Source organism: Medicago sativa, chromosome 4 (genome assembly GCF_051527215.1).
Source record: "Medicago sativa cultivar Bolivia chromosome 4, Bolivia_mono, whole genome shotgun sequence".
NCBI classification, from domain to species: domain Eukaryota; kingdom Viridiplantae; phylum Streptophyta; class Magnoliopsida; order Fabales; family Fabaceae; genus Medicago; species Medicago sativa.
The window spans coordinates 84186156-84250731 of record NC_140752.1 but is presented as its reverse complement, the minus strand read 5'-3'; the positions used below and the strand labels follow the sequence as shown (position 1 = coordinate 84250731).

Below are 64576 nucleotides of genomic sequence, written 5' to 3'. Positions count from 1 at the left end.
CATCAACGTGAGGTTACAACAACAGATGTAATGAATTTGAAATAAGAGGAGGAATCAGCTACTAACTTCATCGAAAGGTTCGGAACGACGGTAGGAAAATGTTCGTACCAATTTCATAATGTGAATATACATCAATGGACATAGTCATCGAAAATATAAATTGGTTTGGCAAGCATGGTAGGGTTTAAAAAAAATTAATCTGCTGGGTGCAACATTATTTTGATTCGTTGTATTTTATTAACCTGAGTGTTGTTGTGAGTTTATTCGCAGATTTTTTTTAATAATTTTTAATTTGTTCTCAATGTATTCTACCAATTTTAATGAATACATATCTTTATATTAGTTTAAAAAAACTTATTGATGTCGTAAAAATAAATCTTTTCAATACACATATAGGCCTAGGGGTGTTCAAAACCTAACCAATCCAATAGAAAAACCGCAAACCGAACCAATCCAAATCGAAACCGCAAAAAACCGCATTTGGTTCGGATGTATTCAGATCAATTTTTTACTCAACTGCATGGTTTGGTTCGGTTTGCGGTTTTGATTTTACCAACCGAACCAAACCAACCCAAACCGCAATATAAGAAAAACACTAATTAAATATATATCACTCAAACCAATACTCATAGAAACTCAATGGAAACTTTAATAAAATGATATGTTATTTCTCTTGTTAAGTTTCTTCTTTGCTTTTTCTTTCAAAAATGTATATGTACTACTTGAATTCTTAGAGAATGATAAATTTTTTAGTCTTTTGTATTTCTTACAAAATAGAATTACTTTTTGTCCACGTTTAAAGTTGGTCTACGTAGTTGGGAACATTGTTGGATGAAAATGAAATTGTAATGTTTGATGAAATTTAAAACATTGCTGAAAATATGTTACGTTTTAACTTTTTAATTTGATTTTAATGTTCGAAAAAAAATTTATTGTCTAAATAAACCGCACCAACCGATCTAATCCAAACCGCATTGGTTTGGTTTGGTTTGGTTTGGATTTTATTTTAAAAATCAACCGAACCAAACCAAACCGCATACTTATTTATCTTGCGGTTCGGTTGACTTTTAACCTCAAAACCGAACCAAACCGCACTGCGAACACCCCTATATTAGCCTCAAGTTGAAGACATCCCTGAAGAGGTAATATTATTAAGTGTCATTGCTAACACATCTTGTGCGGTTTTCAGTACAAGTAGATGGTACAAATTTGAAGGAGAATCAAGTTAGAAAACAAATAAAGGAAGGGAAATGCTAACTTGCGCCTTTAAGATACCCGTTAATAAGCTAAAGATAGAAGTTTTCTTGGAACTTTAATTGTGTATTCAATAATATAAAAGTTTAAGAATTTATATTTCCAATACAAATTTTATTTATTATTTATTTCTTTAGTTCCTTAATTTGTGCCCTTAGGGCACAAGTTAGCATGACCCATAAAGGAACACCAACGTAATACATATCCTAATATGTGTATTGCTGACTCTTAAAGTGAGACACCGTCAAAGAAAGTGTATGTTCGAGATCCCCATCTTGGAGTGTTGCAAATTTGATTGTTATTGTTACTCAGGATAATACAAATCTCAATTTCGCTCATCACTTGAGATGTTTCGCGACTAATGCGAATACACGTGTCTTTTACTCCCTACTAATTTTTTATCATATTTTTTAACAAATATATAAATACAAATGTTAGATGAAATATATTGTTCGATTTGTCTCAATAAATATTTTAAAAATATCAAATTTTTATAATTTTTTTATTATAGATAATTAAAGACATTATTGGTCAAAATTATGCATTTACATTTACGTAGTGGTTGACTGTGACATGTATTTTAGAACGAATAGAGTGCTAATTTTATTAAAAAAAAATCTTAACCAAAAGTCAGCTCCCTTACCTAGCAATATAAGCTAAAATTTCAATAGTTTTTGTCATTTTCCTCCTTTCTTAATTACTCCCTCCGGTCACTATTATAAGCAAAAATTGACTTTTTAGGTTCATTCAATAAATGATGTATATGGTCTATATATAGACTACATACATCATTTATTGAATGAATCTAAAAAGTGAACTTTTACTTATAATAGTGACCAGAGGGAGTATCTCTTTTGAGCATTAAAGTGCGAAGAAAAGACATCTAGTCTCGAAACCATGTCATTTCTTAATCTCAAACATTTTTTAGGATTGTATGCCATACTTTGATCTATTACACTTGCATAAACTCCTCTCAAAGTATTTTCTTTATTTACTTCTTATTTTCTGTACATTACTACTTGCATATTGAAGGCTTTTGAAGCCTCTTTGTCGAACATGCATATGGTTGTTAAACATGGTATCTTTCCGTTGAAAATTTATCGGTTATCAGTTACTACAAGATGTTGAAACGTGGTTCAAACAGAAAAATCATCACACAATTAGTTTTTATTTTGACAAAGTTAATTTTTATATATTCGACCCTTATTAAATGCATGAATCCATTTGAAATTTATTTTCAAATAAGACAGTTACTTTTTTAATGCTTCTTTAGATTTCTTTTTAATTATTAGGTTAAACATTTCTTTTGGTCCTTTAAGTTTGACAAAAATATGAGGTTAGTTTTAAGTTTTTTTGAGTTTTAAATAGGTCATTTAAATTGTTAATTTAATGCACTCATTTGAAGTTTTTTAAGTTTCAAATAAATCTTTAAAAAGGTAACAGTGAATTAAATTAACAAATTAAAAACCTATAAAAACTTAAAAAAAAAAAAACTTAAATGACCTATTTAAAAAATAGCATAATACTGATAGTCGATAAAATATTTTTTTTTCAAAATTTAAGATTTTACAAATATCTCTCTCATTCATGAAAATGACAATAAGAAAACAATTCTACTGAAACCCTTTAATTTATCAATATACTTCAAAAACTCTATAAATTACCCCATCCATTTTTAAATACTTGTCGCAATTTTACAATGTGTATTATTCACGTAACTTACTTTGACTATATTTTTTAACTAATATATAAATACAAATGTTCGCATGTAAGATGTTCGATTCGTCTCAATGAATATTTTTAAAATATCAAATTTTTATTATAGAAAATTTAAGATATTAATGGTCAAAGTTGTGCATTGACATTTGTGCAGTGATCGACTACGACATGTGATTAGGAACAAAGGGAGTAACATATTAAGACTTCACAAAAGTTCAGATACATAATTATAAGAGAGGGGAAAATACACACAAAAAAATATTAGTTTTGCAGGTACATTTTCTCTCAAAGATTGAAAGAATGGATTTTTCAAAGGCACATCTTGATGGGTCTATTGAGGGAAAGAACAAGAAACCAAAGACCGATGAGGGTCGCACTAAAGATCAAACACTTGCAGAGTAAGCTCAATGACCCATTTCCATATCACAATTTTTTCTTATATTTTTTTATACTTTTCTGTGATATTGTTTAGTTAATTCATTGTTTCAAAGTTGCCTTATTCAAGTTTTAAGATTGATAGATAGAAAAAGGTGTCACCTTTCATCAAATAGGCTTCATCAAAAAGGTGCAGCAATCATAAAGACTGTTAGATCTAATTATCTTTATGGTTGTTGCATCATATATCGATTGTATGATATTTAAATCTTTCATCAAATATCTCAAGAACATACTTATATTGAGATATTATTATCGTTGTATATACTTTGACCTAATCATAAGACTTTTTTAAAACTTTCAAGTTCAATCATTTTGTTTTCTTTGTTTGGATGAGATTAACATTCATATACATTTTTCCCTTGATTTTTGAGTAAAGAATAAACAACCTAGTTTTTTGCTACCCAATTATTTTATGGCTCAATTTTGACACTAACCTTTTCATTCCATTATTTTTTTTTTCTTTTTATATCTCAATTCTTTCCTTCCCAATCAGTCGATTTATAATATGCCCTTTGTATCTGAGTAAAAAAAAAAATATGTTTTTCATTCAATTATATCTGGTTTGTAATTGATCGTATTTTTTTCCAGTCGATTTTGACACTCATGTTTCAATTTTTCTTAGAAAGAAGAAAAAATAGCTTCAAAATCTTTTTTTTTTTTCCAATCACTTGATTTCTTGTCCTGTAAAAAGAAATTATGATCCAGATTTACATTAACCCAAATTGTTAATAATTCTGTTAGAACAGCTTATCCTCCTTCGAGGCGATGCTCAACAACCCTGCTCTCTTTCATTGGTTGTGATATGGTGAAAGTGACAAGATTTAAGCTCCATATCCTAAAAAATAAATATTCTCGAGTTTAGTTGACTATGGATTCACCATTTAATAATTAAATGTTATGTCCTTTTTTTTATAAATGGTTATTTAGAAAAATAAATAAATATATTGTACAAAATAAAAGAAGAAGAAGAAAAATCAAATTTTATTATTTTTAGTGAACTGGTACTCAGAGGCTAGGTAATTTCAATCCGCAAAACAGTGTTTTTGTTCAAAATGTAAAATTAATATTATTATTATTTTTGACATTTGTCAAAAAAAATGTTATTTTGACAGAAATAAAATGAAATTGAAATTAGCCATATAATAACATTTTAACAAGTTAATTAACTAAGAAAAACTTGAAAGACTAATTTTGTTATTCGAGGGAGTGCTTTTTTTGATCAATTGATAATAAGTTGTCATAGGTTGATCTTAACAATTTGATTATGATTTTGATAATGGCACATCATGTTTATTAAATACTAAATCACCATGCATTTTGATTTTGATTTTACTTTGCTTTTTTATTGGCTTTTACTTTGAACTTGACATTGGTATTTGATGTTGTCTAATTATATATATATATATATATATATATATATATATATATATATATATATATATATATACACCTCACTCTCCCTCCTTCTCTCCCTCTCTCTCTCTCTCTCTCTCTCTCATGTTAAGGACAAATGATTATTTTATTGTTTACATGCTTAACTTAAACTAATGTTAATAATTTGGTATGTAATAATATTTACATATACAAATATATCGGAATTTAAATCATAGAAACTTTGACGATATAAACTTGCTCATCTTGTCAGGGACAAAATTCACAGGAAGCAATAGAGCAGACAATGCAAATTGTGCAACAACATAATGAAGTGTTACGTACAAAGGCAAGTATATGTATGTATGTTTCTATTTAATTAATAATCACAAACTGATACAATGCTTCATTTTTTTTTGTATATTGATAATGATTCATTTTTTATGGTAGACTGTTCAGTATGAAACAGTGGTCGATGTTAACGGAAAAAACAAGGGGTAAAGTTCAATGGTGCCTATAGTTCAATCTTCATCACATGATCTCTCGCAAGGTAGTTTGAAAAACAAAAACTATGGAATCATTATTCCTATTCAACAACATTTTACTATTTTACCACACCTTTATGAAATTTATCATCACAATATTAATCATGTTGTTGACCGACAACATATTGTTGCTGATATTGTTATGTCTACACTAGATCAAACATTTTTTTGCAGTTAATCTTGATCAAAACCAAAATGGTTTTGCTATTACTCATCCACGTGAACAAAGAGTCATATCTCCTACTTGTGTTGATAATGCTATTACTCAAGCACCTCAACAAGATGAGTCAGTTCTTTCTTTTGTTGTTGTAACACATACAACTAAAAAAAGTGTTCAAGATGTTGTTGTTCATGTTGTTAATTATTTCCTTGATAAATTTTTTTTTGTGATATTCCTCATGCTGCTGATCAAAATGTCCTCTTGCTAATGATCAAAATGTTGTAGCTTATGATGATACCTCTTTTCTTGGCGGAAACAATTGGGGTCAAGATATTCCAGATCTTTCGTTATCTGTTGGTGAAGATATTATAGAAAAACAATTGTCTAATCTTGTTTATTATTCTATTCATGGTAATACTTCTTCTAATAGTCATGATCATTCCATTTCTGATAATCACATGGCTACTATTGATGAAAATGTTGTTGTTCTTGGTGATAAAGATATTGGCGATGCTCTCAGAGTTTTTGATGGATGTGTGCCTCATCCAATAAGCGAAAATAAGAAAAAGGAGAACAAAATGATCATGGAGACTGCTAATAATGCGATGGAAGATTTAACAAGGCTTCTTAATTTAAATGAGCCGTTATGGTTTGGGCCTACAAGGGATGGGAGTTATATTCTTCAACGCGAGACTTATGATACAATGTATCGTAAAAGTAACTTCTTAAACGGATCTTCTGTGCGTATTGAGTCATCAAAAGATGAAATGATAGTGAACATGGCTGGTGCACAATTGGTTGACATGTTTTTGGATTCGGTTAGTACTTCTATAACTTTTATTTTAAATTTGGAGCCGTTGGAATTGGATCTAAGAAAGAAAAATTGAAACAACTTGTATATTTCCTAAATGAAAGAGCTATGTAATGTAGCATGGTGCAGCCGCCATAGGAGATCTAATCAGATGTTCTTATTTTGTTACATTTTTATCTCGCTATCTCTTTAATATTGTTCTAAACGTATTTTGAAATATAGATTCTTGATATGACGAACTTTAATCTTATTAGGAAAAATGGACTGCTCTTTTTCCAACTATTGTTAAAAATGCAAAAACAATAGATGTATTTAAAGAGGGTTTGTTAGAAAGCCGCGACAAAGCTATGCAATGGGTATGTTATCCTAAACACCTTATCATTTAATTTAAAAAAATTTCCCTATATATTCTATTTGGAGAACAACTGGTGATAATTCCGCTCTCTTTTTGTTCAGATGTATGCAAAAATGCACATTCTTTCACATTTAGTCCCAACTCGAAACATCTCATTCCTTCGCTATTGTAAAAAAATTGAAGAAGGTGCATGGGTGATAGCAGATGTGTCTCTCTCGCTTGATGCCATAGAACTTGCACCCAGTCCTCCAAATGTTTGGAAGTTTCCATCTGGTTGCATGATTAGAGAACATACTGATTATTCTTGCAAGGTAAAATATAATAGTTGTATAGATATTATGTACTTTTACATGTTAATATATGATTTTGGTGTATCATATATGATTTTTCCCAACTGCTCAAGACTTTGGTGTATAATATATGATTTTTCTTGTATTGTGATAGGTAACTTGGGTGGAACACATAGAAGTGGATGATAAGGAACAAACTGACAATTTCTTCAGAAAAACAATTTGTAGCAACAATGGATATCGAGCTCAAAGATGGTTGTTGACACTTGAAAGAATGTGTCAAAGAATCTCAACTTATTCAATTCAAAATACACCCCACTCAAACACTCACACCACAGGTTTAATTACTACTACATTCTTCTATAATTTAAATTTAAAATATTTCTATTGAATACACAACCAGTGAACAAATTGTGATTAGAGAAAAGTAAAACCAAGTGTAACACATAAGGAACTATATCTATGTTTTACCGTTTATTCATGTTATAATATATTTGATAAATTATTGGTATACTTCAGTTAATTTATATAACGATGTTGGTATATGGTATTGATTATTTAGAGATGTGGTCAATTAAAGGAAAAGGGATTGTGATGAAGCTTGGTGAACGTATGTTAAAAATATTTTATGAAGCATTGGACATGTCATCAAACAAGTTGGACTTTCCAGAATTGAATACAATAGATAATGAGGGGGTCAGGGTAAATGTACGAAAATGCAAACATCCAGGAACTGAAAATGGTGTGATCCTCACTGCTTCTTGCTCATTTTGGCTTTCTTGCTCTACTGAATTTGCTTTCAATTTTTTGAAAGACAATGGTAGAAGATTTCAGGTCATTGCTATTATAATATAAATTAAAATTAGTATATAGTACAGTTGTTTTATGGTAAATTAATCTTGCATTGCATAGTTGTTGATATATTTGAATATTCTTGCAGCGGGATGTTCTATGTGGTGGACATCCAGTGGAAGAAATTCACCGCATCACATATGGGACAAATCCTGGAAACTTTACTTCCATTATTAAGGTACTTGCTATTTTAATTATTTTTGGTTTCAATTTCAGTTGTATCTATTTTTCATTTAATTTCATTAGCACTAAATAGTAAAAGAAAAAAACTTATGCATATTTTTCTAAATGTTGCTCCGGGGCACTCTTTAAGCATTTCAAAATAAGCAATTATTCTTTAAAAAAAGTCAAATATTTCGATTTTCAATGCATTTATTACAAACATTTTCATAAATACTTAATATTTATGATCCATAAAGAGTGCCCTATGGACACTCATTAACATTTTTCTTTGTTTATTTATTACATAACGATTTAAGGAAATCAAATAAGGATTTAAGAAAATCATGGATATTTATGAATATTTTTAACGAATAGCAACATTGAATATTATCCAAAGAAATGAATAGAAATATCTCTACATGTGTTTGAATATCATATTTAATCTTGCTATGATTTAGGATAATTGAGTTAAACTCAATATGGAAATATATAAAATAATGTACTTTTAGAGTCTCATAATAAAGATCTATAAATGTTTGATAGAATTAAAATACCATAGATTGTGTCATAAGATTGTGCAACTTGTTGGCTATATAAAATTCATGCTTTGCATGGAATTATTCTTGAAGTAAATTTGACTATATTCATCTCAATCGTTTATGTGATGTAGATATTAAATCCTAAAGATAACAATGATCAGAGAATTCTACAAGAATGTTATACGCATTATATGGAATCTGGGTTGGTATATTGTCAAATTGATGCAGAAACAATGGATTGTGCAATACGTGGAGAAGATTGTTCATTGTTGCCTCTTCTTCCATCTGGATTTACCATAGCAGGAGATGGTAGACCTTCAAAAGACAATAAGGGAAAAATATATGGCGGCTGGTATGAAGGTTCAGTTGTAACTGTGGCATATCAGTTGCTGATTGGTAAGCCATCCCAAATGAATAATCCAGACCTCGATGCGGTAAAGAGAATGAATAAACTTGTTACCTCAACAATGAACAATATCAGGGTTGCATTGAATTGTCTGGATTATTAGTCCTTGCTTTATGTAATGTACTTTATGTCCTTAAATTGACTATTATTGGTTAAGGTCATTGTGAAGTTTTCATTGTGCTATCATTGTTCTAATTTTTGGAAAGATTTCTTTGTTATTTATTGCAAATGATTATTCGTGTCAATAATGTGATTCATCCTATCTATTATGGGTAGTTTTTTTGGGTACCTAATGCATATATGTCAAATTGCCATTCTTTCTTGGGTCCACCCAAACATGCATATATGAGGTCTTTTCTAAATGTTGATTTTGGATGAAGATGGCAATCCATGCACCTCAACTCTAAATGTTGTTTATCCGGAGGTCTTTTCTAATTTGTAGAAATTATCTTATGAGGTATGAATTTGTCTATATTTAAGCTTGATTGTCAATTTTTTTTTATCGAAAGTACATTGCTAACATGCAAAAACCTTTGTTTATTTTTGTAGATAACTTTGGAGCTAAGTATAGTTGATGCATCTATCTACAATAAGGGTTATGTTTTTTGGATTGATTGCGCTTTAAAGTATGGCCTACTATTTTGTGTTACATATAACAAGTAGGCTTCATTGTTATTTGTTAATGATATGTATTTGATTATAACTTAATTGAACTAATTTTTGATAGATGACATCTTTGATTTTATTTAGATCAACATAGCCCGATTTTGTCTAACCACTGCATTATAAATTTGTATTTTGGTGGTATGTTCAGAAATATAATTGTTAACTCCACAAAAAATTGTCAGCCCGTGCGTTGCACGGGTGGAAATACTAGTATATGATATACATATATCACAAAAATTCAACTAAATTGGTTATTATTTAAGAAATATTGAATATTATTTGAAAAATTCAATAATTATGCTACCCAATTAATATAGTTTTTTTAATTGATGAAATCAATATTGCGAATGTTTACATGGTTCAAAGGGCGTCATTCCTCTCTATATTTACCTTTCAATCTTAACAAAGTAACATGACAATCAGTGTTAAGTACTAAAGGGATGTGTCTATCCATCTTTAAAGAACTTGAGGAGGGTTTGTCTATACCATAAAACAAGAAAGGGTGTTTGTGTCAATTAAAAAGACCTCGGGGGATCTCGGTGTAATTTTCCCATAAACAACGATCACTTTTAGAGGATCATGTCATGTGAATTCACCTCTAAAAAAATGTCATGTGAATTCATTTATTTAATTTTATATTTCTATTTGCGTATTCATAATTAATTCTCACTATTAATTCCTATTACAAATTTACTAAAAAAAAACTATTACAAATTAAATTTTCATTTCTATTTTCACCCAAAAAAAAAAAAAAATTGGAGCAATACAAGAAATGAACCATCATTTACTCTGCTACTAAAAAAAATATGCCGAGAGTGAATAAGCCAAAGTATTATCAGGAAAAATTTGAAAAGAAGCCATTGCTATAAGTTAGTTTAACCTACCAATTTGCATGGAGAGAAATGTACTATTGCAAATGTGAGGGGACCACAGGCGTCCTTAATCCTACATTTTATCATCCAACTAACCCGCCTTCTTCTACAGTCACGTTTCGTGTGAACCATCATAATATTCTTTTTCTCCCTATTTTTCTACATGATATTGGAATCCAAAATATTTCGTAATTTTTTTTAAAGTATGATTAAAATAAAGAGCATAAAACAAATAATATAAAATTAATCAAGTAGTTAAGTTCAAGTAGTCAATAAACTTCACTTAATGTTGAATCGGTATAGCGCATAAAATTTGATCCTTAATTTAAATAATCATTAATTGGACTTACTTAATTATCAATCGAACTTTTTACTCATTTGTTTAAGGAACACAGGAGTTAAGATAAAAAAAAAAATGCGCTTTTATGCCAAACTATATATATAGTATTACATTATTTTTTCCTTCAAAAAAAAAAGTATTACATTATTTTTATCATTTATTTTTGTTTTTGTTTTTTATTTTTATCATTTATTTGTTTCCACAAAATAAATAAACTTTTGTATCTTTTATTTTATCATCTAATCATCTAATGATGTACATTTTTAGTGTTTAAACATCACTACAAAATGGTATAATATGGTTAGAAATTTGTCTCTTTTTAATTTTTGTCATGCTACGTACACAGTTATATGCATTAGATTTAATAACTATTCACTAAAAATATAAAATTAAATTGCATAAACATTATTGTATTTCATAATGTAGATTTTTATCGAGGTGTCATAGAAAATAATATAAATAAATAATTTTAAAATTAAATATAACCGTAAGCAGTGGATATAAGGATGCCATATTGACAGGGAAGTTAAGGGTTTGATCCTCATCCAAGGGATTGACATACGAATAATAAAATGTGATATAGAATTGGTAACGGTGAAAAAAAGAAAAGGTGATAATTCATAGTAGACAAAATAAAATACTTCATAAAATGTATAAAATCTGAAAATATTATAAAAGAAAATTCGGTAATCCTATCAATAATTCGGTAAAAGAAATATGAAAATTTTAGTACATTGGCATGTAGTTTCATCACACATTGCGAAATACGTCCTCATATACGACGTTAGACGTCACATTGGTATCTTCACCATCTTCATCAGTGATCAATATCTTTGATTCTTCTGCTGTCTGTGTAATTTACCACGGTTTAGGTTTTTTTTTAGAGAAACACGGTTTAGGGTTTGCTATATATAGCCGAGTTTGCATGGAAATTAGGGTAGCCGAGTTTGCATGGAAATTAGGGTATTCTGTTTGTAAACGTAAGTGTACAACAACTTGTCAAAAAAAAAGTCTACAAAAACATATATACAAACGATGACACAACATGATAGGAATCAAAAGCTCATTAGTGAGGAGAAATATTAGGGATTGCTGCATTTTAGATGGAATTTGTTAGGTTAAATTGCTGCTAACCTAATGCAGCATTTTAGAGGAAAATTATTAGATTAAGTTGTTACAGACCTAATAAAATTAATTAATAAGGATGTGTGTTGGGCAAGGGTTTAATTTCCACCTTGTGTTGCAGAGAAAACTCAGTTGAAATGGAAGAACCGCCTATTATATCCAATAAGTTTTATGACAGATACTAGTCCCTTCTAAAAGGTGATGAATATTTCATACCTATAACATGTTAAAAAATTGTGTTTGTAAGTGGCAACTGTTAACTAAAATCAGAGGCACTCACTAGTACACAGTACACAATACTCCCTCCGGTCTCAAATATAAGAAAAGATTCTCTTTTTAGGTTCATTAAATAATTAATGTATCTGTTTTACAATGTAGACCAGATACCTTAACTACTCAATGAACCTAAGAAAAGAATTTTTTCTTATAGTATGTTCCAAAATAGAAGGGCACTGCTGTACAGAAAAAGACTGGCAACTGTTCGTCTGGAAAAAATTCCTACGTTCATGGAGAATAGTACAATCAAATGTTTTTTTTTACAGAAGTACAATCAAATGTTGCTATCTGAATTTTAATATATATAGTATTTTTATGTTCAATTTAATGGCATCATTAATTATATGCTAGTATTGAATTTCATTCAAATTCATCATAATTTTAAGATTGTAAATAATAGTTAATATATGATTTTATGTTTAGAGGAGTTAATATATGATACTCCCTCCGTCCCGGAATAACTGACCAATTTTCTAAAAAAAAAGTGTCCCAAAATAACTGACTCATTTCAATTTTCAATACAACTTTCATCATTCCCAATACAATATAACACTAAATAATACTATTTTTATCATTTCCAATACAATATATTCCACTTTCCCCTTTATTTATACATTTTTCTTAATATGTGTGAAAAACAAAAGTGTGTCAATTAAATTGGGACGGAGGTAGTATTTAAGAGGTTGTAAAATACGAAGGAAATTCCTTTTACGATAGTATTTTCACCATTTCTTTATAAGTGAGCCCTATCAAATTTGTAGGTCTTTAAATTTAGAGAGACAAAAATGAAATATTAACAGAAGTTTGTTACACTTGTACTTGTTATCTAAGACGTGACAGAATGAGAATGTGGTCCCAAGAATAAATAATATGACTTGTAAGTTGTAACTGAACAACACCTTTTCTTGACCCTAAAAACAAAACAACCTTATTTTGTTTTTCCTTTCCAAATCCTATGCTATTTCTAACACATTATAAGCTATTATTCTTACATTCAGTTTCATAGATATATTGTAACTGAACAACACCTTTTCTTGACCCTAAAAACAAAACAACCTTATTTTGTTTTTCCTTTCCAAATCCTATGCTATTTCTAACACATTATAAGCTATTATTCTTACATTCAGTTTCATAGATATATTTTCCTTTATAAGTACCATAATCCTTCCTACTTCCTTCTACCTTGTCTCACCACAAACTATTTTTGAGTTTTTTGGATTCACACTCAAACAAGAGAGAAAAGGGTGAGAAGAACAAATCCTATACACTTAAAATTGTTAACTAGTCTTTTTTCTTTCTTTCTTATATAGGTAACTCACAACTACAAACAAACACATGTAATAATTTACTTTCTTCTTTAAAGTTTCAATCATTTTTTAATTTTGGGCTATAGAACAACAACCTTCACCAAAACAAGTTTCAAAACTCAAATATAATTATTAAGTGAATGTTTCTAAAAAAAAAAGTCTTTTTATGGTGATTGATTTGTGGGGTTGAACTGTTTATTCAGTCTATAATTTTTTTTTTTGGGTACTTTTGGTATTTACTTTTATGATATTTATACATGCATCCACATTGTATGTTCTGTCTCAATATTTTAAAATTTCTGATTTTTTATTAATTTGTGTTAACTATTGCAGACAAATAGCAATGAGTTCAGGTTCAGGAGACAAGCAAAACATGCATGAACAAAATGGTTGCTTTGATCCCAACACAATGGATGAAGGTGTTGAAAACTCTCCCAATGATAACAACACAAACAACAATAATAGCCTTGACGAGAATTTCAAGCCTTCTGTAGAGGAACTACCTTACCACAATCATCAAAATTCACAACACCTTGATGATGTTTCCACTTATACAAATGGATTCACTCCCTCATCAGTAGACATTGAACAACAACAAAATCTTGGTTTGAACATAGGGAATACCTACAACAACATGGATAACCATTTAGTACAAGAAGTGTATCAGAACTCGAGTTGGGACCCTAGTGTTCAGGATATGGATTATGTCAATCACCAAGAACATCACCAACTATCTGAACAACAATATCAACAATTTATCGAGGCGCAAAACCATAACCAAAGCTACAATCCCTCGACCATTCTAGACCCTCATTACCCTTCACCGGATGTCCTTAACCTTCTCAACTTACCTAGATGCTCTTCATCTTTGCTCACAAATCCATCCACCATTTGCATGACAAACCCAACTCAAAATCCACCCAATTTTCATAATTCAATGACTTTTCTTGGAGACCTTCCAATAGGATCATCAGACAACACAAGCGGATCATCGGTTTTGTATGATCCTCTATATCCTTTGAACCTTCCTCCACAGCCTCCAGCTCTCAGGGAATTGTTTCAATCTCTGCCTCGAGGCTATAGCATGCCAACCAACTCGAGAAATGGTTCTCTTTTTGGTGGAGGTGATGAGATGGAGGGAGATGGGGATATGGGAGTGCTGGAATTCAATAGGGTCACTGCTTCTGTTGGCAAAGGAAGAGGAGGAAAAGCTACCAAACATTTTGCAACTGAGAAACAAAGAAGAGAGCAATTGAATGGAAAGTACAAAATCTTGAGGGATCTCATCCCAAGTCCCACCAAGGTAAACAACAATAAACATCTATGATTTATTTTTAACCATGTATAATTTTATCCATGAATTGAGTCACCAGCCACTTTTCTGTTGCCAATTGATATATGTTTTGAATCTTGAATTATATTGAGGTTTCATATGTGATATATGTTTATAATATTGTTATGTCACTTATTTATTAATAAAAATTACATTTTTAGTGGCAATGTATTTTCCGTTCCACGATTTGAATCTCTATTTGATACCATGATTAACGGGCAGTTTTGGTCAAATGCAGACTGATAGAGCATCAGTGGTTGGAGATGCTATTGAGTATATAAGAGAGCTGATTAGAACAGTGAATGAACTGAAATTATTGGTGGAGAAGAAAAGGCATGGAAGGGAGATGTGTAAGAGACTTAAAACTGAAGATGATGCTGCAGAAAGCTGTAACATAAAGCCTTTTGGTGATCCAGATGGAAGTATAAGAACCTCATGGCTGCAGAGGAAATCCAAAGACAGTGAGGTTGATGTCCGGATTATCGATGATGATGTTACAATCAAACTGTTTCAGAGGAAGAAGGTTAATTGCTTGCTGTTTGTGTCCAAGGTTTTGGATGAACTTCAGTTGGAACTTCATCATGTTGCAGGTGGACATGTTGGTGAATATTGTAGTTTCTTGTTCAATAGCAAGGTTGGTAAAATCAAGTAAATACTTTATAAAAATTTATGATTAGAATTATTACATTTGATTTGGTTATATATTAAACTATAAGGTGTATCACTGATGCAGGTAAATGAAGGTTCATCAGTGTATGCAAGTGCTATAGCCAACAGGGTGATTGATGTTATGGACACACAATATGCAGCAGGTCTTCCACATATAAGTAGGCTGTAGTCAAAATCAGGCACCAAATGGTCTCTATCAATTGGTACTGACAGGAATGAGACATTTTAGAAAAATAATGATGATAATAGTTATAGTAAGAATTTCATAGGGAACATCCAGGAGATGATAAAATTTATAAGTTCAATAGTAGTTCCTTACTCTGTGTGTGTGTGTTTTTTTTTTTATTTGGTACTTTGTGGTTTATGACATAGTTTGATCAATTCTGATGCAAAATTATTGTCAGGGTATTTTATATGGGATAATTAATGTTAGTTTTTTTTTTTTAGTATACCTTTCTGATCTCTATTTATTTGCTCTTTTTTCTTTGTACATCTTTATCTTGCTATTTTAGTTTAGTTAGCAGTGACTATTATTTTGTCTCTGCTGGTTAGTTGAGTCATACTTTACCTTGTCATGTTCTGGCAAATAACTACTTTGCTTCATTGCCTTAAAATTACAAGTCTTGCTGTTTACATTTCTATGAGAGAGTTGTCATTGATATGAAATTGGACTAACTGAACTTTTACTCTCTATAAAACCTAATACATATTTTTTTATTTTGATAACTTTTCTTATAACACCTAATACTTCTTTTTGTAGCTCAATAACTTTTTTTAGTGAATTTAATCCTTCAATTTCGATTGTTTTAATTGTTACAAGTATACCCCTCCATCCTCTCATCATACTTAAAAGCTGAACTCAACTTATTTTCTGCTCAAAATTTTCATAAATTAAATTAACTTTTCTGTAGCCATTCACAGAACATTCCTTTAAAATAAAGCTCACCCCTTGACATAAAAATAAGAACTCAATTACAATAAAAAAGAAGATAGCAATAAACGGGTTAACTAATGAAGAAAGAAATTGGTTTATACATTTGAGTTCAAATTAGGTATTCCACAAACATATATTCCCTTTCAGTTGCACAACATCTTCTCATCCACAAGTACTGCTAAATTTTAGTACAAAATGGATTTGGCAAATAAAAACCATGCCTATACTTGTTGATAAATTACCATGTTCTGCTCCCAAGAGAAGAATGACAAGATGCCAGTCGATCCAGTTACTAAATCTCTAGTGGTTGTTGCAGATACCTATTTCCTATGACTATGAAAGAAGGGTTTTAAGGGGGGAAAAGGCCACCTCCAAGATTATGGGATAAGAATGGAGAAATTAAAACAGAAAAATGGTCACAAAACTAGTCCTCCTATAAACTTCCCCAGGTGTAAGAAAGCCTCAGATCTATGTTTTTAAATCCAGAAAAAAGAAATCATCTCCATGACTTCCAAGCTTTATTGATTTTGTTGGCAACATACATGGTAGCATTTACCCCACCAGCAGCCAGTAGGCCAGATACGGCCTGCCTTGCACTTGAAACCATAACCCTTCGCCTCAAAATTCTCTGCAAACAATTTGCTGCCCCTTCTCTTGAGCTGTTTTTAGTATCATGTAAAACTCTACCTGAAAATCATAGCCCCTTTATTCTCAAAATATGAAATGCATCCCTATTATGAGGTAAAACCTTATCGGCAACACCAAGTATTCAATTTACCAAACCTTATCTAAATAGTCTACACATTTTTTCAATCTACTGACAACTATTGGAGGATTTGAATTTCAAGCTTACTACAAATTAAAGTAATATAATTCACAAAATATTCTTTAACATCCTATGAGCATACCAGTTCGACTCGATTTCACGTCATCTCCTTGCTTCATGCTCAATTGGCTTCTGATTGATGGAGGAAGAGCAGAAACTAGAGAACGAGCAACTGATAAGTCACAATCCTGTTTTACAAAGTAAAAGTAGCTAATTTACTTGGTATGTCAACAACACTAAAGATGCGACATTATATCATATACAACTTGCTTGCATCTGCTGCTCTGCAAGTTATTTGTCACTACCAAATTTCCTATTTATTAAACATTGACAAGAAACATTTCCCTTAAGCACACGTTACCATAATGTATCCACATGATATAAAACCTCAAATTCCATCAATAATTAAATAGCAATCAAAAGGTGGAAATTAGAATATCTAAAAGAAGATGGAAAGCACAAAATAGCACGAAAACATTGCTAATATTTTCTCTTTCTTAACAGACACTAATGAAAGAATAAGAACATTGCACCCTCGTGACAACATCAAGGGAAATATATAACAAGATGAACATAAACAGAAGAAATCACAAGTTCATGTGTCACATCTCAAAGGTTACACTTCATAGTGTTCATTAGGTTTCAGCAAGATTGTGAACACCCAGTGACAAAGATAAAAGGCATAAATTTATTAACACTGAAAAATATGTATGTGTTAATCTCTCTTCAAAATACAAAAATTAATTGTTGGTATTTAAAGATCAGAAAGATGTATTTGATTATTGCAGTTGATGAAAGTAATAATAACTTATTATCATTTAGCTTTTGATGTTATAAACTTATATTCAAATTGTTTTAAACATATAGTTGCACATAGTATTTGAGCCTCTAAAAATGCTCAAGCAGGAAAAAAGATCAGGATATAATAAATAAAGGAATTACAAGCTTGTTCGCAATACTCATAGGTCAATACTTTATTGAAGAGTCCAAGACACCAAGAGCTAAATTCCTTCAAATGTGTGATTAAAAAAGGAAGAATTACTATTACTATTTAGAACATTTGGCGAATATATTACTAACTTAGGACGAATCAACCAAAAGAACGGCTAATCAAATCAACATAGGCTATTTTTGAACGTTGTCAATCACTTTTTTATTTAATCATCCTAAATTGGAAAAATGTTGGTAAAGATATATGAAATTATAATTATCCCAAAATGATTAATAGAAAATAATAAAGACCTGAGATACTTGTATTTGGTGATTGACTGTTGATGGAAGTTTCAATAACTTCTTAGCCTCGTATTCTTCAAGAAATGGCTTATACGTCGAGTGGAATAGATCAAACTGCCCAGTTACAATCTTCTTCACCTGGACATATTGTGAACAAGGAAACCTCAGTGAAAGCATAAACACTAACAGTTTTACAACAGGTGCTGCACGTTCGAAAGTGATGAAAACCAATACAGGGAATAAAGGAATACATGTAATAAATATTTCATCCCCTTCATTATATAACTCTAATGGTATGAAGTGAAAATCCAGTCAGTTGACCAGAACATCAAGAACGGGAAGACTCATATTTGTCACATGAAAATTATCCAGTGTTCCACATCTTCATTATAAGAAACATTGTGGGAAAAGTAAGCTAAACAAGAGATACTGATAAACTCAGAAAGGAATAAAAATTGAGCCATAACTTGTTACCGAACTGACATGTAACCTTTGTGGACATGTGTTTCTCACATGAAATGGAATCAGGTGGCCGTAGAGAATTCAAATATATTGGAATTTAAAAGACATTTAGCATGCAACATACATAAGCAGCAATCAAGCACTACCTTATTTTTATCCTCAGCAAATAACATGCGCACATCACCCATATATGAGAGATTACAAATTTTAGCATACAGATCTGCCTGCAGGGTTACTGTTGAATCATTTCGGTTGTTCCAAGTTCCAACTCCCAAAGAAATCAATTAAACAAGAAAGAAGTAAACCTCTGTGAATTCTGATGGAAGCAAGAGAAGAGAAGCTGACAACGCAGCTCGCAAGTTAACGTAATTGATTTTTCTTATGTCCAAATTATCAACAACAATTTGAACCTGCATCAAATGCATTAAAAATGTAGGTAAAATTTACTCAGAATCGAATTGTCATGCATAAACTTTCAATAATTGACTAGGCTTATTAGGCCGTTTTAGAAAACTATGAATGGCACCGTGGCCCGTAATTCTTTTATTTCGTTATTTTTCCTATCTACACAATGCTGACAAATAGGGTTTTATTTTTTATTTTTTTTCCTATCTTCACTTGTAGTTCAATACTTCAACGTCAAAGGATGCTGCCTGGCACTACTCTGTGAATAAGAGGCGAGTATTTGAGTATGTCTAGAATGACACTTCATCCATTTTGGATCATAAATGTTCCCAAAAATGAGGGATTTGGACTTTGGGGATATCATATGAACCAGAGAGACCAGAACACCATATAATAATGCACAAGAGCTACATAAATTTGACTGACCACACAATGTTTAAAAGTTACTGTATTCTTAAAGCTTCGCCGTTGGTCATGGGAAAATATAAATCAAAACAGATGGATAAAAAAATATTTATATATTTTTTCATTCAAGGTCATTTGATATGAGAAAAATCATATTCATAATCTCGTAGATAGAATAGGTCAATTGCTAGAGCTCAGAAAACATGCTAGGGATATGCCTGGTACTCGGTTCCACCTCACAACTGGCTGCCTAAGTTACATGCACTGAGGAGACAAGAATCATTAAGCTATACAAATCCCTACAAGGCAGCATCATTCATTTGGTGATATTCATGTTTATCCTTTTATTGCTGGAACATATCTTAATCTTAATCTTAATAATATACAAACATGAAGCAACAAATAGCAAAAAATCTTGCACCAATCCAATGTGTCAATTTCTTAAGCATCCAATGCCAAATCATCAATTCTTGAAAGCTCATTTTATCATCAAAAATAGTAATAGGGACCACAAAACCATAAGAATTTCAAATTTACACAATAAAAAAACATCAAAATTCAATTTAGATCATGAAAATTTGAATGTGTTAATTTCCCTCTAAGAAATGTCATTTTCAGGTGTATTATTAAGAAAAAAACAAATGTTCAATTTGAAATGAGGTCCAATTATGTTACGCCCAACACTCAAACCATCCTATTTTCAGAACCATTAAATGCAAAGGCAACTATAAAGATAAAGTTTTCTCTGCCATTCCTCCTGGTCTCACGCTTGCATCTCTTATTCACCTTCATAGTGAAAAAATTTCATCTCTCAATCTCATTACACCCACTCAATTCAAATTCAAAATTCAAATCTTCAAACTCAATCTTTCTCTTTCTTCTTCTCTCTCTCTACGAATTAATCTCCCAGTCTCTCTTGAAGCATCTTCCTTTCTACGAAATCAATCGGAACCGGGACAAATACAGTTCTACTGAAAATTGCATGATGGCTTCGAAGGTAATGATTCTAAATACAATTATTGTATTGAATTCCTGATCCATGTTCATGTTCAAACTATAAAACCATTCTCTGAATCTCTCACTCTCTCCCTCTGGTTTTGTTGTTGTTCTTATAGTTATAAAACGACGACATCCAATCAAAAATTTGGATTTGGCTTCATTGAAATTTCGAACTATAAGGTACTGCATACACTCCTTAATCTTCCTATGATTTTTGTTTTGTTTTGTGATTTTATATTTTAGATTATTGAGTTTTGATGGTTTATTATCAAAATAGTCATAATTTTCCTTTCTTACCCTCTGGTTTTGATTATTTTGTTGTGAAATTTATCACTCACAAAGTGTTTGAGAAAACGTCTCAAAGTGTTTGATGACTGATATTGTTAGTCTTGAATGGTACTACAGATTGTTAATAATGTCTTTTGTTTGAGTATAATTTGGTTTGTTAAAATTTGGGTAAAAATATATGACCCGGTTGTTTGGATTGTTTTGTTATAAGTTTGTATGTGTCTCATTTTGTTTGTTCTAATTTGTTTTTTGATAAATGGCTTTGTCACGCTTATATCATGTAGTTTGGATACCACTATATTTGATAAAATATTTATGGTGCTCTTAAAAAATTGGTTTAATGTTAAATATTTGTGGTTAGTATTGTTGTGTTAAATATTTATGGTGCTCTTAACAAAGTGATATGCTTACTATTCACGTCCATAAAATTAACTGGAAAAGTTAAATTTAGAGGACATAATTGTTATATATTGACTTCTTTTTTTCCAGGTGGTTGGTTACAGAGGTATAAGCAATAATTTTTGCAAATCTTTCTTCAGTTAGTTAACTTGGTATATTGTTTATCTTTTCAAACATTCATTTATATATAGATTGCCATGCTGAGGAAGTCGTAGTCTCAAGTGAAAGGAAAAGTTATTTTGAGTTTCTAATTGACTTTATATAGTTTACATATATGAGACTGCTCCTCTAAAAATAAATCTGATGCAAAAATTAGTAGGAACATTTTAACTTATTAGTGACTTTCTCTTGAAACAAAATAGATATGATTCTAATTCATTTTGATCTATTTCCCCCCTTCTTAAATTGGTTTGATTTCAGATTTTTTTGTTGTTGAAATTTTAATGTGATTTGAGTAGTATATACCTGGCGCGTGGGATTGGACTAACCATAACAAACCAAAGTACAGTTAGAAACATATTCCTTTGTTCAAACCTGAATACAATCAAGTATATTCCTTTGGTTTTGGCAATGAGTCTCAATGACTACTTTGCATAGACTGCACAAGTAAGCATCCGATCTGATTAGTCTTTGTTAGCAATCATATCCTCTTTTGCAAAGCCATTTTTGAAAAAGGAATTTTTCCTTCGGTTGACTATTCCTATAAGTTTGGGTGGGGCTGATTGCATGGTTTAGTTTCTTTTAATATCACATTTTGCTTTACAAAATTATCAAATGGATGTGGCCTTAATAATCATTACGTGGTTAGCACTTCATCTGTATACTTTATCATCCTAAAAATTTAATCTATGCAAGCTTGCTATTGGACTTTAATCTAATTATATTAGTAAGTATCAAAATACATATACATCCAATATTTTTTTTTTTTGACACAATATACATCCAATATTTTATTAAGGAAGATTTTGTAGGAATTCCTCATACATGGGGGTATAGGTATTTGATTTAAATCCAAATGTTTATATTCCTCAAACATGAGTCTATACATATTTAGTTCATGTTTCTATTTATTATATTGTAGGTATAAATATTACTGTTATTAACTATTATATTCAATCTTGTCAAAAAAAAAAAAACTATTATATTCAATAAATTGTTGACTTTTGACTAATAGTTCTCATACATTTCTTTTGTAGTGACATTTGGAGCCATCAAGAGATGTTGAACCTATTGTTGAGAATGACATTTTTGATTAGTTTATCTTTTATCTGTTATTTTTGTTTTTGTGACTTTTAACTTATATTAGCATTGGATGATTATTACTCAATGTTGTTGTGTAATGGAACTAAAGTAGACTAAAGGATATGTTGTTTGTTGATTTTTTTATTTCTTACAAGATAGTCATATTTAAATTATCTGCGAATTATATTATATTTTAAGTATTTTGTGTTGTATTGAGAGTTAACATCTACATCTATACAAAAAATATTCATTTCGCCCGTGCGTTGCACGGGTGTAAATCCTAGTTTTAATTTATACATGAGTGATCCAAAATCCGCAAACCAAGAATTAAATTATTAAAAGTGGTAACATACTGGTTTCTGTAAACGACCACACAAGTAGAATTTATCCCAATACTGCACATCTTGAAGTAAGTCATGCATTCGAACAACCCCATACTTGAACATCTGCATATATTTACTTTTAGATGAGACACTCAATAACAAAAGTAGTCTTTATTTAAAAAATCAATCAAAAAATGTTTGTGCAGACAACTGCAAAACGCGCCAGCTTTCATAAATTGGAAGGTGAGTTAGCAGAAATTGAATAAAGAGTCTTCTTACAAACTACACCACTGAGTCAAAAAGTTGCCAATACCTTTCCGTTCCACGTAACAAAAGGATTGAAATGTACTCCCACGCCAATTTTATCTGCAACCGCGGTAATCTTACATGTTACATCAAGATACAGCGTAAGAATGAGATACCATCATTGTCTAATAAAACTCAATTCATATGTATATAAATTTTAAATAAATAGGTAAGTTGAGGGCAAGTACCAGCCTCTCTCCGCCAAGGTGCACCATCCATGATGCATAGTGATGCTTGTTCAATTTCAGATTCTTAATTGACGCCATTCCATAAACAACACAAGGAAAAATAAAATAAAATTATATCATTGAGGCATTCAAATATTATGCAACTAAAGTCGTAAGTGGATAACAGACACATTGGGACAAATCAGTACCTCAGAATGCCATTGTTTGGGGTCAGAAACACCAAGAATATAATCAATCATGGTTGTCTACAAAGCCAAAACACAGAATGAGAACAAATATCAAAACAATATAGCAAATAAAATGAATGGGCATGAAACAAAAGAAGACCTTGTCATGGTTGGTTGGATGAAGAGATGATCCATAAACGCAAGCAAACTCAACAGGGGGAAGAATCTGCAGAAAACTGTGAAAGTCTTCTGCATTATTATCCATATCAATATCAATGACGCTGATGCCTACTCACTAACCTGAAATCAACATAAAAACCTTATTAGTGTTGGGCATTGAAACTTACTCATAGTAGTGTTATGATCAAGACTTTATTTTTATTTTTTTAAACTATGTATCCGGTTCAAGGATCGATCCGCTAAGCCAATTGGAGCCAGAGCAAAACTACGTATGGACTGACCCAACACAGAAATTGTTGGCATCCGGAGGATTTGAAATTGAGACCTCATCAAGGCTATACTAGTAGCTTGAAAGAGATGAAGAATAGAAATAAAAACTGGCTGAGGAATTTCTTCAAACAGTTTAAGTGCATTGTGTTGGTGACGCTGCATACGAGTAAGTTAAGATAGAAAAAGCAACCTGTTTAGTTTCCCATGGTGGGTTTTCGCTTCTACGCCTTGAAGTAGAATCTGGGTCGTGCTCAATTTCAATTCTTGTTTGATGGGTATCTCAACAATGGAGGCCGAAGCGCAGGAAAGAAGGAAGGAAGTATACTGTGAATTGTGATTTCTGTTTACTGGTTTATTTCTTCTAATTTTACAAATTAGTATCTTTATGTAGTATTTGTTTAGTGATTAAGTGTATTTTTGGTTTTGTCCTCACAATAATTGATTTTGACTAAGTTGATTATGTAAAATTAATTTTAACTAAAAGTGACTTGCTGGCAAAGTGATTAGTGATTTGTGTTTGGCTATGTTTATGTAAAATTGAGTTGAATAATAAATTTATGCGTTTGAATAAGTTCTAGAATCAAAAGCTATAGATAGTAGTTTCATGTATTTGTCAAAAAAAAAAAAATAGTAGTTTCATGTAGAATTACTTTTAGTCACCAAAATTAATTTCACAAAAGAATGCCAAACAAAATTTTATCGAGTTAGAATTGTTTTTGACATTTGGAAAGTACTTATAAGGCATCTAAACTTGAGGGCAAACATCCTATCATATCGAAATATGACTTATGTAATAGCATTTTAGCGTAATTTGATTTATGTAACTGACTCCACTTAGTGTATGTTTGAAAATGTGTTACCCTCGCTAAACGTGCATCTGTCGCACAGTAACCAAAGCAAACCTGTCGTGGTTCCAAGAAGCTAATATTCCTAGCTTCACTACAAATGTGCCACTGTGATTTTGGCTGAACGTGGAATTTCCACCGTCAAAACAAACACATCCTTAATGTGATAGGGTTCGGTTGTTGTTGTATTTACTCTATAAAACTAAGGTGTAGTATTTATTTGAGAGTTTGTTAAGTGTAACATTGGAAAAGTAAATTGGTTGCTGCTTTTGTAACACACTCTCAACTTAGTCCCCGAAATTATAATCATTTCAATTTAGTCCTCGAGTCTTGAAAAAATTCTCAAATTCATCCTTGTATAAATGTTTGTTACTAAACAATGTGATGGTTGATGATGTGTTCATTAGATTGTGTGCGTTTATAATCAAAGAAAAAAACACATTTGAAATTGTAAAACACATAAGATAATTATGTGATCTAACCCTACTAGTATGATAATGTGCACTATGAAGAAAACAATCGATCTCCGTCCCACAAACACCACCACTACACTACACAAATAGGTACTATTTGATTGATGTCTTAAAAAAATAGGAGACTATTTGATTGTCAACATTATACTTAAGGGATACATCATCACCTATAATGATGTTAAGTACGGTACATTGACGGTAGGACAAAATTGAGAAATGTTTTACATAGACAAAATAAAATTGAAATATGCATAATCTCTAAGATCAAATTGAGAACTTCATATAAATTAGGACCATTTTTTTGGTTTACTCTATCTTGATTTAATGTTGTTCATTGTAGCAAAAAAAAAAACGTTTTATGGTTCAAACAAATTATGCGTCTTTTTCCTACCAAGCCATAATTGCATTTTAATAATATTATCAACTTTGGTTGAGTCACCATAAAAGACAGTTAACTTTCGACATACAGCTTCTGTCAAAAAAAACTTGGGAAAAATACACTTACCTCCCCTGAACTTTGTCTATATGTAACCCAAACCCTTTATGTTTTATCTTATGACACATACATACCTCCCTTGCCGTTAAGTGCTGTCAATGTGCCATTAAAAAAAATAGAAACTTTTTTTCACTCCTTTTCTCATGTAACTGCATCGCACAATACCTTTCCTTCTCGCGACTTTTTGGTTCTAACCTAAAACTTCATTAACAACACAACCAATGTTTTGATATGATTGTTATTTTGCTCACATCTTTGTCGAGAATTTTTGGGTCATATAAGATTTAACAAACAAATTGTAGAATGTAGGCAATCGTAATCAAAGTAAATTATCATAGATTGAGTTTCTCAAACAGAGTTGCTCAACAAAAAGGATTGTACCAAATAAATGGGTTTATTTTACAAAAAGCAAATAAATGGGATGTTGTTCATTTGTGTTACGTAGCTTGTGTATGAGTCGCGGCGGAATAACTAATACAGAGGTTTGTTTTTGGGGATACTCTTCAAAGAAAAATAGTCTCATCTATGTTATTAGAGATAGGCAAAAGTTATGGTGCGTAAGCCATTTCCTTTATTTTTGTGATTGTCCATTCTCTCTATACTCTTTTGAAAAACAGATTTTCTCTCACTTTCTCTCTAAGAAACCGATATGGGATGAAGCTTCATCTTCTACACACCTCCGGCGCGGTGGCCGACCGCCCTAGGGCAGTGGCGTCGCCGCCAGAGTAGTAGGAAATGGCTGATTTCAAAAAAAAAATCCTTTTTCTTCTATAATCCAAATTCGGACTCGGTTTTCAGAGATAAACAACCAAACAGTGTAGATCTAGGTATTAACCATAGTTGTCAAAGCGGAAACGCGGCGCGGCGCGGCCACCCCAAAAATTGACGCGGCGCGGTAAGCGGGCGCTTTTACATGACGCGGACACTAAAACTAAATATTATATTATTAATTAAGGACTAAAAAAGTATGAAAAAAATATATTTAGTATTAATATAGATGAGAAAATTTTATTTTGCATTCACATTTAGACTTCATCTTGATCATATTAATTCCTAGATCTCTAGATCGTCTTCATCTTGATCATATTAATTCCTAGATCTCTAGATCTCTAATCAATCTTTCACTTCTTCCCTTTCTTCTTCATTTTGACTGTAAAAAAAAGGATGATTAATAGAGAACAGAGATGACATTTTGTGGTTTCTGATGAGATTTTTTTGTTGACCAACTTTTTGCACGCGTTGACCCGCTTTTTGCCCGCGTTGACCCGCTTTTGTTCCGCTTTTGCCTAACGAGCGACTCGGTCGCGTTCTGACGCGCTAGGCTGTTTTCAGCCGCTCCGCGCCGCGTTAGACCGCTATTGACAACAGAGGTTTTAACTTTGTTCCCATTCCTTTCATTTCCGTTCGGTTTCCTTCTTCTTCTGCTCCTTCACCGCTGCTTTCTTCTCTGCTTTCTTTGCTTCCCATCTATGTTGTCTCGCTAGCTTCTTCTTCGTGTTCTTGGGGAGTTCTGAAGTGGGTTGTGATGGTTCTGGGTTTGGAGGTGGAACTGTGGATTCGGGTTCGTGATTTTCACCATAACTGCACGAATTTCCGCACCCATGGGCTGGGATTTATGGCTGGGAAACTGCTGGAAACCATTAAGTACATCTAATGGTTTTGGAGTACAACTCACAGAAACCATTTCTTTCCTCCTCCTCCAATTGTGTCAGTCCAAAACTGAATGATGGCAATGGCTCTAGGTCCTTATTTTTTTTTCACCTGCTGAAAACCATTAAGTAAATCTAATGGTTTTGGAGTACAACTCATGTAACGGCCGTCTTAATTATTTGATTATTTAAAAATATATTTATATATATGATTTAAGTGATTTTCATGATTGATATGTGTGAATTTTATGATTCATGAAGTTGAGTGGTTTATATGATTTATGAATGAATTATGTGGGGTATTTTGTTGTGGTGAAGTTGTTATGTTGTTATGACTTATTTTATTATTAAATAAAATAAGATATGATAAATAAAATAAAAATATTAGAAGTTGGGCTGTGATGTGTAAAGAGTAAGTTTAGAGGTGAGAAGAGTAATACGAAAAGATAAATAGGGCAAACATAAGTTAGAAACGTTTTTTACGTGAAACGCTTTTGGAGAAAGGGAGAAAAGTCAGAAAAGAGGAGAACTAGAGGGAGAGCTGCGATTTCATCATAACCAGGTAAGGGTGAGACTAATTTTCAATAATATTAGGTTGAGGTTTTGTGAGATTATGAGAATTAGGGTTTGAGTGAGAATTGATGATTAGGTGAAGAAAGGGCTTTTGTTTTCCATTGTTTTTCATAAATTTTTCTTGCTCTAATTATTGTCGTGATTATATGTTGAACTTCATGTTAAATTCGTGTTCTTTGTTGTGGCTTGATGTATACATATACACATATGTAACTGCGATTATTTTTCATCCATGATTATTTGTTCTATCGATGCCTATTTGTTTCTTTAATTGATTGATGCTTTTGTATTCGTGGATCCTGTAGTTAAAAATATTTGTGTATTTAATTTCAGTCGTCGATGTCCTTCCTATCTGAAAATTGTGTTTGCATACCTTGACTTTTATAATAGCTGTACCTTGTGTTTTCTTTTTATTCTGGTTAAATCCAAATTAAGGGAATTATTTGCTTTATGCCATATATGTTCTCTTCCAACCAATTTGTTTTGCTATTGATACATATGTCGCATGCATCAATTACACGCATGAAGCTATACCAAAACTTGAATGGTATTAATATTGTCTTTATAGGAAAATTATATTATTAATAAATTGATAGGTGCTGATATATATATGTATATGGTCTCATATCCCTTCAAAATAAAACATATGAATTGGAGTAGATACTTTTCTAGCCGTGACAATCCGGATCCAAGTACTTATAATGTTGAACTTTTGTTTCTTTGAATTACTAGCTCTATTAGTCGGAAGTAATTTATATGCATGTTATTCGATTTATTAACTTATATGTAGCATAAATGCCTTATGAAAGATGTCGCCTTATAATGGAGATTCAAATTTTGACCTTGCTGCACTTCTTTAAATTTATTTGCAACTAGTTCATTATATTGACAATTATTTGTGACCTGTAACTATTCTTTTATTAAAGGTACAAAGGTATATTATTATTTTAAGAAAAACGTGATGCAGCCATGCTAGAACATATATGAATAGGATACAAATTAGCATTTTTATCCTTGTCATGTTAATTAATGTGTTATTTGAAGATGCATGATTTTAAGATGTGTAATTGATAATGATGCTATTTGGAAGATGTGTGATTTAAATGTGTGTTATTTATGATGCTTATGTTGATGCGATGTTTAAGATGTTGATGTCTATCGTTTGATGCTGTTGACCATTAATGTCATAAAGTTGTAAGTGTCGGTCTAAGTTGTGAAGTCGTAAGAAGTTGTCCAAATTATTGGAATCATATAAGTTGTTTAAGAAGTTCAAGATGTCTAAGTTGTTGGAAGTTTGAGTTCATTGCATGCTCATTAAAGTTGTGCTCATTAAAGTTGGGGGCTTTAGGCCCGGCAGCCTTGTGCTCATTAAAGTTGTGGGCTTTAGGCCCGGCAGCCTTGTGCTCACACGTTGAAGAGCTTATTATGCTCATTTTGTTGTTGATTGGTACCACATGCATTTGCATAACAAGAAGTTTCATGATGTTTAAGTTGTCAAGTTGTTGTTGAGTTGATAGAGTTGCATGGTCTAAGATGAGTTGTGTCGTCAAGTTGAGTGTTAAGTTGATTATGATTTGCGATGAAAATTAGTAATGGTATTTGATGATTGTATTTGTTATGTAATGAAAAATATGCTAATTGTTAATTGTTGATATGTTATTAATGTTTAAGTTGTTAAATGCATTTTATTGGATTATATGCTTAATGTATTGATTATGAAATCTCACCCCTTCTGCGTATATGTTGCCTCGACCGTGGGTAATGTGCAGGTAATAAAGATTAGAGGCGTTCATGAGGGGACTCTCAGTTGGTGTCTAGGTGCTCTGATACGTAACGGGATGGGGGCTTGCTTTTACTTCTATTCCTTACGTGTCTCTTTTATGAACTAATTTATGAGATTTTTCAATAAGGCCTGCGTGCCAAGACTTTTAAATGTTGAACTATTTTCCGCTGCAAGAGTTTAAGATTTTTCATGATGTTGAATTTGAAGGATAATTATTATTATCTGTTTTGAGATGTTAAAGTAGTGTGTGGCATTCCGTTATGAATTAAATACTCTGATTTTAAATGAAATTTTTATGTTGGGAAAACGGGGTGTTACAACTCACAGAAACCATTTCCACATCAAAATGGTTTTGGCATTCCGGTACGGTGATGATGACTGTGATGATGATGAACGACGGTGTTGATGATGAGATTGAAGATTCCAGTGGTGATGATGATGAACGACGGTGATGATTCAGTTTGTTTTCGCGTTTGGTGGTGTAGGAAGCAATTATGTTGGGATTTATGCACGGTGCATAAGGATTTCCTTATGCACCATAACCACTCCCTTAGAGATATATGAAATAAAGGAAAACAAAAATAAATGATAAAGATGTGAAAAGCTTTCAACAATGGCAGAAATGTGGTTCAGTGGAGAGGGAGATAGTTTCATCAATAGAAAAAAAGTGTGTTTTTTTAACAGATTTATAAACTGTGTTAAGTTGAAAAGGGATGTGTTTATCTATTTCAAGAGACTTTAAGGGAGGTTAGTGTCTGTTCAAAAACTAGAGGGGATGTATGTGTCATTCAACGAAACCTCAGGGGAGGTTAGTGTAATTTTCCCAAAAAACTTTGGTGCAATTTAAATTTAAAATATTTTACTATTATTTTTTAAGAAGTCAAACTATCCCATTAAAATTAATGATTAGCAATAAGCATGATTTATATGGAGGAGTGTTATTTGAGCAACTAATTTGGTGACAACTTATTTGACAACTATAATTACAAAGAAAAAGTAGTATTGGCACGGAAACCATAGGAATAGAGAGATAAAGTAAAAAATAATGTGAGTATGAGAGATAAAGTTGTCACAAAAGTTGTCACCAATTGGATGTTCAAATATCATTTCTCTTTATATGGGTCAATTTTTTCAAATTTATTTGATTAAGTTGTCCGTTATTGGAAGGGTTTTATACATATTCGATGCGACTCTAGTTCAAATAGGTGAGAAAAGTGATTTAGTTCTAACATGAACACTTTTTCTATAACCTGTTGAAAATCCGTTTGTTTTGAAAAAGTCACTTTTTTATAAACACTGTTTTATGTAAAATAGAAGCTAAAATTGAATTTACTCCTATTAGTTTTCCTCATTTCTCCTTACAATTTCACCTCTGTTCCCTTTAAACAAACAAAGTTTAAGAGACAGTTTTACTGGCCTAAACAAACAGGTCATCGTTTATGGTCATCAAAAACTTATTTTCACTTCTATATGGAAATTTCCTTATTACCGCAATAGAAGTACGAAAAAGGAGGATAAGTGGATAACAAATGGTTCAGAGCAACCTAATAAGAGAAAAATAGTTTGCTGAATTCTGAGGGAAAGAATGATAATCATGCATATATATTTACATTTACATAAGATTACAAAGGTGTATACTAAAAAAAAGTTACTCGCACTGATTCCATACAAATCTAAACCAAGTTGCCAATCACAAATCTGTTAAATATATTTAAAACCTCAATATGTACAATAGACCAAAGTTGATAGTAATTTTATCTACTTCTAGCAGGCCGGAAATATTGAGTAATACTAGAACCTCGTTTAACCACATTAGGCCGCTTACGAGGCCTAAGCCATGTTCGAAACTCGTCCTGAATTTCTGGTGGTAATTCATCAATGATAGAGGGATCAATCTCATCAATGTTATAACTCCAAGCTTGGCTTCCTTGAGGCATATTATCTACGCTACATCCACTGTTATTTGTATCAACCCCCTCAGCTGGCATCTCAACTTGATTACTTGTTAAATAACTAGCACTGGCAGACTGAGATCCTGCAGTATTGGTGACATTAGGAATAAGAAATAGTTAAGGGGCCTCAAAAATATAATAAAGAAAAGCAATCAAATGATTAACATGCAACAGAGGTATTTTAACACCTTGAGCATTTGTAACATTCTTCTGCTCAAATGAAGACTGAGAATTATTGAAGAATTTTGTAATTGAGCAATTACCCTGTCACACAAAAAAAATGTATATGTTAAAATTATTGGATTCGTGACTGACTCTATCAATAAAAGCTACCACGAGTTAATGCTGTTTTGATTAAAGGGGGAACCTCCGAATTGAAGGGTTGATATGACACTTCCATTCTTTTCATTAATAAGGCTTCTAAAGCAATATTTGGAATTAGAACAGGCACAAAGGAATCCCAGGTTCTGAAAACTAAATCAGTTATGAAGTTTTTCAAGAGACTGGGTAAAGATTTGATGGTTTAACCATACTTCAACTGCAACCATACATATAGGTATGTCCACTGCACGCCCACATGTGAAGACTGCGAACCAGGTGTACTGAGAGTAAAACACACAATAACGTGAGACACTCTCCATGCCACATTCATGAAAAGTTCAACCATATATCATTATAGCATGTCTTTCAAGTTTCAAGGTCCACATTGAGAGGCAACATAGAATCCATGCATTTCAGTGTATGAAACCCAGGAAAACGCACTTTATACAGCATGCCTTACACTCAGGCACCCTGTCTAGAGCGCATTTTAACATCTATTTAGGCCCGCATAATAGCTGGCCAGAAGGTAACATTGTTTTGTTTTTTTTTAAATATTCCTTTCAAACAATGTCAATTTTTGGAATTAGCTGAAAAGCCTTTAAAAAATTGAACCGTCTGACCTCCAAGAAAAGTGTTAGACTAATTGACATAATTGTTATTGGATTGGTGGAATAACTAGTTTCCAGCTTAACCGATTCATATGCTTAATCTGGTTCAGTTTGCTGAACTAGGATTGGAGCAAACAAATATATATAGTTTTGGTAAAGCAACGGTAGCAGCACATAACCCATCCTGGATCCTTCCTTTGCAAAATTGTAACCAAATTTGAAGGTTTTTACACTCAGGACAGTAGCTATATAAACAACGGTTAAATTAGTGAGGCAATGCATACTTGAGGCTTTTTTCCTGCAGCATTTTTCTTCTCAACTGCTTTCAAACTGGAAGTATTGGAAGCAAGCTTAGATTCTTTTGCAGGTAAATCTCTATATGGCTTGTTCTGTGCCATCCTGTCTTCATTTCCTGGAATCAAAAGGCAACATCCATCATAACCTCAGAAGAAAACAAGAGAGAATGGGAATGATGAGTTAAAACTAGCATGACACAGTACCCGGGGGAGTCACAAGGGAGGATTCTTCAGTCAAGCCATCTACTTTCTCGGATAAATTGCACAACAGATCCTGTAAAAGATAAATTGGTATTGAAGTGTGATAGAATACCAATAAGCAAAGGATCTATCATGAAAAATTTCAGCTTTCAAATCTTTGATACTGTCAATAAACTACTTCTATATTCATACAAGGATGGTAATTATATTCACTGTTAAAATTTTGTACCAGATCCCAACATTAGACATTAAAACCTTTCAAAATCTATCCACCTTGCAGTCATCTAATATTAACCATCATCGTGATTGTAAAAAACATTTTCAATATGTACAACAAAATTACAGATTTCCACGTAAATATTACTCATGACATACATTTCTTCCGTTAAAATACCTGTTGATCTAGACAATTCTATGAAAGGTTCACTATTGTGTCTTCTTCACGATATTCAAGTTGTAATTCATTAGGAATCACTCGAAAACATTTAGGTTGATATATTTAACTTTTTTGAAGTTTAAAAATTGTTGTTTCCAATACAAAACTTCTATTTTGGCTTTCTTAACTAATGTCATTAGGATAGCATACCCAAAATAAATTTATTGTGAAATACAAGAACATTCCTACATTGCTGATATTTAAAACAGTATTTTTCTATTTAATAATTTCCAGTCTTAAATCTTTAATTTGGTAAAGAAATCTTAATTCTTTAATTAATTTTAAAAAATACACATTCACATTTTGCTAAAAAAAATGGTGAAAAAAATAGAATGAGAAAAGAGTGAAAGTAAAAGGTGCAGTTAATAACAATGTAATAAAAAAGAGTAAGTCGAAATTTGGGTGTAATAATTGCGGTGTGAAAAAATTAAAACTGATGACTTTTTGACAGAATTAAAATTGTTAACTAATATATTAGAGGCACTCAATAGTACACGATATGTTCCATGTGCCTCAAATGTATTGAATATAGGATAATATTTTGGCCATCTGAAGTCTGAACATTACAGTTTAGTACTATATTGTTCAGGGAGGATAGAAGAGGAGATGTCTCAAAGAAGAAAAACAAACAGGTATAGTTACGAATTAGAAGGACACTGGTGTACAGAAAAAGACTAACACTTAATCCGGAAAAATTCCTAGGTTCATGGAGAATAGTACAATCAAATGTTGCCATGTAACCTAAATTATTATATAATTTTTTATGTCAATTCAACGGCATTATTAATTAATTATAAACTAGTATTGAATTTCATTCAAATTCACAATTTTAAGATTGTATATTGTAGTTAAAATATATGATATTCAAGAGATTGTAAAATAAGGGAAATTCATTTTAAATTAGTAAAACCATTTTAAACTACCTTCTACCAGTTCTTGCAAGTACTTGAGTAGGAAAATTATTTCGTAGACCACATATGCAGAAGTAACAAATCTTTTATTTACTATAAGTCTATAACACAATATGTAATATAGTGTTTTCACTATGTCTTTTTTATTAAACTGATATAAAGGGTTTGGTCCTATCAAATTTGTAGGTCATTCTATTTAGAATGTGGTCCCAAGAAGTTTGTTACTGTACTTACGTGACTGACTGGAAATGTGGTCCCAAGAAGAAACAAATATGACTGAACTTCATGTTGTAAGAGCATCTCCAATGGGAGAACTAATTTTGGTTGCTTAATCTACTTTTTGTGGGCCCAAATTGCCACATTGCATTTAAGCAATCTTTAAGCAATCTTAACCAATTTTACTCCAATGGTAACTACAATAAGCAACCTATATTTGACCCCACTAATTTGTATTCTTTTAATATTTTTTTCATTTTCCCTTAATTTGATTCAAATTTAAATTTTACTTCATATATTTTTATTAATATGTAAAAAAAAAACCTTAAAATTAGTAAATTATAACCGTTACACCATTATAAAAAAAAAATTATTAAAAAATCATTAAAATAAAAAAACAAATTGGAATAGTTGGATAGCTTGCACCATTTTCTACCCACCCAACCTATCTTTCTCTCTAGAACTCTCCACTCTTTATTTTTCCAACCCACCACCGTGATTTTCTAAACCCAGACACATTTTCCTATCCATAGCAATCCCCACCCACCCACTCCAATCCAAACCCACAATATAGACTTCACTTCCATCACCCTTCAATCAATTTTCAATCTCTCACCATTTTCAAACTCTCTTTGAATCAATCTACTTCACCAGCAAATTTTAATTCGATTTTTCTTTTCATTTTTTCTGGATCTCTAGTTTCCTTCTTCCATTTTTTAGATCTACCATTTGTTTTTGTATTTTGAGCATTCGTGAATTAATCTATGGAGAAAGTGTGTATTTGAGACATTTTCATGTCTCTATTCTCTTATTTTTTTCAGATTTTCCATTGTTATAGATTAATAAGTATTTTCGCCTCTTGATCAATGGAATTCTGTTGAGATTTCAACAAGGTTTTATTATTTTTTAATGGCAAGCAACACACTTTATGCATTGCTTAAATAAGCAACTGACACAAAGAAATAAGCAATGAGAACTCCAGCTGGATCTCCTCCAACGCTGCAGAACTTAAGGGACGGGACCTTCACATCCAGCTAGGCAATAAGCAACCTGCATTGGAGATGCCCTAAGTTGTAACCAAACAACACATTTCCTTGACCCCAAAAACAGAACAATCTTTTCAATTTTTTCCCCAACTCCTATCCTATTTCTAACAGATTATAAGCTATTATTGTTACTTTCAGTTTTGAAGTTTATTTTCCTTTTTAAGTACCATAACCCTTTTTACTTCCTCCTACCTTTATTCACCACAAAAAACTCTCTTTTCTTGAGTTTGGATTCACACTCAAACAAGAGAGAAGAACAAATTCAACAGTTTCATATTCTCCATTTAAAGCTGTTTTCTAGTGTACTTATTTTACTTCTAATATAGGTAACTCACAACTACAAACAATCATAAGTAATTTCTTTCTTGTTGAAAGGGTTTTAAAAAAAATTATTTTGTGCTAGAACAACAACCTTCACCATAACATGATTCGAATGATCAAACCTCAGATATAGTTTTAATCAGTGAAAGTGTTATAAAAAAAGGTCTCTTATGGTGATTATTTTGTGGTGTTGAATTGTTTATTCTGTCTTTTAAATTTTATTGCTTTGGGCTCCTTTCTTTTGGTGTTTTCCTTTGTGATAGTTAAATATGCAATCACATTGTATGTTCTCTTTTACTATTTTAAAATCTTTTGATTCTGTTAATTTGTGTCAGCTACTGCAGACAAAGACCAATGAGTTCAGTTTCAGGAGACAACCAAAATATGCATGAGCAAACTGGTTGCTTTGATTCCGACACAATGGCAGAAGGTGTTGAAAACTCTCCAGAAGATAATAACTCTCCCCAAACCATGCCAAATCAAGTGGTTGCAGGTAACAGCAACAATAGCATTGAAGAGAATTTCAGGCCTTCTGTGGAGGAATTCTCTTATCACAATCATCACAACCCACAACACCTGGAAGATGTCTCCACTTATACAAATGGATTCACTCCCTCATCAGAAAACATTGCACAACAAAATCTTGGTTTGAACATAGGGAACTACTACTACAACAACATGGATAACATTTTGGAGCAAGAGGTGTATCAGAATTCGAGTTGGGACCCTAGTGCTCAGGATATGGACTATGCCAATCACCAAGAATACCACCAACTACACAACCATAAACAAAGCTACAATCCCTCAACCATTCAAGACCCTCATTATCCTTCACCAGATGTACTAAATCTTCACCACTTTCCTAGATCCTCAGCTTCATCTATTCTCACAAATCCATCCACCATTTGCATCACAAACCCAACTCAAAAGCCACCTAATTTCCATTACTCGATGAGTTTTCTTGGAGACCTTCCAATAGGCTCAGACAACTCAAGTGGATCATCAGTTTCATATGATCCTCTATTTCCTATGAACCTTCCTGCACAGTTTCCGGCCCTTAGAGAATTGCCTCAATCTCTCCCTCACGTCTATAGCATGCCTACCAACTCAAGGAATGGTTCTCGTTTTGGTGGAGGGGATGAGATGGAGGGAGATGGAGGTATGGGAGTGTCGGAATTCAACAAGGTCACTGCTTTTGTTGGCAAAGGAAAAGGAAAAGCTACAGAACATTTGACAACGGAGAAACAAAGAAGAGAGCAATTGAAGGGAAGATACAAAATCTTGAGGAGTCTCATCCCAAATTCCACCAAAGTAAATAACAATAAATAATCTATGACTTTTTTTTTATCCATATCTAATTATATCTATGAATTGAGTATCAACCACTTTGCTTTTGTCATTAGATATATAACTTAAATCTTGAATTATTTTGAGGTTCATATATCATATACGAAATTGTAATTTTGTTATGTCACTTGTAGTTTGGTTAAAAATGACATTATTATTGGCAATGTATCTTACGATTCATAATAAGATTCAAATCATTATTTGAAAGAAAAAAAATGTATTTTTTAATCTCTACTTGATGACCATGATTTAAATGATTAACGGGCAGTTTTGATCTAATACAGGATGACAGAGCATCAGTGGTCGGAGATGCTATTGAGTATTTAAGAGAGTTGATTAGAACAGTGAATGAGCTGAAACTATTGGAGGAGAAGAAAAGACACGAGATGGAGATCTGCAAGAGACGTAAAACTGAAGACTATGCTGCAGAAAGCTGTCACATGAAGCCTTTTGGTGATCCAGATGGAAGCATAAGGACCTCATGGCTGCAGAGGAAATCAAAAGACAGTGAGGTTGATGTTCGGATCATTGATGATGATGTTACGATCAAACTGTTTCAGAGAAAGAAGGTTAATTGCTTGCTGTTTGTTTCCAAGGTTATGGAGGAACTTCAGTTGGAACTTAACCATGTTGCAGGTGGACATGTTGGTGAATATTGTAGTTTCCTGTTCAATAGCAAGGTTGATAAAACCAAGTAAATACTTTATAAAATTTATGATTAGATTTATTACATTTGATTTGGTTATATATTAACTATGAGGTGTTTCACTTATGCAGGTAACTGAAGGTTCTTCAGTGCATGCAAGTGCTATAGCAAACAGGGTGATTGATGTTCTGGACACACAATATGCAGCAGTTGTCCCACATAATAGGATGTAGGTTGTAGTCAGTATTAGGAACCAGATTAATTAGTACCGACATTAATGAAACAATTTAGACAAATAATGATGATAGTAGTTATAGTGATACTTTCATAGGGAACATCTAGGAGAAGCTAAATTTCATAAGTTCAATAGTTTCTTTGTGTCTTTCTTTTTTATGGTACTTTGTGGTTCATAACATAGTTTAATCACTTCCGATGCAAAATTGTCGTCGGGATTTTTAATTTGGGATGATTAATTTTAGTTTATATTTTAAGTAAGCTATGTTTCTTTGTGTCCTTTATAAGCTTGCTCTTTTTTTTCGTACATCTTGTCTAGCTACTTTAGTTTAGCTTTAGCAGGTATTATGTCTGTTATTTTGTCTCTGCTGGTTAGTTGAGTCATACTTTACCTTTTCATGTTTTGGCAAATAACTACTTTGATTCATTGCCTTGAAATTACAAATATTGCCGTTTCCATTTCTCTGAGAGATATTTCATTGACATGAAGTTGGACTAATTGCACGTTTAGCCCCTCTCTATAATAGCAAATACATAACTGTTGAGCTCAATGATTTTTTTGAGTTAGTTTAATCGGTTAATCCTTCAATTTTGATTTTTTTTAATTGTTAAGCATACTCCTCCTTCGTTCCATCATACATAAAAGTCAAAACTCAAATTCTTATTTCCTACCCAAAATTTTCACAAATTAAATTGATTACATTTTAAGCCTTCTTTCTTGTACTCAAAACTTACCAACCAAAAAAATAATCAAATTGCACAATGGGTATCTTATGTGAGAATGGTAGGAATAAATCTCAGCCCTTTAGATCTAAGTGTATGGCTGAGATTAAAAGTCATAATTTAACAAGTCATGTGTCTCTTCTTCTCTTGAATTTTATACCCTTCAAATTCTGTTGAATTTCCATGAATTTTATAAGCTTTTAAAATTATTTTATATGCTAAATGATTCTACTCAATACCCTTCTCTCTCCACTCAGCATTCTTATAACAGAATTTCTCTTACACGGCTCATTTTCCCGTTTCCCACCTCTCACTCTCAGCCGTGTGGATATTCCCGTTCTGCCCTTCTGCATTTCTCTTAACATAAACTCCCTACACTATAGAACTAGCCAAGTGCTAATGTCTTTTTAAGCCAACTTTCTCATCCCGGGTCCTATCAGGACTAGATCCCAGTATAAGCCATTAAAACCTATCAAAAAATCTATCCACCTTGCGGTCATCTAATATTTGCCATCATCATGATTGTAAAAACCATTTACAGTATATGAATTTTTTTTACATATTTTCACGTAAAATGCGACTGGCGATGTATACTGCCATTAATATACCTGTTGATCTAGACACGCTTTTGGATGGTTCACTCCTGTGTCTTCTTCAGGACATTCGAGTTGTAATTCATTAGGAATCACTTCCAAACAATTTTCACTACCTGCTTCAGCATATAGCCTCAATCAAATTACAGTGGAATGTAAGAGAATGAATGATTTAATAATTAATACAACTGAAGAGAAGATCTAAAACCTGAAGGTGACGAGGGTGCAACTTCATCAATGACATTATCTACCGATTGGTTTGATGAAGAACCATATGGAAATGTCTCACTGAAGTATTTAGTAATCGAATGTGTCCCCTAGATACAAATGAAGTTCAATATGTTAAATATCATTATGTGATCTAAAGGCTGTGACTTGCTAAGTAACAACCACACAGATAAAAGAAAAATAAAATATCAAACACATAGCTTAGAATACGGACTACGGGCAGTATAATTTATAGTGACAGCATACCACATACTATAATTAATAAACGCTTATTTTAAATCTAGTGATATCGCTATCTGTTTTGAGGTGATCCTATGTCAAGAGCCAGAGGATGAACCTGAACCACAATCAAGTTAGTAATCCAAGCAGTTCAAACTTACAGATGGTATGGGGACAATCTTACTCGCAGAAACAGAAAGTGCAGTTATTCCCCATTTATTTTCACTGCCGTTAGTCTTAGAGTTGTACAAGCCCAAAAAATCACGTAATCCAGATTGAAATAGAGTTAGGGCATCCTCTTGGATCTTTGTAGTCCCATATCTTAAAGGACAAGATTTAGAAGGGAACTTTTTATGTGAATCTGAATCCCCTTTCTGCAAGAAAAAAATGAAATAAAATAGCTGTAGCATAAAACCTCTGATGAAGAGGACAAAAGAGAATCTCACTCAAAGATAGTGAAAATGGACAAATTTATGAGTGAAGAGAATTGTGCGCAGATCATTCACATAATAGCCACCTTATATGCTCTAGCATGCAGAGTCAACGTGTGCGCAATCCGTTTGTTTTGATCCATGTCAGAGTCAAGGCGTTCACTCAGCTCTTCGCCCAGTTCATTAAGCCAATGTTGAACCTGAAGGAAAAAAACTAGATGTGATGATATTGAAATGCTTGTAGAACTGACAAAAAATGCTAAAATAAATAATTAATCCCAATCCTTGAATCTTAATCAACAAAACTCCAACATAAAAATCAAAAAAATTTATAAGACAAAATAATATATGACCCAAGACCTTTGAGAAACTAAGGATTGGGATTTTTAATCAGTAATAACCGCTGCTGAAAGCAGCAACATCCAAAATAAAGTGCTAGAAGTTTTCATCAGCTCAGACAAAAATACTTACAGAAGCGATTGTCTTCAAAGCTTGAGGCCCAGGAAATGTTTTTCCAGAACCATGGCTCTTGGGAAGTAGTCGCCCCTCAACTTCTTCTCCGCTGATTCCTCTCGCAATATTCCACAGCCAAGTACTGCAATGCTGTAAAAGTTAAAACAGGTATAGCATGCCTACAGATCGCTATGCAGACAATCAAATTGACAGCCATAAGAAACCATGAACGCACATGCATGCATATTTACGAATTGGTTAAAAAAAAATATTGTCATCCTAGTTAAGGTAATACATGCAGTGAGATTAGAGAGTGATTCGAAAGTTCCTACTAAAAACATGAGATCGCAAAAATAAAATCAGGAAAGAAAGCCAAACTATGTTCCTCTATGTTAAAACACAAATAATTACCCAGTATTGATCCCATAACGTTGTTGTAGCTTCTCCTCTGAAAACTGAAGCAGATCACCAACGGTGTTGATGCCAAGATCACTTTGTAAGGAAGTCCCCAGCTTTCCTCCAAGCTGTTTCCTGAAAGCCAAGTTTTCTTCAATATCACACTTTATAATCTAAATGACTGTGATCTTAGTAATTTTAACATGGGTAAAACAACTGCAAAAAGTACAACCTTGTTTTTTTGTAAAGGAAAAAGTACAACCATTTGATTCATAAACTTCAAAAGAAAGTACATTCGAGGTCATATAGCATAAAGTTTAAATCTGAGTGAAATAAATGAAAAAATCCTTTCAATAATAACATTAGTGCGTTACATTTTCTTTATCGGAAAAGACTCGAGCAACCCTTCAACAGATGAATGTGGCACAACTGTTTGTTGTGCAGGTTTGTTCATAGCACTAGCAAGTTTAGCCAGCATCTGAAAAAAGCACCAGGCATACGTTAATGGCCACTACAACTTTACAAACATCAAGGACTAGTCCTAAGGAAGGTGTTGTAAGAAATTTGGGGCGTAATTATAAACAAGCCAAGGATGCTGCTTGCCTTATTATGAGCAATACCGGCGGAGCACGTGAATTCTGTCTCTTTTAAAACTTGCATCCTGAGTTCGGCAACAATGAAGGCCCCACAAGCTAGTAGCTTTTCTTGGTAGCTAGCATCGCTCCTACAAATCCACTTCCTAACTTCTTCTTTAGCATCATCTCCATCCTGAATAAAAAGCATTTTAAATACTACCACATGCTCTTTATTCAAAAATAAATAAATACTCCTACATGCTCTCGTCATACCCCCATGAATTTGTTTGGCAAAAGAAATTAAAGATGCAGTAAGCTAATGAAGCGTATCACGGCATTATAAACAGAAGTATAGCTTGAGACATGGGCTGACCAGTTTGGCTGGTAAACTGACGATTAATCATTCTCTGTCATTATGCCCCACCTAGTGAGCCAAAAAGACTCAAAGGTGGACTCTAACAATTTAAGTTAAAATCATAATTAACCTATTTTATTATGCTTCATAAATGCATAACCTTTATTTATTTGTATGGTTTTTTAAGGGAAAATTTTATAATACAACTGTAATACCAGCAATGTTGTATGCAACGGAGTGTTGGGCAGTAAAAAACCAACACAAGAATAAAATAAGCGTAGCAAAGATGAGAATGGTGTGTTTGATTTGTGGTAAGACTAGACGATATAGGATTAGGAATACAATATTACAGAGAGAATCTGGGTAGCACCGATCATAGAAAATATGGTGGAAACTCGGCTTAGTTGGTTTGAGCATGTGGAGAGAAGACTTGTAGATTTTGTAGTATGGAGAGTAGATCATGCGGAGGAGGGTAGTCAAATGGCTAGAGGCAGATGAAGATCTAGAAAAACTATAAGAGAAACTATTAAGAAAGATCTAAAGATTAATGAGTTTGATAGAGATATGATATATGACATAACATTATGGCATCGTTTGATCCATGTAGCCAACCTTACTTACTGGGATAAGGCTTAATTGTTGTTGTCTTTGTTTTTAAGATATGGTTTATTTCACAACCTAAGCTTTCACTAAATTGTTATCTATATGGTATATTTTAATTATTTTATTTCTGTTATACCACACAATAAAATTCAGATTTAACATTGGTTGAACTTGTGAACCATGAGGCATTCAATTTTTCATTAAGTTCATTACTATTATAGTTTTCAGAATTTGATACAAAGCAAAAGAGCCGCCAACTAAAACAAATAACTTCAAGCGAAAGACCCACCCACTTTTAAAATTAACAATCACTGAAAATGCAAGACCTTTAAGAATAACCTCTGACCTTAATTTGAAGCCCCAAAACATGTGACTTGAGAACTTCTTCCTCAACATGTTCCACGCTTTCAGGAGGAGTTTCCATTAACATTGTTTGAGCAGCATCGGTGAGGTCAAGATACACCTCATCAATTGAAGCTCTCTCACATCGACCCTTGCGCGAAAGAATGGAAACAACCTTTAAAATTCAAAATCACCAAAATTTAACATGAGTGAATACTCTAAAGATAATGAATTAAAATAGTGTGTTGTACTCCTGATGATAAAAGAAATACCTCTGAACCTGCATTCCTGTATGTATTGAGGTTAGCTTTACCGCGTGCTACAGGGACTTGAACCAATTGAATTTGCGGGCAGGCTACCTTTGCTTCATCGCCACGCATTGAACTGAAAACAAACAATCGAGAACTAAAATGATTAAGATTAACTAAACACACATTTGAATTGAGGATCAAAATGGTTGTATCGAATAGGTACCGTTTGACACCAGATTTGCGAGCTTCATAGCTAACAGCAATCAAGCCACCGCCTTTGTAGGAGTTGTACTGAACAACTGCAGTAGGCAAGCCCCTTAAACTTGGTTGCTTCCTCTGTTCCACTGCAATCAAGTAACATTACATTAATTAAATTAAATTGGGGAAGTTGAAATTTACAGTGCCGGAAAAGAGTGATTGTGAAACCCTAGGAACCTTGAACGTAGAAGCAATCCATATCAACGTGAGCAATGACTCTTCCATCACAACTCTCTCTTCTCGCCACCCGCATACCTCTCTCTCTCTCTCTCTCTCTCGCCTTTTCCCTCCAAATCTCTTTCTTTCTTCTCCTCTTTTACTTTTTATTTTCGGATTGTTTTGAACTATCCAAAAATTAGTTTTTTTTTTGTTATATTTATAAATTGGGGAAATTGAATCTACGGTCTCGTTGATGACACATTTATTTTTCTTCTTATTACTTTATATGTTATGAGATTTTATTTTTTATCGTGGATCGGGTAAGGACATTTCTTGTGGATCTATGGTCACTTTTTTTTTTGTTAGGTAGCCTAGTGGTTAGAATTCTTTATAAACTCACAAGGACATTTCTTCTGGATCTATGGTCACTTTTTTTTTTGTTAGGTAGCCTAGTGGTTAGAATTCACCTTATAAGGTGAATAAGTAGAGTGTCCGGGGTTTGAACCTCGGTCCCTGCATATAATAATACATTGTCCTACCAATTGAGCTATGTTCACGGGACATCTATGGTCGCTTTTATGGGTTATTAAAATATATAGTCTCTTCTATACTTGTTCAAAAGAAAAAGTATAGTCTCTTCTATATTTTTAATCTTATTGTATTTTATCTTTTATTGAAATCTATAATCATTTTCTCTCATATTAATTTTTATGTAAACTAGCAATAGACCCGTGCTAAGCACGAGGCCCGTGCTAAGCACGGACTGAGCGATGAAGTGGGGGTTATGTGTCGGAGCACATTTGCAATGTTATATGCATTGAGAAATAAGAAACAAATTAACGATAAAATTGACGTTAATGATGAAAACATTTAATTTTTTATTAAATATAAGTAATAGAATAAAAATATGTCAAAATATTAAATATAGCAAAGATCTCGTGTTTTTTATATATTATTTACAAATATTTCTATTTTTATATACATTTATAAATAATAAATATGTATCATGTGCATATTTTTTATATTAATTGTAGTTACTATATTATAATCACTCTTATTATTATTTATTAGAAGATACATGAAAAATAATCAATTTAACTTATTACAAACATTGGGTTAGTGGTTGTAACAAAAAAAAAAAATTGGATTAGTGGTTACTATATATTATAAAGTGAACATGTTTAGGGTTGGCCTAATGGTTGGGTTAGGATCTTGGAGTTTACTTCTCTGAAGTTCTCAAGTTTGATTCCCCTAGTAGCAATTTTGATGGGCAGGTCAATGAAGATCTTAGTTTTAATAAAATCTCTAGAGTTTGGCGGCATAGGATGGAGGTTTCTCGCTGTGTCAACTTAGTTGGTATGTCGATGTTGCCTCTTGATGCCTGTCCTCTCTCCTTGTCTATCAAAAAAAATAAAGATCTTAGCTCTAGCTTTAAATCCCCCCGCAAATAGGCGGTCGAATCGGTCCCTCAGATTAGTCACTTCTTTGATTGGATACCGAGTTTGAATATATATATATATATATATATATATATTATAAAGTGATAAACTAAAAATATTTCAAAATATTACAAAATGAAGAATATGACATTAATCTATCCTCTGCTTTTTTATGTATCATTAACAATTATTTTTATTTTTTATACACATTTATAAATAATAAATATGTATCCAATGCATGATTTAAAAATTAAACTATAATTATATATTATAATTACAAAATAGTAGACTACAGATATATCAAAATATTATAAAAAGATAAAGATGTTGTTAATATGTCCAGTGTATTTTTTTTACGTATCATAGAGAAATATTTGTTTGTTTATTTAGATAAATTTTTAAATAAAAAACATGTATCCGTCTTCTTAAAAAAAATGTATCCTGTGAATGATTATTATATTAAATTATAATTACTATATTATTATCACTCTTATTATAATTTAAAAGATACATCTTTTTTTTTCTCTCCTAGGGTTTCTAGCGCCTCCCCTTTCTTTCTTGGGTTGCCGCTGTAACGCCCGTCTTAACTATTGAATTAATTTGATGAAGTTTAGAATATATTTATAAATATATGCTTATATGATTTATGATTTGAGTAATTTATATGATTTATGATTTGAGTAAGTTATATGATTTATGAATGAATTATGTGGAGTATTTGATGTTGTGAAGTTGTTATGTTGGTGTGACTTATTTTATTATTAAATAAAATAAGATATTAGAAATAAAATAAAAATATTAGAAGTTGGGCTGTGAGGTGGAAAGAGTAAGTTTATAGGTGAGATGAGTAATAAGAGTAAATAAATAATACAGACATAAGTGAGAAACGTTTTTACGGGAAACGCTTTTGGAGAAAAGAGAGAAAGAGTCAGAAGAGGAGAACCAGAGGGAGAGGCTATCGATTCTGCAATTACAAGGTAAGGGTGAGACTAATTCTCAATATTATTAAGAGTATGATTCTATAGGATGAATTTAGCATGATTAGATTAAGTTTTGGTGAGAATTGGGAATTAGGTTTAAGACCGAATTTGATGATTGATTCATGAAAAGATGTTAGGTTGATGTTAAATTAGTGTACAGAACTTAGATACACCATAAGATGATAATTAGATGTTGAATTGAGGATAGAATTAGGAGATTAAGTGAAAAGTTGGAATTTTTAGGTTTCTGGCCGTACTGACATTCATCGCTCGCACCTGCGAGCAAGAACACTCGCATCTGCGAGCTAGAACCCAGAACTCGCAACTGCGAGCAACACAACTCGCAACTGCGAGTGCCATGTGAGCTCGCAACTGCGAGCAGAATAACTCGCCACTGCGAGTAAATACGTAGGAACCCAGAATGCACACTTTGCTCGCCATTGCAAGTGAAGTTACTCGCCACTGCGAGTTAGGCTGTTAGTTGCCCAAAATTGTCCCGATGCGATCCTTTCGCACGTGTAGTCTTGAGATGACCTTAGAAGTAAGATAGAGAGCTGTTAGGATGCTTTCATAAGCTCCAGAAGTCTGTTATGATGACTGAAATTAGAAGTGTTACTACATGAATACTATAATGATGTTTTGTGCTATTTATATTGATGTAATTAATTCTTTATGTGAACGTTAACACATTCCAGTGTTGTTAATTGTTGTATGTTGCTGCTGTTTTCTGTTGTCGATTGTAGTGTCTTGAGGTTGCATGAGTCGGTCTATGTTGTTGGAATTTAAGAAGTTGTCCATGATTATGAGTCGTATGAGTTGTACACGTCGTTGTCTAAGTTGTTGGAAGTTGAGTTCATTGCATACTCATTAAAGTTGGGGGCTTTAGGCCCGGCAGCCATTGTGCTCATTAAAGTTGGGGGCTTTAGGCCCGGCAGCCATTGTGCTCATTAAAGTTGGGGGCTTTAGGCCCGGCAGCCTTTGTGCTCATTAAAGTTGGGGGCTTTAGGCCCGGCAGCCTTTGTGCTCACACGTTGAAGAGCCTTTTATGCTCATTTTGTTGTTGAATGGTACCACATGCATTTGCATATCAAGAAGTTTCAAGATGAGTCGTGTTGTTAAGTTGTTGTTGAGTTGATAGAGTTGCATGGTCAAGGATGAGTTGTGTCGTCAAGTTGAGTGTTAAGTTGATTATGATTTGTGATGAAAATTAGTAATGGTAATGATGATTGTATTTGCTATGTAATGAAAAATATGCTAATTGTTAATTGTTGATATGTTATTAATGTTTAAGTTGTTAAATGCATTTTATTGGATTATATGCTTAATGTATTGATTATGAAATCTCACCCCTTCTGCGTATATGTTGCCTCGACCGTGGGTAATGTGCAGGTAATAAAGATTAGAGGCGTTCATGAGTGGACTCTCAGTTGGTGTCTAGGTGCTCTGATACGTAACGGGATGGGGGATTGCTTTTACTTCTATTCCTTACGTGTCTCTTTTATGAACTAATTTATGAGATTATTCAATAAGGCCTGCGTGCCAAGACTTCTAAATGTTAAACTATTTTCCGCTGCAATAGTTTAAGATTTTTCATGATGTTGAATTTGAAGGATAATTATTATTATCCATTTTATGATTTAAAAGAAGTATGTGACATTCCGTTGTGATCAAAATACTCTGATTTTAAATGAAATTTTTATGTTGGGAAAACGGGGTGTTACAATTGGTATCAGAGCAGGTCGGTCCGTCCGGCCAAGTAGTTGAGTCGCGTAGTGTCATTTTACAGTTTTGTATTGTATTTAAGTTGTCCTGTTTGTTGTTTGTTGTTTAACCCTTAGTATGAACTGGTTGGAGTACAACCATGTTCGTATTAATTGTTTTAGTAAGTCGATGTACTCTTCTTCAGCCGAAGAAGAAAGTGGAGCAGAGTTTTTGTCTACTAAGCAGCTGAAGCAGTTAGCACGTGATGGAATTTTGATGTTTTCGTTGATGGCGTTGAAGGTGAGAAAAAACACAAGAAGGGGGGGGTTGAATTGTGTTTTTGGAAAATTCTTCGTTTCTCCTAAAAACTGAACACACTGATCAGAAGCTAAGTGAGACAGCTTCTGAAGTGATAATCAGAATCTAAATGCAGCGGAATAAATCAGAGAGAGAGAAGAAGAACGACACAAAGCAATTATACTGGTTCCTTCCACAATCCGGAAGTAGTCCAGTCCCCCTTGCACTTCCAAGGAGATTTCACTATGAGTAATATCTGATTACAAATGCTCAAGCACACATCATTTCTTTGAAATTGATTCAACTCTTCTTGCATAGCTAGGATCCATCCATCATCTGAAAGTGCTTCATCAACTGTTGTAGGTTCAATCATTGAGATTAGTTCAATCATTGACTCTTCTTGTCTGAAATGTGATCTTGTTCTTCTTGGACTATCTTTGTTTCCAATGATTAGCTCTTCAGGATGTGAAGACTTGTGTTTGAATGTGTTTCTGGGAGGATCTTCTTGATGTGAGCCATCTTGTGCTTCATCAGAAGCAGTTTCATCTTGCGCTTCTGATGTGGGTTCAGCTTCTGGACTATCTTCAGACTCAGCTGTCTGATCAGGTTCTGGAGTAGCTTCAGGAACCTGTATCTCTGCAAAACTTTCACCTTGCTTTGAAGTTTTATCTTCAAGCTCCTTGTCATCAAATTTAACGTGCATAGATTCTTCAACACAGAGTGTTTCTGAATTATACACTCTGTATGCCTTTGACCTTTCAGAGTAACCTAAAAAGATTCCTCTTTGGGCCTTGGCATCAAATTTCTTTAGGTAGAGCTTGTTGTTCAGAATGTAACAAGTACATCCAAATTGATGAAAGTAAGAGATATTGGGTTTTCTTCCTTTAAAGAGTTCATATGCTGTTTTCTCCAAAATAGGTCTAATATAGATCCTGTTTTGAACATAGCATGCTGTATTCACTGCTTCTGCCCAAAAATGTTTTGGTAAATTGTTTTCATGAATCATGGTTCTGGCCATTTCTTGTAAAGTTCTATTCTTTCTCTCTACAACCCCATTTTGTTGTGGTGTTCTAGGAGAAGAGAATTCATGGAAAATTCCATGTTTTTCACAAAAAGCTTCAAATGGCTCATTTTCAAATTCTCCACCATGATCACTTCTGACTTTCAAAATTTTTGACTCTTTTTCAGATTGAATTTGAGTGCAGAAGCTACTGAATACATCACACGCAACATCTTTACTCTTTATGAATTTCACCCAAGTCCATCTGCTGTAATCATCAACAATGACTAATCCATATCTACTTCCATATAAGGATGCAGTACTCACTGGTCCAAATAAATCAATATGGAGTAATTCTAAAGGTCTTGAGGTTGAGACAATGTCTTTGGTTTTAAAAGATGATTTCACAATTTTCCCTCTCTGACATGCACCACAAAGTGCATCTGAATGATAGTCAATGTCTGGTAGCCCTTTAACAAGTTGTAACTTACTAAGCTTAGAGATTAACCTCCAGTTAGCATGTCCCAACCTTCTGTGCCACATCCATTTCTTATCATTCACTGATAGTAGGCAAACCACCTTCTGATCAGCCAGTTCAGAAAAATTGATTTTATAGACATTGTCAACTCTCTTTCCTTTGAACACAATGGATTTGTCTTTCTTGTTGATTACTGTACAGTTGGGTTTTTCAAAAAGCACATCATAACCATTATCACAAAATTGACTTATGCTCAAAAGGTTATGTTCAAGACCATCTACCAACCATACATTATTAATTGAGGTAGAGGAATTACCAATAGTTCCTGTACCTATGATCCTGCCTGACTGGTTGCCTCCAAATTTCACATTTCCTCCCTCTTTCATTGTTAGGCTGAGGAACATGGACTTGTCTCCTGTCATGTGTCTTGAGCAACCGCTGTCTAGGTACCATGATCTTTGCTTTGGCACTGCTCTTAGACATACCTGCATCATTGACATTTTTAGATTTAGGTACCCATTGTTCTATGGGTCCTGGAAGGTTAGTACTTAAGGCTTTACTCTTCACTTCTTGTACCTTGTGCTGTGAGTTGGGTTGCTTCTGATTAACCATCACCTTAGGTTTTGGTACTTCAGAAGCAGCAACTGTCTTCTTCTGAAACTTAGACTTCAGAACCCCAGATTTTGGTTTCACCAGACTCTGAGGAATAGGTTCTGATCTTTTCAGGATCCTAACCTTTGAAGTTTTGGAATCAGATTTGATCATAGCCTTTGACTTAGAGTTCTTTGGCTTTGAAGTAATCTTAGCCTTAAAACTGGAAGCTTCAGGTTCTGATTGAACAACAGTTTCCAACTCAGCCCCTTCTGGTACAAAGAATGTTTTCAGACCTTCCTTGATGCATTCACAACAAGACTTTAGATTGGTTTTCTCCAGTTTCACTTCTGGAAAACCAATTCCTCTGCCATTGTTCTTGTAAATGCTATAAATCATAGAAGCCACTCTGCTTCTGTCAATGCCAGATATAATGAAGTCTTCAAGAGCAATTTCATGATTACTTAAAGGTTTTTCATTACACTTTTCTTGTAGCTTCTGACATAAGAACCTGAGCTGGTCTTCATATGTTTTACACATGAAGTCAAAGCCCCTAAGTCCCTGTTCAGAAGCTTTCAGATCCAATAGAGTTGATTTTTGCTGTTGTACCAAATCAGCATATTTTTCTTTTAAATCCTTCAACTCATTGGTTCTTACTTCAAAATGTGTAAGAAGTTCTTTAAGTGACTCAACAAGTTCATCTCTGGGAATTTTGGAATATACCTCATTTTCATCTTCTGAGTCTGAATCTGATCCAGCTTCTGAAGTTGCTGTTGCTACCAACCCAACAGCTACCTTTGCATCTTCATCAGCTTCCTCTTTATCAGATCCAGATTCACTACCCAAATCATCCCAGGTTGCCATTAAACTCTGCTTAATCTGCTTCATGAGTTTGCTTGGTTTGAAGGTAGACCTCTTTGACTTGTCCTTTGACTTTTCTCTTTGAAGATCAGGGCATTCAGCAATGAAGTGACCTGGCTTCTTACAGTTGAAGCATCCCTTCTGATCTTCTTTCCTTGAGCTTCTGGAGTTACCCCTTCTGGAGAGAAACTTTCTGTTCTTCTTGGCCAGATATTGAAGTCTGTTTGAGAGCATGGCCATTTCTGCAGCATCTGGTTCAGAATCTGAACTTGACTGTTCTTCCTCTTCAGATTCAACCACTTTGAGAGCTTTTGATGACTTGCCTTTGGATGGAAGAGCTATTGATTTACTCTTCTTAGTAGACTCATGTTCATTAAGACTTAACTCATGAACTTTGAGAGAACTAACAAGATCTTCGACACTTAAAGTGTTTAAATCTTTAGCTTCCTCAATGGCAGTCACTTTTGGTCTCCATCTGGCAGGTAAGCTTCTGAGTATCTTGCTTACATGATCAGAAGCAACATAGCTCTTCTTTAGAATCTGTAGACCAGAAACTAAGGTTTGAAACCTTGAGTACATCTCCTCAATAGTTTCATCATCCTTCATTTTGAATAACTCATACTGATGTACAAGCAGGAGAGCCTTTGCTTCTTTGACCTTCTTGCTCCCTTCATAATTTGAACAGAGAGAAGCAAACATAGCTTTAGCAGTGGATTTGTCACTCATCTTCATGTATTCTGCTTTGGGTATGGCAGTGACAAGAGCTCCTCTGATAATATGATGCTTCTTGTAAAGTTTCCTCAGTTCTGGAGTATGTTTCTTTCTATCCACAGCAGCTCCTTCTTCATCAAGGACTAAACTACCAACGCCGTCTTCCAGAATATCCCACAATTCTTCATCTAGGCTCATGATGTAACTGTAAAAATTGGTCTTCCACCAAGAGAACTCTTCAGCATCTCCATTGAACTTTGGAATTTTTCCAACACTGGTTTTCTTACTATCACTATAATCATGTGAGACATTTTTATAGCTAGTATCACCATCAGGAGGAGGAGTAGTCATGTTTTTCTCAGATCTTTGACTGTTGCACGGTTAAGTGATACACAACAGACCAAGGCTCTAGATACCAATTGAAGGTGAGAAAAAACACAAGAAGGGGGGGGTTGAATTGTGTTTTTGGAAAATTCTTCGTTTCTCCTAAAAACTGAACACACTGATCAGAAGCTAAGTGAGACAGCTTCTGAAGTGATAATCAGAATCTAAATGCAGCGGAATAAATCAGAGAGAGAGAAGAAGAACGACACAAAGCAATTATACTGGTTCCTTCCACAATCCGGAAGTAGTCCAGTCCCCCTTGCACTTCCAAGGAGATTTCACTATGAGTAATATCTGATTACAAATGCTCAAGCACACAAGCAAGAGACTTCCAATGCTCAAGCACACAAGCAAGAGACTTCCAATGCTCAAGCACACAAGCAAGAGACTTCCTTTGCTCAAGAACACAATCAAGAGACTTCCTGCTCAAGCACAACTGCAAGAGACTTCCTAACTAAACAAAATTACACAGAAAATTGTTTAAGGTTGAACACTTGATATACAATCAGAGGTGCTCACAATACAAATCAGATACAGACTCAATGGACTTAAGAATTTCTAAGATATGACTTTGAGACACAGAAATTCTAAGTGAATGCAGAACAATTTCAGCAGAGGTTTGGTACTTGTGAAAATCTTTGTGAGTCTTTCGTTCAGCGTTCTTGCATTACCAATTCTCTAGGTCTTCACTCCTTTATATAGAGGTGTGAAAGAGACGTTGTGAAATTGCCAGCACACCAAAGAGTCGTTGTTGAAGCTTGATCTTTCACCAATGATCTTTTGCCTGATTTGGTTGTTGTCCTATGAAGAACCAATTTGAAATCCATTCCTTATCCAAAGGAACATCTATGCAGGCGAGACCGTATTCTGGAGCTGTTTTCTTGTCTTGAAGTGCAGACACAAAACAGAGTAGTGGAGAACGTGGTTGTACAATTCGTACAAAGTACAATGTCAACGCTTTCGTCCAAATTGCAAACACATGCCTTCAAACACCTTTGAAATGACCGTTGCAAACTCCACTAATCCTTTGTTTGTGTTTTCGAATCCAATAGACAGCTTTTGCATTGATGATTCTTCAATTCTTGATTCTTTGCAAATCCAGTTGATATTCAGCTTCTGGTGAAATGGCTTCTGATGAGGCAGCTTCTGATGATGCAGCTTCTGATGAGATGACTTCTGCAGCTTCTGATGATGCGGCTTCTGATACTGTGGCTTCTGGACCTCTTGTCTTCAGAAACACTATTCTTCAGGAGCAGCTAACTTCAGGAGCGGCTTGACTTCAGGAGCGCTTTTTCTTCAGGAGCAGCTTGACTTCAGGAGCGCTTAAGCTTCAAATTTTTGTTGTTTCCATAGCTCTTTATTTGCTCATTTAGAACCAATGATGATGTAACTTTATAATTATGGTCCTGTACACTTGAACAAATATTAGCTAGTCCAATTTACAATTTTTAATACCTTGTTATCATCAAAACTCTTTAAGGTTTATTGTTAAACACATTTTGTTCCAACAGGCGTCACTATCTATTGAGAATTAAGCAGTGAGTGATAAGTTGCAAATTGTGTGAGGATTTCCCGAAGTTTTCCTGAAGAGATTGTTGGTTGATCTTACCGGCACATTAGGAAGTGTCTGCCGCCGGAGAGAGGTCGAATTTTCTATTGATCTTGTTCCGGGAACAAAGCCCGTGTCAATGACACCTTATCGTATGTCAGCTTCTGAGTTGGCTGAGTTGAAGAAACAGTTGGAAGATTTGATGGATAAAAAGTTTATTAGACCAAGTGTTTCACCTTGGGGAGCGCCATTGTTGATAGTAAGGAAGAAAGATGATAGTATGAGGTTGTGCAATGATTTCCGACAATTGAACAAAGTAACTATAAAGAATAGGTATCCACTTCCTAGAATTGATGACTTGATGGATCAGTTAGTGGATGCACGTGTATTCAGCAAGATTGACTTGAGGTCGGGTTATCACCAGATTAAAGTAAAAGATGAAGATAAGCAGAAGACGGCTTCTAGGACACGATATGGACATTATGAATATAAGGTGATGCCTTTTGGTGTTAGTAATGTGCCTAGTGTGTTTATGAATCACATTTTTCATGCATTTTTGGATAGCTTCGTGGTTGTGTTCATCGATGATATGTTGATTTACTTTAAGACAGAAGAAGAACATGCGGAACATTTGAAGATTGTCTTGCTAGTGCTGAAAGAGAAGAAGTTGTATGCTAAATTGTCTAAGTGTGAATTCTGGTTGAATGAAGTAAGTTTTCTTGGCCATGTTATTTCTGGTAGTGGTATTGCGGTCGATCAGTCTAAAGTTGAAGCAGTATCACAATGGGAGACTCCTAAGTCGGTTACAGAGATTAGAAGCTTTTTGGGTTTGGCAGGATACTATCGAAGATTTATAGAAGGATTTTCTAAGTTGACACTTCCGTTAACACAGTTGACGTGTAAAGGTAAAACCTTTGTGTGGGATGTTCATTGTGAGAACAGTTTTAATGAATTGAAAAAGCGTTTGACGACGGCTCCAGTTTTGATTTTGCCAAAACCTGATGAACCTTTTGCGGTGTATTGTGATGCGTCCAAATTGGGCTTAGGCGGAGTGCTTATGCAAGATGGTAAAGTTGTTGCTTATGCATCAAGACAGTTGAGAACTCATGAACGAAACTATCCTACTCATGACCTTGAATTAGCTGCAGTCGTATTTGTCCTTAAGATTTGGAGACACTACTTGTATGGTTCGAGATTCGAGGTGTTTAGTGATCACAAGAGCTTGAAGTATTTGTTTGATCAGAAAGAATTGAATATGCGACAGCGACGGTGGCTCGAATTGTTGAAGGATTATGACTTTAGTTTGAATTACCATCCGGGTAAAGCTAATGTTGTTGCGGATGCCTTAAGTAGGAAGAGTTTACATATGTCTGCTATGATGGTGAAGGAATTTGAGTTACTTGAACAGTTTAGAGATATGAGCTTAGTTTGTGAAATGTCGTCTCGGAGCGTTAAGTTAGGAATGCTGAAAATTGATAACGATTTCTTGAAAAGTATTAGAGATGCACAGAAGGTTGATGTTAAGTTTGTGGACTTGTTGGTTGCTAGTAATCAAACTGAAGATGGTGACTTTAAAGTCGATGATCAAGGTGTGTTGAGGTTCCGAGGTAGGATTTGTATTCCAGACAATGATGAGATAAAAAGGATGATTCTGGAAGAGAGTCATAGGAGTAGCTTGAGCATTCATCCGGGAGCTACAAAGATGTATCATGATTTAAAGAAGCTGTTTTGGTGGTCAGGATTGAAACGTGATGTGGCACAATTTGTGTACTCTTGTTTGATTTGTCAGAAGTCGAAGGTAGAGCATCAGAAACCTGCTGGGTTGATGACACCGTTAGATGTACCAGAATGGAAATGGGATAGTATATCCATGGATTTTGTGACAAGTTTGCCGAATACTCCTAAGGGAAATGACGCTATTTGGGTGATTGTTGACAGATTGACGAAGTCGGCACATTTCCTTCCGATTAATATTAGTTTTCCTGTGGCTCAGTTGGCAGAGATTTATATTCGAGACATAGTGAAATTGCATGGTGTTCCTTCAAGCATCGTGTCAGATAGAGATCCACGATTTACTTCTAGATTTTGGAAGAGTTTGCAAGAGGCTTTAGGTTCTAAGTTGAGATTGAGTTCGGCTTATCATCCTCAGACAGATGGTCAGTCGGAAAGAACGATTCAGTCACTTGAGGATTTGTTGAGAGTATGTGTGCTTGAGCAAGGTGGAACTTGGGATAGTCATCTTCCGTTGATAGAGTTCACTTATAACAATAGCTATCATTCCAGTATTGGGATGGCACCTTTCGAGGCTTTATATGGTCGGAGGTGTAGGACTCCGTTGTGTTGGTTTGAGACAGGTGAAAGTGTGGTTCTAGGACCAGAAATTGTTCAACAGACTACCGAGAAGGTGAAAATGATTCAAGAGAAGATGAAAGCGTCGCAGAGTCGACAGAAGAGTTACCATGATAAGCGTAAGAAAGACCTTGAGTTTCAAGAGGGAGACCATGTGTTCTTGAGGGTTACTCCAACGACCGGGGTTGGCCGTGCATTGAAGTCAAAGAAGTTGACTCCAAAGTTTATTGGTCCTTATCAGATATCAGAGAGAATTGGCACGGTGGCTTACAGAGTTGGCTTACCACCGCATTTATCAAATTTGCATGATGTATTCCATGTGTCGCAATTGAGGAAGTATGTTACAGACCCGTCCCATGTGATTCAGAGTGATGATGTGCAAGTTAGAGACAACCTTACGGTAGAGACCTTACCCTTGAGGATTGATGATCGCAAGATGAAGACGTTGAGAGGCAAGGAGATTCCTCTAGTGAGAGTTGTTTGGAGTGGAACGACTGGTGAAAGCCTGACATGGGAGCTAGAGAGTAAGATGATGGAGTCTTATCCAGAGTTGTTTTCTTGAGGTAAATTTTCGAGGACGAAAATTCTATAAGTTGGGGAGAGTTGTAACGCCCGTCTTAACTATTGAATTAATTTGATGAAGTTTAGAATATATTTATAAATATATGCTTATATGATTTATGATTTGAGTAATTTATATGATTTATGATTTGAGTAAGTTATATGATTTATGAATGAATTATGTGGAGTATTTGATGTTGTGAAGTTGTTATGTTGGTGTGACTTATTTTATTATTAAATAAAATAAGATATTAGAAATAAAATAAAAATATTAGAAGTTGGGCTGTGAGGTGGAAAGAGTAAGTTTATAGGTGAGATGAGTAATAAGAGTAAATAAATAATACAGACATAAGTGAGAAACGTTTTTACGGGAAACGCTTTTGGAGAAAAGAGAGAAAGAGTCAGAAGAGGAGAACCAGAGGGAGAGGCTATCGATTCTGCAATTACAAGGTAAGGGTGAGACTAATTCTCAATATTATTAAGAGTATGATTCTATAGGATGAATTTAGCATGATTAGATTAAGTTTTGGTGAGAATTGGGAATTAGGTTTAAGACCGAATTTGATGATTGATTCATGAAAAGATGTTAGGTTGATGTTAAATTAGTGTACAGAACTTAGATACACCATAAGATGATAATTAGATGTTGAATTGAGGATAGAATTAGGAGATTAAGTGAAAAGTTGGAATTTTTAGGTTTCTGGCCGTACTGACATTCATCGCTCGCACCTGCGAGCAAGAACACTCGCATCTGCGAGCTAGAACCCAGAACTCGCAACTGCGAGCAACACAACTCGCAACTGCGAGTGCCATGTGAGCTCGCAACTGCGAGCAGAATAACTCGCCACTGCGAGTAAATACGTAGGAACCCAGAATGCACACTTTGCTCGCCATTGCGAGTGAAGTTACTCGCCACTGCGAGTTAGGCTGTTAGTTGCCCAAAATTGTCCCGATGCGATCCTTTCGCACGTGTAGTCTTGAGATGACCTTAGAAGTAAGATAGAGAGCTGTTAGGATGCTTTCATAAGCTCCAGAAGTCTGTTATGATGACTGAAATTAGAAGTGTTACTACATGAATACTATAATGATGTTTTGTGCTATTTATATTGATGTAATTAATTCTTTATGTGAACGTTAACACATTCCAGTGTTGTTAATTGTTGTATGTTGCTGCTGTTTTCTGTTGTCGATTGTAGTGTCTTGAGGTTGCATGAGTCGGTCTATGTTGTTGGAATTTAAGAAGTTGTCCATGATTATGAGTCGTATGAGTTGTACACGTCGTTGTCTAAGTTGTTGGAAGTTGAGTTCATTGCATACTCATTAAAGTTGGGGGCTTTAGGCCCGGCAGCCATTGTGCTCATTAAAGTTGGGGGCTTTAGGCCCGGCAGCCTTTGTGCTCATTAAAGTTGGGGGCTTTAGGCCCGGCAGCCTTTGTGCTCACACGTTGAAGAGCCTTTTATGCTCATTTTGTTGTTGAATGGTACCACATGCATTTGCATATCAAGAAGTTTCAAGATGAGTCGTGTTGTTAAGTTGTTGTTGAGTTGATAGAGTTGCATGGTCAAGGATGAGTTGTGTCGTCAAGTTGAGTGTTAAGTTGATTATGATTTGTGATGAAAATTAGTAATGGTAATGATGATTGTATTTGCTATGTAATGAAAAATATGCTAATTGTTAATTGTTGATATGTTATTAATGTTTAAGTTGTTAAATGCATTTTATTGGATTATATGCTTAATGTATTGATTATGAAATCTCACCCCTTCTGCGTATATGTTGCCTCGACCGTGGGTAATGTGCAGGTAATAAAGATTAGAGGCGTTCATGAGTGGACTCTCAGTTGGTGTCTAGGTGCTCTGATACGTAACGGGATGGGGGATTGCTTTTACTTCTATTCCTTACGTGTCTCTTTTATGAACTAATTTATGAGATTATTCAATAAGGCCTGCGTGCCAAGACTTCTAAATGTTAAACTATTTTCCGCTGCAATAGTTTAAGATTTTTCATGATGTTGAATTTGAAGGATAATTATTATTATCCATTTTATGATTTAAAAGAAGTATGTGACATTCCGTTGTGATCAAAATACTCTGATTTTAAATGAAATTTTTATGTTGGGAAAACGGGGTGTTACAGCCGCCGCACCTTGGGCTGAATCCATCTCAGTGAGAAGTTGATCCATATCTGATCCATGATCTAGATGCTTCTTTACAGTCTTTTTATACCGTCTCTGTTCCTGTATTCTGATCATCACATCCAAACCCTAGTCTCCTTGAGTCTGTACGTGTTTACAGTTTCTAAGTTGAGTCCACTTATTTTCTTCGTGCTTCCTTCATCGTTTCCTTTCTGCAAGCTATTCCCATGGATCCCACAAATCTTAACCTTGCTGGTCTGACTTTGTCTGAAGAGGGTCTAACCCTAAACCTTGACACCGAGTCTGAAAATACTGCTATCCTTGAACACTGTTTGATAGGTCGAGTCCTTGCTGATCGTGAAATCCAGTTTGCCTATTTCAGCGAACGCATGTCGCGTGCCTGGAAGCCAGTCAAAAGGGTTACGATCACAAAATCTGTTGGTGATCGCTTCTTGTTTCAATTTCACCACAAGGTGGATGCGTCTCGTGTCCTTGATGAAGGTCCGTGGTTGTATGATAATTTTCATATTGCTATGGATCGAATCAACCCTGGTGTGGTTCCTAGTTTTGTGTCCTTGAATCACATCGATTTTTGGGTGCAAGTCCATGGTCTTCCATTTGGTTTCATCCAACCCAAAGTAGGTCAAGGGATAGGAAGTTTTCTAGGTACTCTTAAGGCATACGATGGTCGTAACACAATCCACAGTGCCTATATGCGCCTCAGAGTGGCTATTGATGTCACGGTTCCTTTGAAAAAAGAATGGCGTGTTCGTGCTAGTAACGGTGCTTTTGTGACAGTTAATTTTAAATATGAGAAATTGGGTGTTTTTTGTCACAGGTGCGGCTTGCTTGGTCATACGGACAAGGTGTGTCCGGAGCTGTATGAATTGGACTCTGATGATGGTGTTAGAAATTGGGGAGCTGACCTTAAGCCGGTTTCACACAAGATTGGTACTGCCGCAACCAATCGCTGGCTTCAAGACCCCATCCCTGCCTCTGTGCCACGCCAAACCAATGCTGCTGGTGGCGCAAATGATGTTCCTGTTGGCTGCGATATACCTGCTGCTGGTACCGGAACTCCGACATCCTTCAATGATCGTATGCTTGCCTTCCAGAACCAACTCACTGCTATGAAACAGGATGTTATCGCTGCCCAAAATGCAGCATATGCTAAAAAAGGTAACGGTTCTAATTCTGCTTGCAAAGTGCAGCTTCTGGCCTCTTCCTCTACAGGTAATTCGGCCTCTAATATGCTGCCAGACCGTCCTATAGTGCTCGGGCTACCTGCTGTTCCATTTGAGACTGAAAATAACGAAGAAGTGCATAAGGACATTGGCTCGGATTTGAAGAAGAGGAAGCGCATGTTCAACCTTCAGAATGGAGAATCATTTACTGCTGATGGGGATATGGGAAACAATGTAATAGGCACAAATGTTAGTCATGGGGGGGATGCTGAAATGAATGTATTTTCTAATCCTTTTTTTGATGAGCAAGATGTAATGGCAGGTCCTGATGATCAGGCCTGCCTAGGCAAATGAGTTTAGTGGCATGGAATTGCCGGGGTGTAGGTAGCCCGAGTGCAATTCCAGACCTTAAGTACCTAGTTCGGCACTTCAATCCGGACCTTTTATTCCTTAGTGAGACTCTAGCTCACAGAAATAAAATTGAAGAACTTCGTTGTTTGCTTGGTTACGATTCTTGTTTTCATGTAGACCGCACCGGTAGAGCCGGGGGTTTAGCTTTATTTTGGAAAAATTCATTGAATTGTCAACTTATTAATTTTTCAAGTAATCATATTACCGTTGAACTTGTAAATAATACTCTTGGCACTTGGCGTCTTACCGGCTATTATGGCTATCCTAATGGAGGTCGTAGAACAGCCGCTTGGAATTTTCTCCGACAACTTTCCACTCAATTTCCAGGCCCGTGGTGTATATTTGGTGATTTTAACGACATCTTGGACACCAGTGAGAAAAGGGGGCGCACCATGCGCTCTCCATGGCTTATAAACGGATTTCGTCGAGCTGTTCTTGATTCAGGTTTATCTGACGTCCCGATTGAAGGATATCCCTATACTTGGTTTAAAAGTCTTGGCACCCCGCGTGCGGTGGAAGAAAGGTTAGATCGCGCACTTGCTAATGATTTATGGTTTAATATGTTTCCAAATGCTATTGTTGAGACTCTTGTGGCACCTACTTCTGATCATTATCCTATACTTGTCAGTGTTGCGCCTACACCTCGGCCTTAAGTTCATAAACAACATTTTCGCTATGAGAATGCGTGGCAACTTGAACCGGGGTTTAAGGAGCTAGTTACTAACTCATGGCAGGACCATTCAGCAAGCACTCTTATGCCAAAATTATCCTTATGTGCGGACGATATGTGGGAGTGGAAGAGGCATCATTGTAATAAAATAAAAAGGGATATCGAAGATTGTCGCAAGGAAATGCAAGACATTCGGCTGCATGTTACCGGGGAGGATCAAAATCGCATGCTTGAGCTTCGAAAAAGAATGCAACGGCTGCTGGCCCAAGATGATGCTTATTGGCGTCAACGCGCTAAAACTCATTGGTACAAAGATGGAGACAGAAATACAAAGTTTTTTCATGCTTCGGCAACAACCCGGAAAAAGGTAAACCGCATAACTTCTCTTGATGATGATGTAGGTAACAAAGTTACCAATGAACACGGCATGCAAGAAGTAGCACGTCATTATTTTGTCAATATATTCCAACAACAAAATAGTGAATTTTCTTCTGTACTTGACGTTGTTTCTCCGTCAATTTCTGATATTGATAACGATACACTCACCGCACCTTTTACCAAGGCCGAATTTCGAGCTGCTACTTTCTCTATGCATCCGGACAAATGTTCCGGCCCCGATGGATATAGCCCGGGGTTCTACCAACAATTTTGGAATATATGTGGTGATGATATTTTCAAGGAATGTTGTGAATGGTTAGATACAGGACAATTTCCACCAGATTTAAATTTTACTAACATTGCACTTATTCCTAAAGGTTCCTCGCAGGTTAGCATGAAAGATTGGCGACCCATAGCACTATGCAATGTGCTATATAAAATTATATCTAAAGTTCTAGCAAACAGGTTGAAGAACGTATTGTCTAAATGCATCTCCGACAACCAATCTGCTTTTGTTCCTGGTCGCTCCATTCTAGATAATGCTATGGTTGCAATCGAAGTTCTCCACTTCATGAAAGCCAAGACACGTGGGGAGGATAGGTATGTGGCTCTCAAACTTGATATTAGTAAAGCCTACGATAGGATGGATTGGAATTATTTGATGGCTGTTTTAGCTAAAATGGGTTTTCACCAACGTTGGATTCACTGGATGCGTATGTGTGTTGAGTCAGTTGATTATTTTGTGCTTGTTAATGGCGAACAGGTTGGCCCTATTATTCCTGGGCGTGGTTTACGTCAAGGGGACCCTCTTTCCCCCTATTTGTTTATTATTTGTGCAGAAGGCTTATCGGCACTCATCCGAGATGCTGAGAGGAGAGGTGTTCTTACGGGAACAAAGGTTTGTCGTCAAGCACCTTCTGTTTCTCATCTTTTGTTTGCGGATGATTGCTTTCTATTTTTTAAAGCTACGGAGGACCATGCACTTACTATGAAAAATATACTCTCCACCTATGAGCTAGCATCGGGGCAAGCGATCAGTTTGCCAAAATCGGAGATTTATTGTAGTCGCAATGTCCCTGACGGTCTCAAAACTACTATCACTGACATTCTTGGAGTTCAAATTGTATTAGGTACAGGTAAATATCTGGGGCTGCCTTCTATGATTGGTCGTGATCGTAAAGCCACCTTTGCTTATATTAAGGATAGAGTTTGGCAGAAAATTAATTCTTGGAGTGGTAAGTGCCTTTCGAAAGCAGGTCGTGAGGTAATGATAAAGTCTGTTTTGCAGTCTATTCCCACTTATGTCATGAGCATTTTTCAGCTACCTAGCACGTTGATTGATTCCATTGAAAAGATGATGAATTCCTTTTGGTAGGGACATGGTAAAACGACGCAGAGAGGGATACATTGGATGAATTGGGAGAAGCTGTCGGCACCAAAAATTCATGGAGGTATGGGATTTAAGGATCTTTCTGCTTTTAATTTAGCTATGTTGGGGAAACAGGGATGGAAATTCATTACGGAACCGAATTCTCTTGTTGCTCGAATCTTTAAAGCTCGATATTTCCCGTCTGGTTCTTATCTTTCGGCGACTGTTGGACATAATCCGAGCTATGTCTGGCGTAGTATTATGCGTGCTAGATTTATAGTTCGTGGGGGAGCAAGATGGAGCATAGGCTCAGGTGCTTCCATTCCAATTTTGAACGAACCATGGCTGTCAAATGGGGAGATTATTAGCAGTACTATTCCAGGTGCACACTTTGTCCATAATTTCACTATTAATAGCTTGATGAATCTCTATGATAAAAGTTGGAATGAGCAGGTGGTTAGACAGGTTTTTAGCGTGGATATTGCCGATAAAATACTTCATACACCACTTATTTCTCAGGTCGAGGAAGATAGTTTTATTTGGAAAGCATAACGGAACGGTCGTTATTCTGTTCGTAGTGCATACCGATTGTGCTTAACAGATCTAATTGACTCTTCCCACTTATGGCGCCCGGGGTATTGGGCTGGCATTTGGAAGCTTAAAGTTCCACCAAAGGTTAAGAATTTAATGTGGCGCATGTGTCGAGGTTGTTTACCGACTCGTGTTCGTCTGTTGGATAAAGGTGTAGTATGTCCCACTAATTGCTCTAGCTGCGATTCTATTCATGAGGATCTGTTGCATGTTTTCTTCGACTGTCCTTTTGCTATACAGGTATGGAACAGGACTGGTCTTTGGAGCTCAGTTCAATATGCTCTCACTAATACGGTTTCAGCTACGGAAGCTATTTTCTATCTTTTAGAGCACTTGTCTGCTGAGTTATCTCAACGTCTGTCCACTGTCATGTGGAGTTTGTGGAAACATCGCAACCTTCGAATTTGGGATGATGTTACTGAAACAAGTGCGGTGGTGGTTGAGCGTGCTAGGAACATGGTTACAGATTGGCAACTGGCGAATGCACCGGAATCTCTTGCTTCACATTCGTCCTCTCAGCATCTAACGGACGTGAATATGGGGAGCTCTACCTCACGCCAACGAAACATCATCAAGTGGCAGCCCCCTATGTCAGGTAGATACAAATGTAACATTGACGCAGCTTTTTCTTCTCATCTTAACCGCACAGGTATTGGCGTTTGTGTCCGTAACTCGGAAGGTACGTTTGTTCTGGCTAAGACTCTTACGCATCCTTGTACTGTTTCAGTCGATGTGGGGGAAGCCTTAGGGCTTCACGCTGCCTTGCAATGGTTGAGCGATATGACGTTTGACAATGTGGACTTTGAAACAGATTCTAAGTTAACAGTTGATGCTTTCCAATCTACTCGCAACGACTTATCTGAATTTGGTTGTATCATTTC

At 34.4% G+C, this 64576-nt stretch overlaps 5 protein-coding genes and 2 long non-coding RNA genes across 12 annotated transcripts; 5 read left to right on the top strand and 2 right to left on the bottom strand.

Annotated features, from left to right (window-relative positions):
* The first annotated feature begins 5162 nt into the window (after positions 1-5162).
* LOC146932923 (homeobox-leucine zipper protein ROC8-like) lies at positions 5163-9203 on the top strand. 3 transcript variants are annotated; one of them, XM_085704641.1, is made up of 9 exons: positions 5165-5332; positions 5773-5898; positions 5989-6305; positions 6553-6654; positions 6755-6964; positions 7098-7281; positions 7506-7777; positions 7884-7973; positions 8628-9203. In XM_085704641.1, the coding sequence occupies exons 1-9, from the start codon at positions 5290-5292 to the stop codon at positions 9003-9005; spliced, it is 1722 nt and encodes a 573-aa protein (XP_085560767.1). In that variant the 5' UTR covers positions 5165-5289; the 3' UTR covers positions 9006-9203. The 3 variants fall into 3 exon arrangements, with proteins under 3 accessions (XP_085560766.1, XP_085560767.1, XP_085560768.1); XM_085704642.1 differs by having other exon boundaries at positions 5231-5332; positions 5483-5898; XM_085704640.1 differs by having other exon boundaries at positions 5163-5332; positions 5773-6305.
* Positions 9204-13100: 3897 nt separating this feature from the next.
* On the top strand, positions 13101-15941 carry LOC146932922 (transcription factor bHLH91-like). Of its 2 annotated transcripts, none has more exons than XM_085704632.1 (4): positions 13101-13425; positions 13822-14791; positions 15060-15455; positions 15555-15941. In XM_085704632.1, exons 2-4 carry the CDS (start codon positions 13832-13834, stop codon positions 15657-15659), a joined length of 1461 nt encoding a protein of 486 aa, XP_085560758.1. In that variant the 5' UTR covers positions 13101-13425; positions 13822-13831; the 3' UTR covers positions 15660-15941. The 2 variants fall into 2 exon arrangements, with proteins under 2 accessions (XP_085560758.1, XP_085560759.1); XM_085704633.1 differs by having other exon boundaries at positions 13382-13491.
* A 539-nt stretch (positions 15942-16480) lies between these two features.
* On the bottom strand, positions 16481-24498 carry LOC146932920 (translocator assembly/maintenance protein). Of its 2 annotated transcripts, none has more exons than XM_085704634.1 (11): positions 24308-24498; positions 23828-23967; positions 23689-23745; positions 23501-23563; positions 23320-23388; positions 23037-23129; positions 19251-19355; positions 19092-19169; positions 18493-18621; positions 17333-17438; positions 16481-17111 (listed from the first exon to the last, which is right to left on the bottom strand). In XM_085704634.1, the coding sequence occupies exons 2-11, from the start codon at positions 23930-23932 to the stop codon at positions 16921-16923; spliced, it is 996 nt and encodes a 331-aa protein (XP_085560760.1). In that variant the 5' UTR covers positions 23933-23967; positions 24308-24498; the 3' UTR covers positions 16481-16920. The 2 variants fall into 2 exon arrangements, with proteins under 2 accessions (XP_085560760.1, XP_085560761.1); XM_085704635.1 differs by having other exon boundaries at positions 23320-23372; positions 24308-24486.
* On the top strand, positions 21924-22880 carry LOC146932921 (uncharacterized). The gene is made up of 2 exons (XR_015007284.1): positions 21924-22047; positions 22638-22880. It is a non-coding gene; the product is annotated as an uncharacterized LOC146932921 (long non-coding RNA).
* Positions 24499-27825: 3327 nt separating the features above from the next.
* Positions 27826-30176, top strand: LOC146932919 (uncharacterized). Its single transcript, XR_015007285.1, has 2 exons — positions 27826-28142; positions 29923-30176. It is a non-coding gene; the product is annotated as an uncharacterized LOC146932919 (long non-coding RNA).
* A 1331-nt stretch (positions 30177-31507) lies between these two features.
* On the bottom strand, positions 31508-44242 carry POLH (Y-family DNA polymerase H). Of its 2 annotated transcripts, XM_085704636.1 has the most exons (16): positions 44076-44242; positions 43864-43984; positions 43662-43773; positions 43394-43564; positions 42118-42282; positions 41889-41992; positions 41530-41649; positions 41137-41260; positions 40752-40865; positions 40396-40608; positions 39996-40104; positions 39803-39903; positions 33318-33387; positions 33102-33229; positions 32077-32152; positions 31508-31971 (listed from the first exon to the last, which is right to left on the bottom strand). In XM_085704636.1, the coding sequence occupies exons 1-16, from the start codon at positions 44149-44151 to the stop codon at positions 31691-31693; spliced, it is 2085 nt and encodes a 694-aa protein (XP_085560762.1). In that variant the 5' UTR covers positions 44152-44242; the 3' UTR covers positions 31508-31690. The 2 variants fall into 2 exon arrangements, with proteins under 2 accessions (XP_085560762.1, XP_085560763.1); XM_085704637.1 differs by lacking the exons at positions 31508-31971; positions 32077-32152; positions 33102-33229; positions 33318-33387 and adding an exon at positions 37726-38256.
* A 16384-nt stretch (positions 44243-60626) lies between these two features.
* On the top strand, positions 60627-61340 carry LOC146932917 (uncharacterized). The gene has a single exon (XM_085707791.1). The coding sequence runs from the start codon at positions 60627-60629 to the stop codon at positions 61338-61340; it is 714 nt and encodes a 237-aa protein (XP_085563917.1).
* The last annotated feature ends 3236 nt before the right edge of the window (positions 61341-64576 follow it).

Coding starts and splice junctions, on each gene's coding strand:
- LOC146932920 (XM_085704634.1), bottom strand. CDS start 23,932: ATGGATAATAATGCAGAAGACTTTCACAGTTTTCTGCAGATTCTTCCC. Junction 19,170..19,250: donor TTCCATCAGAATTCACAGAG/GTTTACTTCTTT, acceptor GTAACCCTGCAG/GCAGATCTGTATGCTAAAAT. Junction 18,622..19,091: donor TTGCTGAGGATAAAAATAAG/GTAGTGCTTGAT, acceptor CAATATGTCCAG/GTGAAGAAGATTGTAACTGG.
- LOC146932917 (XM_085707791.1), top strand. CDS start 60,627: ATGAGTTTAGTGGCATGGAATTGCCGGGGTGTAGGTAGCCCGAGTGCA.
- LOC146932922 (XM_085704632.1), top strand. CDS start 13,832: ATGAGTTCAGGTTCAGGAGACAAGCAAAACATGCATGAACAAAATGGT. Junction 14,792..15,059: donor TCATCCCAAGTCCCACCAAG/GTAAACAACAAT, acceptor GGTCAAATGCAG/ACTGATAGAGCATCAGTGGT. Junction 15,456..15,554: donor GTTTCTTGTTCAATAGCAAG/GTTGGTAAAATC, acceptor TCACTGATGCAG/GTAAATGAAGGTTCATCAGT.
- POLH (XM_085704636.1), bottom strand. CDS start 44,151: ATGCGGGTGGCGAGAAGAGAGAGTTGTGATGGAAGAGTCATTGCTCAC. Junction 41,261..41,529: donor CGTTATGGGATCAATACTGG/GTAATTATTTGT, acceptor ACAGCATTGCAG/TACTTGGCTGTGGAATATTG. Junction 32,153..33,101: donor CTGCAGGAAAAAAGCCTCAA/GTATGCATTGCC, acceptor TTTGTGTGACAG/GGTAATTGCTCAATTACAAA.
- LOC146932923 (XM_085704640.1), top strand. CDS start 5,290: ATGGTGCCTATAGTTCAATCTTCATCACATGATCTCTCGCAAG. Junction 7,282..7,505: donor CTCAAACACTCACACCACAG/GTTTAATTACTA, acceptor TTGATTATTTAG/AGATGTGGTCAATTAAAGGA. Junction 7,974..8,627: donor ACTTTACTTCCATTATTAAG/GTACTTGCTATT, acceptor TATGTGATGTAG/ATATTAAATCCTAAAGATAA.